At 45.9% G+C, this 68,806-nt stretch overlaps 5 protein-coding genes and 2 pseudogenes across 9 annotated transcripts; 4 read left to right on the forward strand and 3 right to left on the reverse strand.

Annotated features, from left to right (window-relative positions):
• The first annotated feature begins 10,157 nt into the window (after positions 1-10,157).
• On the forward strand, positions 10,158-10,277 carry LOC136662575 (5S ribosomal RNA; annotated as a pseudogene).
• Positions 10,278-10,611: 334 nt separating this feature from the next.
• On the reverse strand, positions 10,612-18,870 carry PANX3 (pannexin 3). The gene is made up of 5 exons (XM_066639629.1): positions 18,690-18,870; positions 15,832-15,974; positions 14,965-15,179; positions 13,761-14,416; positions 10,612-10,932 (listed from the first exon to the last, which is right to left on the reverse strand). Exons 1-5 carry the CDS (start codon positions 18,868-18,870, stop codon positions 10,868-10,870), a joined length of 1,260 nt encoding a protein of 419 aa, XP_066495726.1. The 3' UTR covers positions 10,612-10,867.
• A 2,201-nt stretch (positions 18,871-21,071) lies between these two features.
• Positions 21,072-29,617, reverse strand: RPUSD4 (RNA pseudouridine synthase D4). 2 transcript variants are annotated; one of them, XM_066639740.1, is made up of 7 exons: positions 29,432-29,617; positions 26,336-26,501; positions 25,667-25,868; positions 25,366-25,459; positions 24,128-24,242; positions 23,494-23,591; positions 21,072-22,760 (listed from the first exon to the last, which is right to left on the reverse strand). In XM_066639740.1, the coding sequence occupies exons 1-7, from the start codon at positions 29,594-29,596 to the stop codon at positions 22,551-22,553; spliced, it is 1,050 nt and encodes a 349-aa protein (XP_066495837.1). In that variant the 5' UTR covers positions 29,597-29,617; the 3' UTR covers positions 21,072-22,550. The 2 variants fall into 2 exon arrangements, with proteins under 2 accessions (XP_066495837.1, XP_066495836.1); XM_066639739.1 differs by having other exon boundaries at positions 21,073-22,760; positions 24,128-24,278.
• A 289-nt stretch (positions 29,618-29,906) lies between these two features.
• HYLS1 (HYLS1 centriolar and ciliogenesis associated) lies at positions 29,907-37,330 on the forward strand. Of its 2 annotated transcripts, XM_066639431.1 has the most exons (3): positions 29,907-30,216; positions 35,603-35,665; positions 36,121-37,330. In XM_066639431.1, the coding sequence occupies exon 3, from the start codon at positions 36,150-36,152 to the stop codon at positions 37,017-37,019; it is 870 nt and encodes a 289-aa protein (XP_066495528.1). In that variant the 5' UTR covers positions 29,907-30,216; positions 35,603-35,665; positions 36,121-36,149; the 3' UTR covers positions 37,020-37,330. The 2 variants fall into 2 exon arrangements, with proteins under 2 accessions (XP_066495528.1, XP_066495529.1); XM_066639432.1 differs by lacking the exon at positions 35,603-35,665.
• Positions 32,053-38,694, reverse strand: PUS3 (pseudouridine synthase 3). Of its 2 annotated transcripts, none has more exons than XM_066639430.1 (5): positions 38,652-38,694; positions 34,792-35,183; positions 33,653-34,218; positions 32,652-32,842; positions 32,053-32,506 (listed from the first exon to the last, which is right to left on the reverse strand). In XM_066639430.1, exons 2-5 carry the CDS (start codon positions 35,170-35,172, stop codon positions 32,193-32,195), a joined length of 1,452 nt encoding a protein of 483 aa, XP_066495527.1. In that variant the 5' UTR covers positions 35,173-35,183; positions 38,652-38,694; the 3' UTR covers positions 32,053-32,192. The 2 variants fall into 2 exon arrangements, with proteins under 2 accessions (XP_066495527.1, XP_066495525.1); XM_066639428.1 differs by lacking the exon at positions 38,652-38,694 and adding an exon at positions 38,508-38,642.
• A 47-nt stretch (positions 38,695-38,741) lies between these two features.
• DDX25 (DEAD-box helicase 25) lies at positions 38,742-54,696 on the forward strand. 2 transcript variants are annotated; one of them, XM_066639377.1, is made up of 12 exons: positions 38,742-38,778; positions 42,292-42,352; positions 43,792-43,863; positions 44,066-44,201; positions 44,995-45,087; positions 46,280-46,382; positions 50,020-50,134; positions 50,386-50,563; positions 51,196-51,433; positions 52,379-52,541; positions 52,681-52,869; positions 54,567-54,696. In XM_066639377.1, exons 3-12 carry the CDS (start codon positions 43,824-43,826, stop codon positions 54,626-54,628), a joined length of 1,317 nt encoding a protein of 438 aa, XP_066495474.1. In that variant the 5' UTR covers positions 38,742-38,778; positions 42,292-42,352; positions 43,792-43,823; the 3' UTR covers positions 54,629-54,696. The 2 variants fall into 2 exon arrangements, with proteins under 2 accessions (XP_066495474.1, XP_066495473.1); XM_066639376.1 differs by lacking the exon at positions 38,742-38,778 and adding an exon at positions 38,810-38,898.
• LOC136662637 (5S ribosomal RNA) lies at positions 54,094-54,210 on the forward strand (annotated as a pseudogene).
• Positions 54,697-68,806: the final 14,110 nt, after the last annotated feature.

A 68,806-nucleotide genomic window follows, 5' to 3' on the forward strand; every position in this document is an offset into this window, starting at 1 on the left:
CCTTTCTTGGTCTTTATTCAAGACTTTATTCAAGGCAGTTTACATAGGCAGGCTTTTATTTAAATCCCTTATTAAATAGGGATTTTTACAATTTGAAAGAAGGTTCTTTCTTTCAAGAACCACTACATTCAAGGTGTTTCATTCTGATCTGGCCTCCATCCTGGCCTCCATCCTCCCACGCTCAGAGCAGATGGAATAGCTCGGCTTCAGCTTGTCAGCTGCTTCAAGGTCGCACGGTGCCGGTGGCCTCGAACTAGCGACCTTGTGGATGTTATCTTCAGGAAGACGGAGGCTCTACCCTCTAGACCAGACCTCCTGCCTAAATGTGTAATCCTTTATCTGGTTCCCTGAATCAGTTCAACCCCACATGTCCACACAATTCACTAATGCAGGCTCATAAACTTAAGGAGTTTTTAAAATACTTTTGAGTTTTATTAAATAAATAAAAAGCTTAAGGAGTTTTTGTTTGATTTGTTAATCAAACAAGCTCTGCCTTTATATAAGGTAAACACAAAAGGGTTTTCAATCAACAGCAAATCAAGATAGCCAAGAAAACAACAAATAATATCTAGATAGCTAAATTTGCCCACTTATTGTACTTATTAAGCCTCTGGTTCTTCTCATTCACAGCAAAGCTCTAGCTGCCACTAAATGACTGACTTCCTCTAGTCCAGCTCACCAACTTAAATACTCTTCTTCCCTCCTACAGGCACCTGTTATCAATTCCACATTAAAGCCTGTTATTTTGCCAACCTTCTTGACTCTCCAAAAGTCCTTCATCCCTTAAATCACTTACAATCCTGACCATCATTTGGCCACTCTCTACCAGCTCTTTTCCCCTTTCTTCTTTTTGTAGAGGAATAGGACACTGAATATACAATCTCTGTGACAGTATCTTCTTATGAAAATCATAAATGAGTCCATCCAGAGTTATTTATATTTGTTTTGTGGATGGGTGTTTAACAATAGACACTAAGTCCCCAAGGTATGTACTGGTTCCATTCCGGTGGTGTGTCCAGAATTCAGTATATGAAACTTGCCAGCCCAGCGCTTCCATGCCTGGGTGAAAGCACCATATTGGATGGACTGCACCAGCATGACATAGCTGATGCCACAGCCAGTAACTCAGGGACCTACTATATAAAGTGTCTTAAAAGTGGATTTCATTGAGTTGTATCCTAAGATTGATTATGACTAAGGCTGCAACCCTATGCATCCTTTCCGGGGGAATAAGCTACTCCAAGGGTTCTCAAACTTCTCAGGAGTAAAACTCCTGAGATAAGTCTTTGCAGGGGGAGGGAGGAAGGTAGCAATGCAATCCCCAGGATTGTGCCACTGCAGGGGAAAGGGGGCTGTTTTTAAACTTCCCTTACCTGCTGCTGGGGTCCAGAGGGCTGCTAGGAGCCCCGTGGAGTGCTTTGCAGGGCTTCCTGCAGCTTGTAGAAAGTGAAAGTAGTGATCACAATCCTCTTCTGGGTTGTGATTGCTATTTTCACTTTCTACAAGTTGCAGGGCTACCTGCACCTCCCTGGACCCTGGCAGCAGGTAAGGGAAGTTTTAAAACAGCCCCCCTTCCCCCACAGCAGTGCGATCCTGGGGATCGTGCTGCTGCCTTCACCTGCCTTTTAAAGGACCAGACGCCGGGGCTCTCTGGCTGCAGTGTCGCTGTGCCCCACTTTGAAAACCCCTGAGCTACATTGAAGAAAGTGGGACTTACTTCTGCTAAATGTATATGGGATTATGCTGAAGATGCTATTATGCATGACTGACAAGACAGTCCTTAGCATGCCTGCTTGGAAGTAAATCTCATGGTCTTCTGGATTTCCTTGCAGGTCAGTGTTTATAGCAGTGATTTCAACCTTTTACATCTAACAGCACACTGAGGTGCTAAAATTGTCAAGGCACACTATCAGGTTTTTATCAATTGATAAGGCACACCATGTTGCTGGTGGGGGGCTCACACCCTCTATGGCCATACTAATAAATGACACTCGCCAAAATGCCAGTGGCATACTTGTGGATCATTCACAGCACATAGATATACCAGCAGCGCACTGGTTGAAAATTGCTGGTGTATAGCACTGAAGCCTTGTTTCACGGAATTCAGTGGGGCTTAAGCCATTTCTGCCCAGTATTGCATATCTGCAACAGGGAACAAATGTGTATACCTGTGGGCTGGGCAAAAATGGGTTAAGCTGCAATCCTATGCACAATAACTAGGCAGTGAATCCCATTGAACTCAGAAGTTCTTCATAAAGCTTCTTAGGATTGCACTCCGTTAGTCATGACTAACTGAATTAAGGATACAGCCCATTGTTTCAAGCTGTGTCACTGTGCTTTCAGTGGACTCTGCCCTATTCCCCAGATATTCAATGCCAGTAAGGAGCTTGCAGATGCCCCCAATTTTCCACTCGTGCGTGTGTTTGCAGCCTCCCTTATTCAAGCCGAAAAAGAGCTGCAGGACCTGGCCGAGATTGATTTGCAGTGGTCCATTCCAACAGCTGGTAAGACTTCTTTTCAAGCCAAACTTCTAGCAAACAATTGGAGAGCTTTAGCACATGTATGTCCAAAACAGACACCACCTATATTTGGGTGAAGATGGTGGGGAGAGCTTAGAACTGTTGATCTTCTGAACTCTGTTAGGCTAGAGATTGTTTAGAATCAGGAAGGCTCAAGTTTTGCTGTCATGAGTGGAATATCTGAGGTTTGTTTTGAAGTTTTCAGTATGTGGTTGTGAATTTTTAGTTCATCTTCCTCCTTCTGGTTGCATATGCTGTGCATATGCTGGTTCATTTGTTTCCTATCTGCATTTTTTTTTTTTACTATTTGCAATCTGAAGGAGAGCAGAGTATACATATTTTTTTATGATTTTTTTTTTTAGACTGTCAGGGTACTATTTATACAGTCAGTTATGCTGAGAATGCAAGTGACGCCATGAAAAAGCTTCTTGGGTATTATTATTAATCAACAAAAGAGTACAGGAGGTGGCTTACAGAGCAAATTAAATATGTGGTTTCCTAACCCCCAAAGGGCTCACAAACTGAAAACAGATGCAGAAGAAATATCACCAAGCAGCCACTTGCCTTTGGGCCGCTGTGAGATACAGGAAGCTGAACTATATGTGCCTATGGCCTGATCCAGTGGGGCTGTTCTTATGTTCTCTTGAAAAGATACTATGCTGGACTGAATAGGGACTGTCACCCTCCCCCTGCAGAATATAAGAGGAGCAGCATTTTTAAAAGTGCAGCTGCGCTGTTAGCCCAGTTGATGTTCCAGGGGAACCATTTTAGAAGAGGCACTCTACCTCCTCCTCTTAACTTTTGTCTGCTACCTGTGTTTTTTTTTTGTGTTTTTTTTTTTTGCATTTCTAACAAATAAACTAACTGTTAACAAATAAATAAACTGTTGCATAACTAACAAATAAAAATCTGCTTCCTATTTATTGGGGCCACTTTTCTCATGGATTAATTAATGGAATCAGAATTAATTACTGTTGCTGTCCTAGTAGAACATGTCTGAAAGATTTTGAGGCTGCAGTCCTAAATTCCCTTAATAGGGAGCAAGTCCTGTTGAACTTAGTGGGACTTACTTCTGTATCAACGTGCATGGGATTGCACTGCATATGTTCCTTGAGTCTATGACTCTTATGTGTATCGCAGCAGGGTTGCTGTCATTCAGGATGAGACACGTGGCAGTCCACATAGCTCAGTTTTAATTTTCCGGCAGTGGCCGGTTCTGATTGCCTCTAGAGGGGAAGAGAGTCATTCTGCAGGACTTCATGCCAAATATCTTATTTGCCTCAGCTGTACAAAGAGAACAGCTGGAGATGAGGCAGAAGAAACAATTCTCTACACTGCACCATTAACAGAACATTTGTTTTCCTTCCCAAGCGTCTAAATGTCCTAACCATTTTTCCTTAAAAATTATATTAAACAGCAAACCTGGGCCATGGTAACTTCAGTTACTTCTCTGCCGTGTGCTGGTTGTTTGGCCGCTATTTGTTTGAGAAACTCAAGTATCCCATAGGACTGGTGGAGTCATCCTGGGGAGGGTCAGCTATCGAGGCCTGGTCCTCCAAGAGGGCACTGCGTGAGTGTGGGCTTTCAGAGAAGACTGTCAGGTAAGGAGGGCTAACAGCCAACATCCTCAGTTGCTCCCAGAAACAAACTGTTTTTCTCTGATGTCTCCCCTCCTCGTGGCCGGGTCCACACACGTGGCCACATAGTTTAGAAATACAAGCCTCCCCTTGTATCCATCCCTGAATCCTGTTATTTGTGGTTCCCGGAGCCTGTTACCTTGATATTTGTGGTTTACATTTGTTGGCAACCTTCAGTCTTGAAAGACTATGGTATCGCGCTCTGAAAGGTGGTTCTGGCACAGCGTCTAGTGTGGCTGAAAAGGCCGATTCGGGAGTGACAATCCCTTCCACACCGGGAGCAAGTGCAGTCTGTCCCTGGTCTGTCTCCCTGGCTACGGGCCTTCCTTCTTTACCTCTTTGCCTCAGTCTGTTGGCCAAGTGTCTCTTCAAACTGGGAAAGGCCATGCTGCACAGCCTGCCTCCAAGCGGGCTGCTCAGAGGCCAGGGTTTCCCACCTGTTGAGGTCCACTTCTAAGGCCTTCAGATCGCTCTTGCAGATGTCCTTGTATCACAGCTGTGGTCTACCTGTAGGGCGCTTTCCTTGCACGAGTTCACCATAGAAGAGATCATTAGGGATCCGGCCATCATCCACTCTCACAACATGACCGAGCCAACGCAGGCGTCTCTGTTTCAGCAGTGCATACATGCTAGGGGTTCCAGCTCGTTCCAGGACTGTGTTGTTTGGAACTTTGTCCTGCCAGGTGATGTTTACATTATGCCAAAGTAATAAGGTGTCTTGTTTGAACAAATGCTTTAAGGAAAACGCTTATAGCCAGATGAGAAGGCAAGCAGCCTGCAGCCTAGAAGGGAGACTAAAACTGAACATGAAATAGGAAGTGGAACATAGGCTTTTAGCCTCCCTTCTAGGCTACAGGCTGGCCTGTTGAAATAAGACAAAAAGCGTGGAACCCAGATCCCGCATTTCGCACAGTTTAAAGAGACCGCAAAGAAGTCAAAGAAGTTTAAACAAGAAGGGACTTGTTTAAAAGGAGTGGAGGCAGGCTTCCCGATTCACTTCCTGCCTTATCAAGTGGCTCCATTTATGGCAGGCTCGCAGCAGACTTGGGGTGAAAGCCAGCCTGACAGTGCAATCCAAACCTTACCGGTACGCACGCGGTGGTTCCTGTGCCAGCCAAGGTTGTTGCAAGCTTGCCGTAAAGCGCATTTTGGCACCAGTGACCAAGCAGTGCCAGCAGGGAGGCTTGCTCCTCCCTGTCAATGCTGCATCCAGGAGAAAGGCTGGCAGCAGAGGTAAGTGGAGTGCCACCTGACCGCGGAGTGCCAGCGGGAGGCTGGAATGGAGGCAGAAGGGGGGCAGATGAGGCACAGGATTGGATGAGCTCGGCCAAGGAGCTCTCTGCCGTATCTTATCCTCTCTCCCAAGCCTGAACACCCTGCTTGGGGCTTCTTGGACTTGCCCCAGTTAAATAACTGGCACAGATCTGAGTAGTCCTCGGATGGGCTGGAGCGCTACACAGGGCAAAGCGAAAAATATCTCCTTGCCCCAAGGAGACCTCCAGCCTGTTCCTAAGGAGCCAAGGGCGACTTGGCCCCATTGCACCAGGGTTCGTTACACTTGGGCTGTGAGTCTCTTTGTCACTCCTCGCAGGTCCCCACACAATGTGAGCCGCAATAGTTATCTCACTCTTGAACTGCTTCTGTCTGGTCTGTTCCTCTTCAGATGATCCTGCTATAACCTGCGGATAATCTTGAACTCTTCCTGATGTCTTGGCTTTGCATTTGTCTCCACTCTCCTCTCCTGATTTAGCATTCTGACTCCTGAGCTTGAAAGGTCTGAGAATCAGGATCGGTTCGGGAGGAACATAGCTGCGGTGCGCTTCAAACTGTACCTCTGTCAAAGGACAAAGGTCCCCGCTGCAGTTTGAAACAGTGCAAATCCTGAGCTTCTTTGAAGACGGGGTAGTAGCACAGTGGTGGAGTTGTGCTTTGCACACAGCATTTCCCCCGCCTGTCAGACCCCTGCCAGTCAGTGTAGACTACTGGTTCCCAACACATGGTCTGCCAACCGCAGGTGGGTCGCAGGTGATAGTTTGCGAGACCCGGAGAAGCGGTGCACTAGGTTTCAGGGGAAAAAGATTGCCTTTGATCCCTTCCAGAATCTTGCTGAGAGAGCACACCCCCCCCACAGAGCTCCTGAGGGCAGAAAATCTACAGCTACAGCCCACAGCCGCAGTTGGCAACCAAAGCAGCAATACTTAATGTGTATTTTTTTGTGGGTGGAGGGGGAGGGTTGCATGTGGTTCATGATGATTCCAGTTCTTACCTCAGTGGTCCATGGGCTCTTAAAGGTTGGGAATCACTGCTGAAGGCAGCGTCAAGCTAGATGGACTCATGATCTGGTTCAGCGGCAGGTGCTGCTTCAACTTGGGTGTTCCAGTCTCATTGCCGAAAGGGAAGGTCCCCAATTACCTGAAGTCAGTTATTGGCTATGTGCAGGCCAATATATCTCCTGCTAATTACTTTGTCTCTTCTGTAGGAAACATCCTGATGAGGATTCAGGACCCAAAACCCAGTCAGTGCTCTGGAACGCAATGATCCATCCCCTTCTCAACATGACCCTCCGAGGAGCCATTTGGTACCAAGGTACATAATCTTTGGAAGGGGATTGAGCAGCCACCGTCCTGTCAGCGGCACTGCATGGGACGTTACCCTTGTTCCTGTGATTGCAGGTGAAGAAAACACCCAATTGAACACTGACCTCTACAACTGCACGTTCCCGGCACTTATCGAAGACTGGCGGAAGACCTTCCATGAAGGGTCTGAAGGGCAAACGGAGCGCTTCTTCCCCTTTGGCTTTGTCCAGGTCAGTGACAGTGGCGTGAGGGTTGGATAGCAACTGAACCGATTAGTCAGCATGGACACCGAAATTTGTCCAGCGATACCAAATGCTGTTCTCTATCCTTTGTCCCTGCATTGCAGTTATCTACCAGTCGCCAGAAGGAAATAGATGAGAGCTTTCCACACATCCGATGGCATCAAACTGCAGACTTTGGCTACGTCCCTAATAGGAAAATGCCTAATACTTTCATGGCTGTGGCTATAGATCTCGGTGATGATAAATCTCCCTTTGGCAGGTATTGAAGGCCACTTGCTTTATCTTGTCCTCCCCTCCAGTTTTTGTCTTGGAATGAGGTCCACTCCAGGGCTAGGCATTCTTCAAAAGCCTGTCTTCCGAGAGCCTGAGATCTGAACCAGCTCTCTGCAAACAAACAGAGGGAGAGAACTCAGTATGCATTCTGTTGCATTCTTCATTCTACACCAAGGCAATTCAACTGCATGCCAAATCGCGGATGGGATTGTGTTTGTGGTGAAGTGAACAGTGGCACAGGAGAAACTGAGGTAACTGGAGGGGGAGAGAGACAGCTGGTAGGAGACAGGTAGGGGATGCATTCAATACAAGGGAGATGATGTGTGCCCAAGCCAGGCATGAAAGAGTAGGTGGGAAGATGAATGACATTGACTAGGGGAGCAAGCATCTGGGACTGGGCTAAAAACCAAATGTTTTTTACTTTTAAATGAGAACTGGTGGTTACTACCATTTTCTTTTGCTTCACAGTATCCATCCTCGAGATAAACGGACTGTGGCCTATAGATTGCATCTTGGAGCTCGGGCAGTAGCGTATGATGAGAAAAATCTGACTTTCCAAGGTCCATACCCCCAGAGCGTGCTTGTAGTTGTGACCGAAAAGTTTATTAATGTTGCCTTTGGACAGAAAATCAGGCTGCAGTACTTGGACAAGAAGATATTTGAGGTAGGAACTGGCAGAGAGGTCATCTTTTTATCCCCTGTTGCACCATGTGGCAAGGGCACAAAGTTGTCCTGGTTGTCCCTCAACCGCATCTGTTCTCCATATGACATGTTAGAGCTTCCAGCAGTGCTTGTCTGGTGTGTGTGGCATTTCTACCATGTGAGAAAAAAATGCTGACTCAATGATCTGTTTCCCAGCTTTCTTAAGCAGCTATACAGGTGTTGAGACAGTTTCATTCAGCTGTAAGACATTTTGCCAAAATTCCCTAAAACTTCATTTCTTTTATGTTGGTATTGTAGCCAAGTGGAGGCCTAATGGTTTTTTTCTTTGGGGATTACAAGGCTGAAATACTTGCTACCCCCAGCACTACTGGTCTAATCCAATTTCTACCCCCCAGTAGCATTTATATAGGGCTTTCAGAAAGTTCTAAGTGCTTCACATGCAGTGTCTTGTCCTTAAGGTATTATTATCCCCATAATGCAGATGGGCAAAATGGAGCCTGAAAGGGAATGGCTTGACCAAGGCTACGTTGTGAGTTCAGGGCAGAAACAAGACTCACTCTAGGGAGGACAGGAAAAGATGCCTTGTCTGAAAACCTGGGGAGCTGCTTCCAGTCAGTGTTCAACAAGACTGAGATAGATGGACCAAATGTCTGACTTTAGTGAACAGCAGCTTCGTATGTTTATGTTGTGGGACTCCAAAGCAAATTTGAATGAATTCTCTCTCTCTCCCCCCCCTCCCTGCAGGTATGCTGCTCACAGGCCAGTGGGGGGTGCACATGGAAGCCAGCTCCCATGATAGCTTCATCCTCTTTCACAGTGACTCTGCACAACCTGGCTTGTCCGGATTCTGCGGCAGGCCTGCGCTATGCATGGACTGAATGGCCTTGTGAATACAAGCAGTGTCCCATCTACAACCTGCAAATGTTGCCCGCTCCTCCTTTCATCACATTTTCCAAAAGTAACCCTGGATGGATTGTGACCTGAATGGCCACAGATACAAGAAAGATGGACAATAGAGCCTCTATTTTTGGTGTCGCGGACCACAAGGACAAAAACAGACCAGAGCCAGCTGCTTTGTGCAAGATTATATCAACATATGCTTTTTTTAAAAATTGATTTAGTAAAACTTTCTCAGCTTGATGATTGTGGAGAAAAAAAGTCTTAAAATGAGGATGCAGTACTAGTTCCTTCTCAGCTTTGCCAGGGGGCTGGAGATTGGTGTTATCAGTATGCTGCTGCCATACAACCCCATTTTCCCTGCCTTCGGTGTAGTGAGGACTTTCCTGCTGCATTGCCTAGAATATGGCACCCCCCTGCCTTGGGAAATCTGACCAACTTTCTCAATTTTTTTAATTGTTTGCAAGTGAATGCTTTATGCAAGCATTTGGTTTACCCTGTTGTGGGCACCATCCCAGCTCTATGGGGGATTGTAGGTAGCACAGAGCCATAGACCAGTGGTTCCCAAACTGTGGGTCGAGACCCAGTGGTGTATCACAATCTGATTTTTGGTGCATCACCAAAGGGTGATGAAAAGATCCAATAACTAATTGTCTCAAGCCCTGAAGCTATTCAGAAATCATATACTGTAGCTGCTAACTGCAAGGAGCTGAGCTCTTGTAGTTTTCAAGCATGTGTAAATATAGGGAGGTTAATGTTTCTGGTTATTATTACTTATAAAATATTTCTTTCTAGGTCTCCTTTTTTAAAAGACTGTTAAACCTAGGTGAGTCCCAATAGAGTGTCATAATAAAAAAGTGGGACCTGGTGCTAAGAAGTTTGGGAACCACTGGCATAGATGTAGAAAAGCGTGTAGATGTAAAAAGTTATATTAACGACTTATTGAAGAAAACAAAGGAGTGACTTCCCTCTCTAAGTGTAACCATACACTATATGAATAGCATAACTTAGGAACTGGGCAGCAATCCTTTGGATTGCTCCCAGAAGAAAGCCCTTGTTGTCTCACCAGCACCAGTCCGAAGAACTGAGCCCCAACTGAAGCTCCTCTCGCTCTTTTATAGTCTGCCTATGGAAGGCTCTAGCAGAATTTCCATATAGCAGAATTTCCATATATGGGTAGGACTTCCTGTGAACCTTCAGGCAGGTGAGGGATTTGGAGAAAGGTGGGAAACTATTTAACTCTTTCCTGCCTGCCTACCCCCCTTGTTCAAACCTCCCTGAAGTAACCACCTAGTCAGCCATTCCAATAACATAGAAGAATTACTTTAAACATTTCCTGAACCATTTTGTTTCAGCAGCAACTGTTACCCTGCACATGCCTGATCTCGTCTGATCTCAGAAGCTAAGCAGGGTCAGGCCTGGTTAGTACTTGAATGGGAGACCGCCTGGGAATACTGGGTGCTGTAGGTTTATACCATAGTCTTTCGAGACTGAAGGTTGCCAACCATTTTGTTTCTACTTCTGATTTCCTCCTCCCTTGAGGCAAGTATTTTTTTTAATAATCCTGAGATAACCACTCTGACATAAGGTCTTTTTAAATTACTGATAATTGATTATCAATAATTCACAGTTGGCTTATTTCTTTCCCCTGTGTTGAGCTGCTCTTATATTTTGTTTGAACTCTTGTCTTCATGAATGTTAACTGCACTTTTCTATCAAGGGGTAAAAAACCCCTGACCTTTTTTGCTCAAGCAATAAAAACCTCACCACAATAAAAGGCCACGTACATTTTATTTGTTATTGTGTAAAATATGAGTATTTACAGTGCACTCCTACACGTGTTTACTCAAAAGTTAGTCTCATAGAGTTGCAGCCTTAAGAGTATCACCCAAACAAGTCTTCTGCATGGGCACCCAAAGACACCCTCCCGCACCCATGTGAGTGTGATAAATCCTGGAATCATGTGGGCAGAGAGTGATTTGCTGTCACTGCTCGATTAGGATTGGGACATTGGTGAACTTTTTTTGCATCATTCATCTGAACTTTGTCATGCTGTCAAGTCAAGCGCAGCTCAAAGAGGACAGGCCATTGGAATTTTCTCTTGCGTCCGAGGCAGGTTTCATTTCTAGGTGTGGAAAGAAAAAAAAAGGCAGGTGTTAAGATGATGTCCATTGCATGGATAACCATTTGTGTTGGCACAGGAGATGCAGCTGCAAGTTGCGTAGCCATAAGGGGTTTTTGATTTGCCTGGGAAAGAGGAGGACCCCTGGGTCTAGCTGTGGCAAAGAGCATGATTCATTTCCCAGCACTGCTGTACAACAGAGGCAAAACCACAGCAAACCGTGACCATGTTGTGCTGCAGTGTGTGCACTGGTGTGGCATCTCCTCCTATGAACTTGATTGGTGACACGGTTAAATGAGCATTTGTATAGCAATTTGGAGGGAGAACATTTGTATAGAAGTGCAAAGTGTTTCATATGATGTGATATTTGCAACAAATTTCTAAGTTAAGTACTGGTATTACCACCTCTGCTGCAGTTGGAAGCTGAGGATGCATGGCTTGCCTAAGGTTACCTCCTTAGTTTGTGGTAGAGGCAAGGTTTGAACTTGAAAAGTCTTAGGTCACAGCCTGCCTCCCTTAGTCACTACACGTGACTTAGGGCCCAATCCTATGCCCTTCCAACACCAGGGCTGAGCTCCAGCACCGGTGCTGGGTGCCGTAAAGCATGTTTACGGCACTGAGAAAGCAAAGAACACCAGTGCTGGGCCCGTACAAGTTAGCGCAGGGCCCAGTGCTGGGAGGCCAATGCTGGAGAAGCACCTGCGGTATGGTGCACTGCTGGACATCGGTGCAGGTTTCTCAGCAGGAGGGGAGGAACTGGAGCAGGAAGGGTTCGGGACCAGTGGAACCCTGCTCCACCAGATTCTCTTCTCCACGTTGGGCTGAAAAGCCCAACAAATAGCTCCTCCAGCCTGAGCTGGTAAATTGGCCAGTGCAGACTGGAGGAGACCCATTGTGGCTCCTGCACCCTAGAGGAAAGTCCCCTTCCCCTTAGGAGACCTCCAGCAGCCTTGGTGGTGCTGCTGGATGCAGCAGTAGCCATTTTGACACCACTGCACCCAGCAGAGCCGCCGGCTTCAGGATGGAGCTGCCTGTCACTACATGACAATTCACAGCTCTGCCTTCCTTAGTCACTACATCCAACATCAGTATGGCATTTCCTCCCATATGTCATCAGGGAAAATAAAGACACCCTGGTTTACTTGAAACATCCACCTTCCACTCCAGAGGACAGTGACTTAAGATATCTTGCTCTCCTTCACATACACACAATAATGCTGAAGGTCCTTCTCTGTCCACTGTTTATTTACCCTGAAATAGCCTGTCCTGTAGAGACTTCTGAAGTGGGGAATCTGGATAGAAAGGGATAGGCCACACAGAGATGTTGCTTTACTAAAGACTGGTCCCCAAAATAAAGATTGCTGCTAAATAGTAGGAAAGGATGCTGTGTCTGCTTTCATCATGAAGCAAACAGGTTACATCATGTGGACCAGAATGTGAGTTTCAGCTTCTCAGTAGCAAAGATCTTTAATCATCTTCCCTCTCTGCTCGGGAGAGGTGACTGACCAATAGAAAGTGTGTTCACGGTTGCCTTCATCCAGAACAAGTTCCAGCAAACATCTTATCAAACACTCCTCTGCGTTTGCCGTTTCGCCTACAGAATCTTGCCTTCCACATGGCTGCAAATAAATATTTCAGAACCCAAGCTTTTCAGGGACATTTTGTCACACAGTACTGATCAAACACCACAGCTCTCTCCTCCTAAACACTACTGCAAGGGAGAAATTGTCTTCTGCATTTCCCTGCAGGCATAGTTCTTCTTACCCTGTATTTCAACTCAACTGCATGCGTGGATTGTCAGGTGTCCACTTGTGGAACAGATGTTTCATGCGAAACATCCTCTGGAGTTGTGTTACGTTGGTCAAGTGCCAAAAATTTGAGAAACATAGTTGAACAGACACCCTGTGTTCAGCAATCACTGGCTCTCCCCCCCCCCCCATGGGTGCTGATGTGAACTTCTCCCTTTTCCATATTTCCATACTTTTCTTCCTCTTTGGAGGATGTGATGTCATGGGTTTTGTTGCCTGCATTCCATGCTTTGCTCCACATTGCCCTAGAAAGGCAAACTCTTTCCTCCCTGGAGTTACTGAAGCAGCACTCAGCATATAGCTTTTCTCCTCTTTGGCTCTTGCCGCACACAGTACATTTCCAGAGCTTTCTACAAATGCATGAAGGACTCAGCCACACAGAGGCCTCCCTTATACACAACTTCAGAAAACAGCAGTCAATTGTACAGCTATTTACATGACCAAGCCACTAGTAAACATACGTTATTATGGCAGCACCGTAGATCACCTCTAGCACCAAAACCAGTGCTCCATCAGAGCTGCAAGCGAGTGAATGGTTTAAAATAAGAACATAATCAAAGCTTTGTGTCAAGGGTTGTCCACATTCAGAAGAACTGAATTCTGAATGAGCTAGTTTTAGTCTTGAAAGCTTAAATGGGTTGGGACCCAGATACATGAAGGAAGGCCTCTGTCGATACAGCAATCTCTAAGCACACTAGTTATTTTTGCATCATCATCATCATCTCCCTGCCTGTAGCCATCTCACAGCCCAATCCTATGCATGTCTACTCAGAAGTCCCATTAGAGTCAATGGGGCTTATTTCCAGGAAAGTGTGGCTAGGATTGGGCTGTCAATGATCACAGTTACAGACGGAAGAGCTAGCTTACAGTCAAAGTTTAAACAAAAGGGGAGCCAAAATGGTAAGGAGAAGGGAAGGAATGAAAGGAGGCCTGGATTTTTAAAGAAAGGATGAACATGAGCAAGGCTGTGTTGGACTCAACAACAAAAGGAAAAAAGTATTGCTTTCTTTCAGGCCCACTTACCAATGCACTCACTGTTGGCATGAGGTGGAGTTCCATCAGGGCAGAAGAGCTGCTTGGGTTTGGACATCTCTAGTCCAGCAAGGAGGGTCATGAAATCCACTACTGTGTCAATATTTTCCTTGTCCCCAGTGACATCCCTCAGGGTGCACAGCACACTCAGTCTGCTGAAGGACTTGACTTCGGAGATGTTGGCTCGCAAGAACAGCAAGATAATGTTGAGGTCATTCAAGGGGCAGGTCAGCATCTTCCTGCTAAGGAGATCGAAAGCAGGAAGCATCTCATAGATAGAGAGGAGCCGCTTATCCCACTGGCACAGCTGGAGCAAGTGGTAGACTATGATTGGCCCCAGGAGAACATACACACAGCCCAGGCAGATGCTGGTGAACTGGAAGACGGAGAAGAAGACCAGTTTGCAAGGAATAGCATCTGGAATGTGGGGCTCGTTTTGTAGGAGCCCACTCTTGATCAAACAGCTGAACTCATCTTGGAAAAAGACCCCAACGTGGCAGTATCCCAAATAGAGACAAGTGATGGCAATGAGGAAGAGGAGGAGGAGATTTCTCAACACATAGATGCTGACGAGGTAGTAGGACCGCTGTTTGCTTGAGAGATACCTCTCCAAGAGAGGGAACTCGAAGTAACGTTCCTTGCGAGCCCTTGGCAGGAAAGAAGCATAGATGGTGAAGCATTATACATGTAGCAGAACTGGAATTTTTAATAGGCTGGATATCTGTGTGTGGGCCCTCAACATGCCCAGCCAGATCCCACCCATGATGGCAATCCTGAATATAGCCTGTGATAATTCTATATAAAGCCAGTGACAACTCGCTACTTAATTAGGGCAGCAATGCAATGGGAAGCCACAGGAAAGCAATGGCTTTCAGTCTCGTTCCAAGGTGAATTAGCAAAACCAGGAAGTTTCTTTTGTCACCAGTTGTTGCAGGTGCTTGCCATGAATGCATTTAAGCTTGACATAAGCAAACATTAAGCTTGACATTTAAGCAAAGCCACTGCTTTGCTCTTCCTGGTCCTGCCACTTACTGTTTACTTTTTCTCCCCCTCTATGCACACATCTACATGCATGTGCCATCTGGGGATAACACGCCATGGTGTGGAATAAAATGGGCTGCAGGATCAGTCCAAACACAAGTTGCAGGACCAGAGAGAGCAGAGCCCAGCCACTTCAGTGCAGCTTTTGACTTACTTGTCGTACTCTTCCCACAGTTCCTCAGGGTCAGTCCCACTCTGCTGGAGTTTCACCATGTGCTGCACCAGGCGGATCGAACGGTTGTAGGATTTATCCAGCTCGTCAATAATGAAAAACAGGTCACAGCTCAGCGATGGGGCAGCAGCGTATCGCCAGAGCAGATAGGGTAGATACATGGCAACCGCAATAATCAGCAAGGAATAGGGAAAGACCTTTTATGTTAAAAAACAAAACAAAACACACACACACACAAAATTGTAGTAGGGGCTCCTGAGGCAACTGCCAGCATTTGAGGCCAATTGACCTAAATAAGGTGTAGAATCAGGGTGGGGAAGAGAATCCAGACTCCTTAAGTACATATGTGAATACAGGAAGCTCATAGAACATTGTACATATAAATCTGTCTCCTAGTGAGTTGACCACTAGTTGTAACCCTGGAGAACTAGAGACAGTCAATGTAGACAATACTGACATTATTATTATTATTAACAGTATTTATATACCACTTTTCAATGGAAAGTTCACAAAGTGGTTTACAGAGAAAATCAGATACCTAATGGCTCCCTGTCCCAAAAGGGCTCACAATCTAAAAAGATGCACAAGAACACCAGCAGGCAGCCACTAGGAAAGACACTGCTGGGTTGAGGAGGGCCAGTTACTCTCCCCCTGCTAAATAAAAGAAGAGTACCCACTTTAAAAAGTGCCTCTTACCCAGTTAGCACAGTAGTTGAAAAATGGCTGAGTGGGGAAATGATCCAGGAGCCCTAAAGGTGAAAGGTTGGCCACCCCTGGTCTAAATAGACCTGCTAACCTCTTCCCAAGATCCCTCACTGAAACTCAAAGACACTTCTCCAATCCTTCTACCTTGAACACCCAGAGGAATTTGGATCCCGAGTCTCCAGCAGCGTTGGCGTCGTAGTGAAGCAAGGAGTCCCAGCACACGGCGTCAACGTGGGCTGCCTGTTTCCCTGTGAAGTTGGCAGGAGAGAAGCAGCTGATCTGGGAGCCTGGAATGGATGGCAAGAAGGGAAAGGAGCCATTAGCCCCAAGCGCTCTCCCCAGCAGCTCCTTCTAAGCAGAGCAGATCTTCAATGTTGTTCTGCAGCATAACCAAAGCAGAAGGTCTTCCTGTCCAGCGAACTGGGTATGTCCCACTCCCAGCCCCAAAGCTTTCAGGCAAGCCCAAATAGTCTGCTTCTGACCTCTGAACTGCAGTTAGGACAGTGCCCTCGTCATGCCTGCTGAGGGCTATGGAGGCAAGCACAGCTGTTTGTGTGCCACATGACACTTTTCTGCATGCCACATCATGTAAGATTCAAACTTGCTAAGTCCTGATTCACAGCCCAGTCTCTTAGGTTGCAATCCTACACACACTTACCTGGAAGTAAGCCCTGTTGAGCCCCGTAGGACTGACTTCAGAGTAATCATGGCCAAGATTGCACTGTCAATTGCCAAGCTACACCAGCACTCAACAACAGCAATGAGCTGCTGCACAAGGGTTGAGGAGCCCAAATGCCCTATGTGGTCATCTTGCTAAGCCATTTCTGCCCAACGTTGCATATACGCAACAGTGATCAAATGTGTACACCTGTGGGCTGGGCAGAGTTGGGTTAATCTGTACCAAGAATTGAATTAGATTGACAGTGCAATCCTAGGCCTGTCTACTACCAAGTCTCCTTGAATTCAGTGGGAATTTCTCCCAGGTGTGCATGTAGGATCGCAGCTTGATTGAACTGCTTTCCTATAGGTTTTGTCTCCCATAATGAATTTTGTCTGCTCAACAGTGCAGATGCTCTAGCCCAGCCTTTTTCAACCACTGTGCCGTGGCACACTGGTGTGCCACGAATGGTCTGCAGGTGTGCCGCAGGCGTTTGAGGGAGGGTCACTTATTAATAGGGCCATTGGGGATGTGAGCCTCCCACCAACAGCATGGTGTGCCTTGTCAATTGTAAAAAAACTGATGGTGTGCCTTGAAAATTTTAGTACCTTGTTAGTGTGCCGAGAGACAAAAAAGGTTGAAAACCACTGCTCTAGCCCTTGCCCCTTTCTCCATTTCTCCCCACTGTCTCTTCTGTTCCATTCCTCTCTCCTTTTTCAAGCTCTGAGAGTGGGAGTGGGAGGAATGGCAGTTCCTGCGCGTAAGGAAAAAGGAGGCACCTGGTGCAGCAAGGGATCCTCAGTTAGTCTGTTGTCTCAGGTACCTAGAGATCTTGCCTGGCCCTGAAATTCTGCCACAGGGTTAGCATACTTCAAGTCATCTAGTTTGACTCCTGTTTTCTCCTATTATCTTTATAATATCTCTCATGCCTTCTCAGCTATAATCCTTATGCTTTAAAAGTGAAGATCAAGACGTGACTTTTTGCTTGTGTCTGTTTTCTCCATCTGAGCTGGGGGATGGCACTTCTAAACTTACGCCACCTTCTGACCATCTGTTGCACACACAGAGATCCTTCCGTATGGTTCCCAGTATACAGGCTGCTGCTACGTGCAAATGACCTGTGGCTTTCAACAGGAGCCAACCACTTCATAAGGAAGTAGAACAGAGCAGTATCTTCTGGAGCCTTTCCTAAATCTGAGTGCAGGAAGAGAACAGCAGTCCTTCCTGAATTCCCTGCTTCCCAAATGAAAAGACCATGGGGCACGATCGCCACAAATCCACTGTGGTTCAGTAAGGATCAACTGCCATGGGGCATTCAAAGCAAACAGGTTTCAGAGGGTGGAGGAGGAAGGCAACACCTGACTCCTGGAATCTTTTTGCTCTCTTCTCCAGATGTTCTGTACCCCCTGAGGTACCCTCTCACTGTCTGTAAAGTGCCGTGGATACTATTGGTGTTATATCCCAGTGCTGCCAAGAATCTATTAGGGCTGCATATGGCAACTAAAATGCTTAAGAAACTCCAAAAGGTACTTTGAGGCAAGGCAGGCTAGGAGAAAAAGGTTTTCATTATTCCTCTGGATTCACCCATCCTCACACTGGCATTCCCCCCTCCAAAAATGCATTCCTGTGGCAGCCTGGTAAAGCGCATCTGTGCAACTTCAGCTTAATTAAGTCAGATGTAGGCATAACCGTACAGAGATTGGCATGTTCCCTGCCCACATTGCTACAGACCAAAGCAGTGGAGAGATTCACAGCTCTAACAAGGGATCTCTGCATTTTTGCCTCTTAACAGTGGAACATCATTGAAAATTTCAGTGTTAAAAATGATTAGGCTTCTACCTTAATCAGTAGCACAGGTATAATTTAAATGCAAGCCAGGTGGTGTTGACAGTTTGGAGGATGTTAGAGATGATGGAATTCTTGACTGGCTCATGCCAGAGAATAGTAGATTTACACATCCCAAGGCTGCAATCCTAGACACACTTACCTGGGTGTAAGTCTCACTGAATTCAGTGAGGTTTACCTCTCGGTAGACTAGCAGAAGACTACATCTCAAAATTGAGACCATGGGGCCTTAGGGTCTTTAACCTTTTTCTGCCCATCTCACAAGTGTACACATTTAGTCCCTGTTGCATATATGCTACACTGAGCAGAAATGGCTCCAGAATTTTTCTGTTCTTTCCAATATTCCAGGACTTGATTGTTTCTCAATAGAGCTATTTCATGATACCCATGGGCATCAGAATTAAAATATGACAAGTATCTTTTTTTGTTGTAGCCAGCTTATACTTTCAGAAATGTGTCCATGAAAAAAGGGATAGTTAAAAGAAGTAAATCAACATACCAGTGGAAAATTCTCGTGCAAACGCCAGAGACACAAGGACAAGGGGCAGCCCCACAGTAATAAATTTCACCATGCGGTCACACGATAACTCCAAGCGAAGCCCTTTTGCCCTGGAGCCCTTTGGATCTGGAAGCAGGGCATCTGAGAGCATATACTCGCCAGCGGTGTGCGCGATCGACATGATTCCTCAGTCCAGACTCCAGCCCTAGCAGAGAAAAGGCTGCTGCAAAGTGCCCGTCAACTCTAAGCCAGAGACCAGCTTGAGACAGATGCCTCTTGAACGGGAAGCTTTATTTGCAGAGAATTAAATCCAGGACAGTTGTAAAATGACAGTCTTGGCTGTTTGCATAACAAAATGATAATTATAAGGCCAGGCTTTCCCCACTAGGCAGACAACCAGCGGTTCCCGAAATAGAACATGCATACGACCACTGCGATTGCTGGAACACCACGTTCCTCAGCCTGCCACAGCATAGCGAGGCAAGGCTGGGTTCTTGTGGTTTTACATCCCTCTTTCATAAACAGATGTATTTCAAGCCATGAGTTGGTTTCAACATCCAGAAACACACAAGGGTGGGCCCAGGGGCAGCTGAGCATCGGTGGGCCTAGCTCCTTTTCAAAGCTGAGGGTGGGCCAGGCCACGATAATCCTGCTCTGGTTTCACACCCGCACACAGAGTATTTTTAGCCATGTGGTACCAGCTGATGTATGTGGTCGAATTGGCAAAGCCTGCTCCATACTTGACATCAAGACTGGCTTTGGGAATATCCAAAATGCCACAGCTCTAGCCGTTCTTTAGGGAAATGAGGACATGAGCCGTTCTTCAGTCATCAGGACAGAGAATTAATTTCAGAGACCCAAAAGGAAGAACACTCACAAACGAGTCCCAAATTTTGCTTTGGCAACAGTTTAGCACAGACTCAAGCTACAGCAAAGTCCCCCTTCAGCCTTTTGCTTTGCCAGCATGTCACCTTCAATTCCCCCCCCCCCCCAATCATCCAGTTGGCTCTAATTAAGATGATCAGACACACCATTTGCTGGTTAGCAGAGAAAGAATTGTTTGCATGGATGGCTTCCAGCACTGAGGACAGTGATACTCTTGGCTTGTGGCATCATACAGGCCAAGTAATGTGCTGTATTTCAGCATGAGCTTTTATGGACTCCGGCCCATTCCATCAGATGCATGAATTGCTTTGTGGGTTCAGCTTTGGAGACTGCAATCAATTTAATCAAAGGCACAAACAGGCCTCTTAGGGAAGGGATTTCCACAAACAGGGGATGGCCTCTCCAGTGGCAGCTCTGTTTGCAAAACTCCCTTCTGTGAGGCTGGTGAGCTCCATCGTGGCTCATTTTAAACAGTGAAAACGTTTTTGTTTGGCTTTTGTTAACTTTCCTTAAGTTGCACTCTGTTTTTGACAGATTCTCCAGTGCATTAGCGTATTGGTTATTTACTGCTCTTTCAATTAATAAATTTTAACTGAGGTTATTGTTTTACATGAACTGAAAGGGGCCTGGATGGCATTTTTAAGTGGAGTAGAAAGGCAGCCCACAAATATTTTGATAAATAAGACTTTTTATTTCTAGGCAGAAATAAACTGCCTAGCCTTTAATATAAAGCGCTTCAAGATGTTTTGTTGGCTTTGTTGCAACAGCTTAGCTGATCATCCCTTGTGGACCTTAAGGGAATACTTACCCTTCCTCAGACATCATGTTGGCATCCTTCAGTCTCGGAAGACTATGGTATCGCGCTCTGAATAGTGGCTCTGGAACAGTGTCCTCTCCAGTGCGTGAAGCCTGGGTAGATATGGAGGAGACTGTTACCCATGCAGCAAATCCCCTCTCTCCATGTCGCTGGAATGGTCCAATGGAAAGGCAGAAGCCAATATGGTCGGTTCCAGCGGTGTTGCAGGAGTTGCCAGAACATGACTGTGTTCAGCCATGAACTGCCTCAGGGACTCCGGCTCCGGATTTTGCCTCAAGGTTGACTCCTGAAGCCTTTTCCATAACTGGATGTAGCCCCAAGGCAGTGGAGCTTTGGGATCAGAGTTTTCCTTCTCTCAGATGAGCTGCCTTCCAAGGCTAACAAGTCCCATCTACCCGGGGGCTGTTTAGTCGCCTCTTATGACAAGTACAGCCAAACTGAGGGCCTATTCTTATCCCCCAGGGATAAGACACTTCCTCAGACACTACTTGCATTAAACTACAAGATCAAACTAGGGACCCCAAATCATGTTTTTCTTTTGCTCTTGAGATTGCAAGAAATGTTGATCTGCAAGTTGATCTGTGCAGCACAATCCAACACCCTGCCAAATCCTCTCCAGAGGTGCCTCCCATGGATGGAACACCCTCCCACTTACCCCCTCCCCCCAGCCTATCTCCTATCCATGGAACAACTGTGAACACCATATGTCATGGACTGGATTACACCCTTGATTTTTTAAGACTTTTTGGCTCTGATATTGTATCACAATATGGGTAGCAAAGCTGACACAATGGAACAGGGCACAAGTGCTGATATTTAGAAACTATTTAAACACATCTCTTAGAAAACTGAAGGGTGCTGTCCAGGCACCTTATATCTACAGAGTAGTACAATATTTTTTTTTTTAATTTAAAAATCTATTTTAAAATTGATTGGTTTCACAGAAACAACTGTGGCTATACAATTCTGACTGCAGCCCTTACTAGAGTAAGGCTGTTTGATGAATGAATTTCCTTCTGTTTTAAAGCCCTTCTGTTTGATGTATGAATGGCAGCGTGCTTAAAATTATATATTTCCAATGATGATGGGTAAGAGGTCTAGGAGCGTCAGGATTTTGAAATTTAGCAGCTTCAGATACCTTAGTATGGCATAATGTACATCACTGTAGGAAATACTGTGGGTGTACATGCTTCATTATAAAAATTATGGTGTCTAATTTGTGTAATGTGTGAAGCAATAGTGATGAGAGGAGGAAGAGAAAGAGGGACACAGTCAAGTTCTTGCTTTCATACTTCCACTGTGAGCAGAAAAAAATCAAACAGGAGCAAAGCCACATGGTCCTGTAAGCTTACACGAGAGTATCACAAGTAGAAAACCCAGAAAAGTTAGTAAGATTGCCCTGTTGTCTCTGCAAGCCAGTGAGACAGAGAAGCCCTCCGTTTTCAATACTGAATTCAAGACAACTAACTCAGGGAAATGACTTCCTTTTGTCTCTCTTTAATACTTACTGTGCAGGACTGCTTTAGAACATTTAAAACACTTCACGTATATCTTTGCAACCCTTACAACAGCCCTGCAAAGGTGGGTGGTCATTAGCAGCCAAATGTGGGGTGGGCGAGGTGAAATCCAAGCTGGGGACTTCATGATTCACAGTTCAGTCTCTTGGTCATCACACTACACCATCTGCATGCATCCCCTCACTGTCTCTCTGCAAACCTTGCTGCTCCAGTGAGATCACTCCTACTCGGCATAGGATAATTCATCCAGGAATAGCTGCTTCTGCCAGATAAGGCCTCTCAACTCCAAACCTGCAATAGTTCTAGCAACACAATTGCTGTTTCAACAACAGGTGCATACTCTACTGGCCTGCTGTATCTTTGCACAACCCAGTTCTGATGAAAATTTAAAAAGTCTTGGAATCCCCATTTTCACTCCCTTGGTCAAGTATAAACTGTCAAATATACTGTTTGATCAAGTATAAACAGAGATCTCAGCACAGGGCACAGATATCTGGGCAACTGCAGACATCTAGGAGAAACAGGTCTCAACTCCACAGCTGACCATCGCTGGATCCGAAACGGTCATAGAAGTACTGCATTGCTAGGAAGTTGAGAAACAGTTTCTTTGACACCAGCAATCCAGGCCTCCAGTACATTTGCTCACTTTTTTCCCAACTCTGGAAACTCCAACTTCAGTCGCTGCAGGGAGCGAATGAAGAAGAGAGACGGCTTGCAGACTAAGCAGATTTTCTTCTCCTCATTGCTGTCTCCTTCAGGCAACGTGAGCTGGCAGGCATGTAAGTGAAGTGGGATGTGGCGGGCTTTTACCTGTTCCAAGCCCAGTCTCTTCAGTGTGTTCTGAGGAAGCTTCTGCAAAAAGGTGACAAGAATATGAAAAGGCTTCGCTGAGCAGTGACAGGAAGAAACTATTTTAAGTTAAAGGCCCAGAGATTCATCGGCAGTTTGAACATTTGAGGCCTGGAGAGAAATTTGGAAACTCTTTGTCCCTTCCTCCAAGTGACTGAGAACTAGGAGCTGCAGGAGACGTTGCTGGCAGACTGGAAGAGGAGACCCCAAGTTTGTTATAGAGATTTTAAAAAATACAGACTCCCCAAACCCAAATGCTGTCCAAAAATCAGAGCAGCACCCAAGAATACAAGAGCCCTTGAAAGCTATACCACTGATGAGGTAGTCATCTTGGCTTGGGGGACACACTTGAACTAGTCCAGAAAGGAAGCTGAATTCAGCAGGCTTAGAGTACTCTTCAAAAGTATTAAGGAGCAGATGGCAAGAGGGTGGTTCTTTGAATTGCACTGTGATATGGAGCAAGAGACAATCACCACCTCAGGGTGGTTTCCACCTATTAGAGAATACCCATTGCAGTGAGTGTCCTGAACAGAGGAGAACAGCAAGAAATTAATACACCAGAGAGCCCTCTAGAATTTGGCTACAGTTACAATCCCTTTCCTGTGAGGACACTGAAGAAAGAAGGACTTGCCTCCAAATAAGCACGCATTCATACAAACCACCTACAGATTATTGTTGAGACTCTTACACCTATTTCCCACATACCCCAAAACTTCTTTTAATGTGTCCCTCCTACCTGGGGTGCCAGCTTGCTCCAGTGTGAGTATTTGTGATCCCCAAGGATTGGGCAGTTCAAGCCATAGGCTAAGTGGACTCTGAGCTGGTGCTTCACTCCTGTGTATAGAGGAAAGGGGGCAGGAAGTCATATCTTCAGCATCACATACACACACCTATCTGCTTCCTTGTTTTGGGAAATTAGCTGGCCAGATTCAGGTCCATATACAATCTGCCTATAGGGAAAGGGCGAGCTTTGACTGGCTTATCCAGCTAGCTTACATGAGAGTATCGCAGATAAAATGAAGTTTATAAGATTGCTCTATTATCTTATTAATGACATCCCTAGATGTTAAGTCTTAACTGTGGAAGGGAAGCACACACCTAGTGGAACAAAACACTTATTTTGAACTCCACCAGAAGGCTTCAAGTTGATCACAATTCTTCTCTATTCAAGTGCAAATCAACAAGGGGCAGAGTTGCCCAACTGAGAAAACCCATCAGACTCTCAGAAAGAATTTTGGCACTCAGTACTTACATCAGTCATTTAATTTCAGATCTCTCTAAAGACACACCAGAAGTCAGAGAAAGGACAAATAAACAGAAGCACCAATCACCTGTGCTTCCTGCAAAGAGAGATCCTCGCAAAGCCTCACCTGTGGTTGGGTGAAGTTCAAGGAGGCAACAAGAGTTTGCGCTACTCAGAACTTTGTACCGGGTCACTGCCATATGGGCATCACTCTGTCGTCGCACTCTGATCATCTTCCCGTCCTCTTGAGAGATACGATAATTTGGAGCAAGAGTCATCTAAGAGATAAATTGGATATATGACAGGAGAGATTCACACCACTCTGCATCCGCCTCTTGTCACTAACCCACAGTTAGGCAGAAGGATAGCAAAGGAAGTTATGATTGCAAACAAGGAAGGGAAGGAGGGCAAATTGCATCATGCCAGTATGGACAGAGCCATATCCAAGCTACCCTAACATTGTCATTGCACTGCACAATGTGGGTAAGGATCTAATACACAAACCCGACCTTGCAATAAACAGACATCATCTTTAAGGATACCGACGTAATGCTTTTCAATAAAGAAGTTCACAAAAATGGTTTACATTGCAAAATAAAGTGCTCTCTCCCAAAGCGCTCATAATCTAGAAGATACAGAAGAAAACACCAGCAAATAGCTTCGGGAGGACGATGACAATGCTACACTGGAGTGAGTAAGGATAGCCACTCTGCCCCGGCCTGTCAGAGGCACATTTCAAAAAATGTATCTCTGCCCAGTTAGAAAGACAAAACAAAGCTAAATACAGCCCTAGAGCAAGGCTAAAATCTAATGGCCTTAAATTATAAGAATGTTAGAGTCAGCTGAACATTTGGAGAAGTTCTTAATGAGGAAAGCACCTTGACAATGGAACCTATTACCTAGGATGGTGGTGCACTCTCCCTCACTGGAGGTGTCAAGCAGAGGGTGGTCAGCCATCTGTTGGGAGAAGGAACTACAAGGCTCCCTCCTGATTCAACTATTTCCCCATCTGATGTTGCTAGTAATACAGTCCAAGAGTTGGCATAACTGTAGTAGAGAAAGCCTCGTACAATACTAACTGAAGAGCACTCAAAACATTTTCCTTAAAGGGCTGATTTATAGAATAGGAAGCTGCTACAATACACAGGAAGCTGCTTTACCCTAAGTGAGATCATCGGTCCATCTAGCGCATGTCTGTCAGAAAACTACAGCATACCTGAATATCATGTTTGGATTTAACAACTATAATGCAGAAATAATGAATATGTGCCCTGGTGCTGGGGAGCAGAGAAAACCAGCAAAAACGCTCCTGTGAGAAGATCTGGCTTGAACAGTCAAGGTACTGGTAACAAGAAGAAGACTCACTTTATAGTGTGGTTGATGGCTCTCCACTTCCTTCTCCACAATGGGAATGTCCACCAGCCCCTCTGGTGGCTTTGGCATTCCAATGCAGATGGCCCTGCAAAGATCATGGAGACAAACAGTGAAGCATTTCAGCCCTTATGCTGTGGTGAGCAGCTCTCCGTGTGTGATCCGGGAGTCCTCCCCTAATTGGCACTGACCCAGAGATGTAGCCCTAAAATGAGTCTTGGCTGATGGGAAGCCTAAGCTTTTCCTGAAGCTTCAAAATAGAATCAGTTGAACCCCACTCAAGCATAACCCATACCAGTATTTCTTCTCCACCTGTCGCAATCTGAAGAGCTCCTGGATCCGATGTGCAGTGTCCTGGTCTCGAGCCAGCACCATTACACCTGTGGTCTCCTTGTCGAGCCGGTGACATAAGTGCAGGGGTTCGGCTTTCATACCATCCAACATCTTTGCCAGGATTGGCAGCACATCTGAAATGGCTGTTTTAACCCCAGGACCACCTGGGACAAAAGAGGGAGACGGTAACAGACTTGGATTTGCTTTTCCTAGAGAGATTTCCTTCCCCAAGGCAGCTGCACTCCAAGGCTTGAAAACTGAAATACCAAAACCAGAAAAGACACTTCTCTTGTGGCAAAGATCTTTGCAATTCTTCCACTGAGCTGCTCTGAAAAATCAGTGTCTTTTTCAGAGAATTTGAGATTACACACGTGAAGTCAATTTAAGTCAAGTGTATGTTATAGGTAGTGTGTGATCTAACTCTGCAGGACATAGTTAGATCACACACTACCTATAACATACACTAAAGAACATCAGAAAACATATAAGGAATAATTTTGTGTATTACAGCTATCAGAAGCTGTAACGATAGAGAACATCGGAAGGGTTTTGCTGACAGTGCAGAATACCACCCACTCTAAAGAGCAGTCGTTAACTTTAAAAGGAAGACAACCAACACCACATTCCTCACCATGCACAGGGAGGCCATAAGGTTTGTTAATCACCACAATCTCTTTATTTTGGTAGAGGATTCCCCGTTTGAGTGCCTTAGCAAGTACATTAGGGTGAACCCGCTGCAATTGTTGGGTGAGCTGGGCAAATTCACGCACACGTCTCCGTATTGGGTCTTCTGGAAACTGCAAACAACCAGAAAGGAAAGAGCAGTCAATTCCTTTAGCATTACAGCCTTAACATGCACATAAAAGGCAGTCTACTAACAAGATCAGTTACTCTTCTAAAAACAAAAACACTACTGATGAGAACAATGCACTTGCCTGATTTAATACACAGCATTTTTGCTTATAGGAATTAAGGAGTTTTGCTTTTGACTACTACTTCTACAATAGTACTTACTGTACTACAGAAGAACAGTAGTACCTTCTACAGTAGTACTTTCTAGTATCTCTAGAGCAGTGGTTCTCAAACTGGTGGGTCACAACCCACCAGTTCATGTAACTCTTCCCCCGTCCCTTTAAGGGGTGGGGGAAGGGGAGGGAGGCAGTGACGATCGCGTCGCTAAGGGGGGCGAGGGGCGGTGCTTGTGACTTACTTTACAGGATGCTGGGCTGCAGGAGGTGCGGAGAGCCCTGTGCAGCCCTGCACAGCACTCTCTGATGCTTGGAACCTGCAAAACAAGTGGGCGCAAAGCACCTCCTGAAAAACAGAAGTGCTTTGCGCTTGCTTCTTTTGCAGGTTCCAAGTGTCGGGGAGTACTGTGCAGGGCTGCGCAGGGCTCCCCGCACCTCCTGCAGCCTGCTGCAGCCCAGCATCCTGTAAAGTAAGTCACAAGCACCGCCCCTCGCCCCCCTTAGCGACATGATCCTAGGGATCGTGTTGCTGCCCTAGTCCCTCCCACGCAAGAACTCACTGAGGGAGCAAAGCTCCTTCAAAGTTTGAGAAACCCTGCTCTAGAGTATAACACAGTGGTTCCCAAACTGTAGGTTGGGATCTGATTTTTAGTGGATCATGGAGCAGAGTCTCCCATGAAAATGCAAGTGATGGAAAGATCAGATAACTGCCTCAAGCCCGGAGGCGATAAAAACATCGCTGCTAATTGCCCTGCAAAGAGCTCAGCTCCTGCAGTTTGCAGGCTTGTGTGAATACAGAGGATAAATGTTTGAGCATCTTTTCTGTGCTTATTATTCTGCTTATTATTATTATTAGTCAGCAAAAATAGTATTTCTTTCTGGATTTTTTTTAAGTCTTGTAAACCTAGGCAGGTCCTGACAGGGTTTCATTTTAAAAAGTGGGTCCCCATTCTATAAAAAGTTTGAGAACCACTGCCTTAACAAAAAGGCCCCAGAGAAAACCCGGGGGGGGGGGAGGGAGGAATTACACCCTAGTGACCAAAATTCTGGAAATCGTGGCTTTTAGGAATAATACCATCAAGTTATATAGCATTTGATGCAGAATTTCATCCATTGCTTGTGGGGAAATATTCACTGCATTTATTTTCTGGCCATTATTACTACTCATTCCATGTCATGACTATTACTATCTCTGTCTCACCTACCTCACAGGGTTGTTGTGAGGACAAAATTAGGGGAGGCACCATGCATCTTTTTAGATTGTGAGCCCTTTTGGGACAGGGAGCCATTTAGTTATTTGATTTTTCTCTATAAACCACTTTGTGAACTTTAGTTGAAAAGCGGTATATAAATACTGTTAATAATAATAATAATGTACACCACCCTGAGCGCCTTAGAGGAAGAGTGGCATAAAAAGGGTGAATTACTAAATAATTAATATAAATATTTCAATTATAAATAATTAATAATATAATTATATTCCACTACCTGTAGAATGGCAGTGGCATAGCGAGGTCATTACATTAACTATAAATTAATAATTAAAATAATTATCACTTAATAATTAATGTATTAATAATATTACATTATAATTAATAGTATAATAATAACATAATACATAAATATATATAATATATACATACAACATATATAAGATTACAATTATATAATATATAAATATATTATATATTATGCTATATTAAGTATATATTAATAATTAACATAACAATTAATTAAGATATTAATGATTTCTTGTTGGCATCCTTCAGTCTCAGAAGACTATGGTGTCACACTCTGAATGGTTCTGGAACAGAGTGTCCTCTCCAGTGCGTGAAGCCTGGGTAAAGTAGGTATGGAGGATAGGCTGTTATCCATGCAGCAAATCCCCCCTCTCCACGTCGCTGAAATAGTCCAATGGAAAGGCAGAAGCCAATACAGCTGGTTGGCTGGTTCCAGCAGCGTCGCAGGAGTTGCCAGAACGTGACTGTGTTCAGCCATGAACTGTCTCAGGGACTCTGGCTCCGGATTTTGCCTCGAGGTTGACTCCTGAAGCCTTTTCCATAACTGGATGTAGCCACAAGGCAGTGGAGGTTTGGGATCAGTTTTCCTTCTCTCAGATGAGCTGCCTTCCCAGGCTGACGAGTCCCATCTACCCGGTGGCTGTTTAGTCGCCTCTTACGACAAGTACAGCCAAACTGAGGGCTTATTCTTATCCCCAGCCCCCAGGGGTTTTAATGATTAGTAGTGATACACTAGTAATATTAATGATCAATTTATAATTCTATAGATTATAGTTCTATATAATGAGATATATTCTATATATATATTCTATATATAATTCTATATATATATAGTTCTATTTATAATTCTATAGATTATAGCTCTATATGAGATATATTCTATAGAATTCTATATAAATCTATAATTTAATGATACACTAGTAATATTAATGATCAATCTATAATTCATGACTAATTAATATTAGTGTAATTAATATAGTTATTATTATGCTTATTAATTACTAATTAACGCAAGGGCCTAACTCGGCCCCCGCCCTCAGCGCAGCCAGGAGCTGGAGCCCTCCCTGCCAGCCCTCCACAGACTCAAAGAGACCCAAGGGGCGGACACCTGCAGCCGGGCAGCAAGGGGTTAAGAAGACGGGAGCGCGATGCATGCTGGGATACGTAGTCCTTAGGCAGCTCCTCGCGGTGCATGCCGGGATACCAACCACCACCCTGAGGCCAGCTCCCCCGACTCACGCCTTCCAGCGGTGGCTTTCGTTGCGCCCGTATCTTCTCGGCCAGCTGCTCGGCGGTCAGGGAGGCGGCGGCGGCGGCGGCACCCGAGCCGCGGGAGAAAGGCCGCTCTGAGGGCCTCGCGGCCCATCTGGAGACACACCGAGCGGCCCCTCGCTGCGCCGCCATCTTGCTTGAGGGTTTGCTCGCTTCGGTTGCCAGGGAGGGGCGTGGCCTGGGCGCGCTTCGTTCACTGGAGGCTCTGCCAAGCGTTCAGTCGGAACAGGAAGGGGACGGGCCACACGAGGAGATGCTGCCAATCTCTCTCTTTGGATTGACCGCCCCTTCTCTTCAAATTGGACGCCTCTCTTTAGATGGCCCGCCTTTTCCTCTTCTGATTGGACGTGTGTCATCGATTGGCCCGCCCCTCCCTCTTCCGATTGGACGCTTGGCTAGGCTTCCAGCGAATGAAAAGCGCCCAGGCCACGTTCCCCAGCAACGGAGACAGGGAGGAACGCCGCCTGAGAGAGTGAGGAAAACCCTTTTTCCGAGGTCCTGCTTTTTCTTCAATCAGATTGCGGCGCGAGACTGGCCGCGCCCCGCTGTGCCTATCAACGTGGAGAACCAAGCGGAGGGCGGGGAAAAGGAAGAGCGGCGAACCAATAGGAGGGCGAGCCGCGGCGCCTCCAGCCAATGGGAGTGGTGGCGGTTGGGGCGGTGCAGGGGAGGCTCGAGCCCCTTTTTGTCGGTTTAAACAACGGCCGTTGCGCGAGGCCTGGAAGACGCTCAGCTGAGGAGAGCGCGAGCAGGTATCGCAGGGCGAAAGCGCAGTCCGGGGGGGGGGGTGAGTGAGTGAAGCGCTGGGTTCGAATCCTCTCGCAGCCTGCCTCGCAGGTTTGTTGTGTGGGCAGGAAAGCCTCCACTCCATCACTGACAGGAGGATGCTCTGGACTGGCAGCCCGGCCTGTGCCTGTCTACTCAGCAGTAAGCCCCTTCACAGTCAGTTGGCTTACTCCCAGGTAAGTGCTTAGGACTGCAGCCTGATCCTATGCATGTCTACTCAGAAGTAAGTCCCATTTTGGTCAGTGGCACTTACTCCCAGGTAAGACTGCAGTGTGAGAGCCGAAGCCTTTACTTACCTACTCAGAAGGTAACTTACCTAATTCTAGTCAATGGGACTTACTCCCAGGTAAGTGTGTTTAGGACTGCAGCCTGATGTGTCTGCTTGGAAGTAAGTCCCATTATAGTCAATAGCACTTACTCCCAGGTAAGTTTATTTAGGATTGCAGCCTCCCAATCCTATGCCTGTCTATTCAGGTGTAAGCCCCATTATACTCAATGGGGCTTACTCCCAGGTGTGTATAGGATTGCAGCCTGAGAGCCTGGTCCTATACATGTCTACTCCGAAGTCCCTTTATAGTCAGTGGGGCTTACTCCCAGGTAAGTGGATAGAGTTTCACCCTGAGAGTGACCCTATACATGTCTACTTGGGAATAAGTCCTATTATAGTCAATGGGGCTTACTCCCAGGTTAGTGTGAATAGGATTGTAGCCTGAGCCTGGCCCTTGACCACCTGAGTCAGTGCTGCAGCCTACACTGACTGGCAGCAGCTCCTCTCCAGGAGCTTGACCCAGTCCTGGCAGTGGGGACTGAACCTGGGACTTCCTGCATGCAGAGCTGAGGCTCTACCAGTGAGCTAGGGCAGCATTTCTCAGTGTTTGTCTCCCACTGTACCAGTTCACATAGTCCACCTACAGCAGTAGTCTTCAACCTTTTCCAGGCCACAAACCATGTATATATGTACATATTTATGTATGTATGATATACATATATATTGGGGACCTCACTGTTGATCCTGTCCCCCTCCCAGGACCGTATCTATTCACCCACCACCTATCCCTGTTGCCACTTACTCCCTGCCCCCCATAATGCCCATCCAGCGCTGATCGTTGTAACCAAACATTTTTATTAGAGAGAGCAGAAAAGTCTGGCAGTTACCATGAAGCCTGGCACTAGTGAAAGCTGTTCCAGCATAGTTGCTAAGGACCTGAGCAGGACAGGGATGCAGTCTCCTGGTACCTGAAGGGGTGCACTAGATGCCTCCTCCTTTACCTGGTGGTGCTTGAGTCAAGTAGTCTTCAACATTTTTCATTCCTGTAAGTTGCCGTGACCCCATAACAGGCTTTGTGCCCCCATTGGTGTCCCGTCTCCAAGGTTGAAGAACACTGACCTATTCAAAGTACCACTGGAAGCCAAGCACAACGCAAGACACCAGTAAAAGGCTCAGGGTGGACAGAGCACGTAAAAAGCTCTGTAGAAAGCACATGCTGGAGCTCTATCTGCCGAGCCAAGCCTCTTATGGCAGCTTATTGCATTGCATTGCTGATCTAGCTGCCAGGCAGCAGCGATCCAGGAGATACCACCTCAAGTACCACTGGTGGTACAAGTAAGACTAGTTGAGAAACACAGATCTAGGGCTACTCCTGATGAAGCTTGAAAGCTTCCTTCTAGTGAGTCAGGCCCTTGTATTTGCTTACAACTGAATGTTTTACGAGTGCAGAGCATGTGCAGTCCTTGGAATTAAATGCATAGAAAACAAACACGGGTATATTTTAAAAACAATTCAACTATCGTGTAATAAAATTTATTTCTTTTTTAAAAAGTGGAAAGCTTAAAACATACTTCAAATTAATTTTTCTTTAACCCCTGGAGAAGTACTTCAGTGCCAAAAGATATCATTGTATGTGCATGTGGATTGAAGTAGCCAAAGCAGACTTTGAAGACCTCAATCTGCACTCATGCACACCCTCTTTACAGCTTGTCCTGGATCAGCCTCGGCTTCCTCTGCAGTATCCCTCTGGCTACTCTTAATTTCTAGCTGCTCATCTGCTTCAGAGGACTTAATTTTTTTCAAGCATGGAGGCTCAATGCGTCCTCTCTTCACAAAATGACTGATGCGAGACTCCAGATCTTCACATTTTGGGCGATCCATTAAGGGTTTGTAGTGGCGGGCTTTCACGCCCTCAATTAAAGCACTTGTTTGGCTGTGGATTGGGGGCTTCAGCTCCCTCCAGGGAACTGTACCAGTGTTGCTTGAGCCTGTAAACAAAACAGAGCAGTCATCTAGCCAGAAGAATGTCTAATACGTTAACAAATTCTGTCCTTGGAGCAGTTTTAAGAACTAAAGCCAGCCTGACTCAGAAATAGTAAAAACTATAAGATGGCAGACTCCCATTTCTCCTACCTGTCTTTAGGGGTATCTCGGCCAAATCTAGCCCTTTTAACATGCTGTACACCATATGACTTTTAATGGCATGGTTGGCCCAAAGCTGCTGTAGGTGAGTGACATTAAACTCCTGGACTTCACGATCATAGATCCATTGGATGCTTTCAAACTCGCAGTCGTACAGAACCAGAGGAAATTCCACTGCCATACTACCAAAAAGAGACAAGTCATTAACATTTAAATTAGCTTTGTGTGGATGTTAAGGACATATATGCAGAAGCAGGCAATCCCTTGCTAGATTGGAAGTGACATGTGCAAGAGATGTACATGCAGTTGTACATCTGCATAACACTCAACCCAATGATATAACCTAAAAAGTAGAAGATGTGAATCAAAAGAACCCAATTGAGCAGCTAGTTTCCCTCCCCACCCCTCCTTCATAGGGCCTTGATGTGATTTTTGCTGTACACTAGAAACCAAGGAGAAGTGCTGGAGAGATTCTTTGCCACTTGTGACACCTGTTCCTAAAACCAGCCAGCCATGAATTAAAAGCAGTATTCAGATTACTAACATTTAGTGAACAGGCTTGGAACATCCCAAGGAGAAATAGATGTATTGAGGTAGGAACTTGGATAGGCAAGACTGTTTGGTTGGATATGATACCACAATAAGTGTACTCATCCTTCCAGTACCACTGGTATATGGTGAGGGCCCATAATTCAATGGTTAGGCATATTATTTCAATATTGAAACTGTTTCAATCCCATTACAAAGATTTTCAGGTGGTAGGACTGGGAAAGGCCTGTGCCTAAGATTTACAAGAGCTCCTGTTTGTAACTATGAGCATAGGACCAACAGTCTGATTTGGTATAGCAAGGCATCTTCATGGGTTGGTTCTTCAGGTAGCTAACACAGAGCTCAATCTTATGGATGTCTACTCCGAAGTCCCATGTCTACTTACTCCCAGGAAAGTCTGGCTAGGATTGGGCTGACAGTTATTCGACTTTGTCAAATCTTACCTGTATTGTGGTTTCCTTGGGTTGTTCCCTATATCCAGCAACTCATCAATAATTTCTGGTTTTTCCATCCTGTGTCCAATCAGGAAAAGGATAGCCATCATGCAGCGGACCTGGTGATAGAGGAATGCCTGGCCCGACACTTCAAACTGATACATTTGGAAAGGGTCTTGTTGCTCCATTTCCTCTCGTTTATCCACAGGCCGCACCTGTGCAGTAAGGATTGTCCTTTCAAAGTTGGTCACACCATTAGCAACATCCATCTTGCACAGATTACGGAAGTCATGGGTTCCCACAAATCTCTGAGCCGCAGCATTCATGAGAGTGACATTCAGATCAGCACAAGGAAAAAAATAGCAATAGGTCCTTTTCAGGCAGCTGAATCTAGCACTGAAGCTGGAATCCACTGGGGCCCAAGCTAGTATGCGTATATCAGGCGGGAGCACCCGATTTAAGATGTGGGTGTAGCAGATCTCCTCAGATGCACTGTTGGCTTTGTGTTTTTTGGTACTCTCACCTTCGTTTACTGCCTTTACTGAAAAGTTTGAGCGGAGATCCAAAGAGATAACCTGAAACATTTGAGAATTATTAAATTCTAAGGAAGACAGACAATATTTTTTTTTTAAAAAACTCAACCATTAATAAGCTCTTCAGATGGAACTCCCTGTAGCAGTTTCTTAGTTATCTTTTGAGTCTTAACTGATTTGTTATATAACCTTTGTCCTATAACTGAGGATTGCAAGTTAAGTCAATCTCAGTAAAGATGCCAAGTCTGGATTATACTCCCTTAGACGTATTAAACTATTAGTTCACCAACTATTGACTAAAAAATCCCTTGTTAAATAACTTATAGATTCAAAGTAACTGTATCCAACACTAGTTTTCCTAAGCATTTTGTTTGTAGTGGAAAGTAAACTTTAATAAAATCTCATTGAAATAATACATTGAACACAAATTTAAAGCTCTCTCAATTGCTGGATGATAAACAAAGCAGGAGACTAAGTTTTCAGTAAACAGATATTTGAATTCTTACTGTACAGATGAATTTTTCAAGGTTTGGTCTGTTTAATTACAAGGCTTTAATTCCACACTATAATCAGGGTTTTTGGGCTCCTGAGTAGTTCAACACATGCAGCACTTACCTGTCCAAAGGCACTAACTCCCTTGTCTGTACGCCCACAGCGGTGATAGTTAGATGTCTGTCGACTCTCCACTAGTCGAGTTTTGCTTAGAGCCTTAAACAGCTCCTCTTCAATAGTATTGTTTGTGTTCTCCTGGCTGGCAAAGCCCTGATATCCCCAGCCCAGGTAGGCTACCTTCAGTGCCACGTGTCTCCGGCCATAGGCACTAAAGTCAAATGGTCGTAGCTGACGCTTCTTAGTCTTGCCAGTTGTTGGAAGGCAGCCTCCTGTGTCTGTGGTCTCCTTGCTCTCTAGAAGTCTTTCTTGTAATCTCTGCACAGTCTCTTCCAGTTCCTGGACCCTCTTCAATAGCTTCTCTGTTTCTGTACAATCTTTAGCCATATTGAGAATCCCTACAAAAAGGAGCAACATGAGCACTTAGCATTTTATCTACAGAAGAAGGGCATGAGAGAATCTTTCCGGTAATAACTGCAGAAGTATTCAGATTTGGGATCCGTTACCCAACCTTCTGCATTTATTTTCCACATAGCATGTTTAGGCTTCATAGCTTTTCAGGATTGAGCAGTTAGTAAATGTATGAAAACAGGCACTAACTAATCTAATGCAGTGGTTCCCAAAGTCCTCCTTAGGAGAGAACCACCTGAGGACTTGCACGAGTGGGAGGGATTGCAGCAATGTGATCCCCAGAATTGTACTGCTGCTAGGGAAAGGGGTTTTTTGGATACCTCAACGGGACTCCTGAAGCCTGGAAAATAAAATCATGATCAGAAATCATTTCCGGTTTCCAATCACAATTTTCTTTATTTTCCAGACTTGGGGAGTCCTGTAGAGGTGAGGCCTCCTGCACCCCCATGGACCCCACTGCTGGCTTCAGGTAAGACAGAAACTCCCCCCCTCTTCCCAGCATATCCTGGGGATCATGTTGCTGCAATCCCCCTTCCCCATCCCTTAAGGGCCCAGACCTAAGTGCTTCCCTGATTGGTGAGTTGTGACCCACCAGTTTGGGAACCACTGATCTAATCTATTGGGAATCTCTAACAGCTTTTGGAACCCCTAGATTACAGTCTGAAAGCTGCTGGTTACTCCTGTAGAAAGGGTAACCATGCTTTAATATTACTCTTTATGGTACACAACCTAGCTGGACACAGCATTTTGTTTTGGTTTCCAGATTAAGTGAAACACAAGCAAATGACATGCTTAATTTTGTTTTTTGTTCTTTTCAAAGATGATACTACTCAATAAAGCTTCCTTTGGGTAGGCATAATGCATGCCTGGCTTAGACACAGTGCAATAATCAATATCTCTTTCTCTCTCTCTCTCTCCTTTCAGAATTTGTTGTTGCACAAACGTAGGAAGTAATGGAAGCACTGATGGGACTAGATCGATATCGATGGTCCTCAATGAGTCGTGAAGACCAGATCAAAGAAGCTGCTATGGCCTTTATCCACCTTTGTGCAGAACAGGGAGCAGACAACCCAAGACAGCCTCGCATCCCTCCTCAGCTGGACCCCTACATAAGAGCCTCTGTAGCCTCTATGCCCAAGCCTAGGCTTCCTGCAACTATCAGGAATATTCAGGCAGAACCCGTCTTGCAACTCGAGATCCCTGAAGAGTTTTGTGTTGCTAGGAAACCTGTGATGAAAAGGAAGGTTCTGAGGCGAAGGCCTGATGGAGAAGTACAGGTGACGGATGAGTCTGTCATTAGTGAACCAGACTCTGTCAGTCCCAGTGACCCTGAGTACAGGGACCTCGGTCAAAGAATGTTCAAGCTGAATATCAGACCAGAGACTGAGGAGTCTGAAGAGGAATGTGAGCTAACTAGTTCCCCTGAGTCTGAGATTCCTTATTCTTGGAAAACAAGTGAGAGCCGCAGCTCTGCATCCTCCAAGCAGGACTTGATCATGTCTGGCCACCCAAAATCTTTCATATTACCAAGGCTAGATCAGCTGAGCCAAAACCGAATGAAGACAGACCGGGTCGCCCGTTACTTGGAGCATAAGCATGACTGGGAATCACTGAGGTTACCAGGAGAAGATCACAGGAAAGGTGTGCGCTGGAGTATCCGGGAACAGATGCTCTATAAGACAGAGTTCCCAGCAAGGGCTCGGCCTGTTTTTAGTCCCAACAACTACCTGGTGCCTACAGAGAAGAAGCGGTCTGCCCTGCGCTGGGGAATACGCTGTGACCTGGCAAAGGGTGTCATACCCAAGAATTCCTACTCCTCCTAGAAATCCAGTCTTTACAGCTTAGCATCACCCAGAGATTCAGCTGCTTTGAACAGGCAGCTAAGTTATGTAGTTTCCTTTTCCTGAGGGATGCTTGCTGAGGCAGAAGGGCCTGTCGCATGCCATTCGGCCCTGGATACAAGCACATGGTATCCATACTCTCCAATAATAAACAAGGTGGAAGATAAACCAAAGCCCCCTTTCAAGGGGAATATTCTTTATTTTGATTACTAGATCTTTTAAACCTGTTACTACTTCCTAAAGCAATGAACTTCATTGTGATGTCACTTTTTAAAATGTTTTAATTTCTGGATTTGTGGAATAAAATAAAAATTTGTGAAATAAAACAATCCTTTCCCATTGCTCCATTTACTATTTCTGGGTTTTTTCTTAGGATTAGGAACGGAAAATAACCACTGTATACGATATAGTGGTTACTGGTTATATGGTGTCGTTAAGCATGAACCTCTAACAAATTTCAATGTTAAGAACACCCTGAACTGCATTTTGTATTTTATGATCTACAGACTTTTGGTGACCTTTCAACATGCCCCCCTTTCCCTGCCCTCATATCTATTTGCTTATCTTCTGCCTGATAAAGAATTCTGTAAAATTCAAAACTAGCCTTTTTTTTTTTTTACTTAGTTACTTTTGATCATTCCTAACTGGAGCATCACCTGCCACTGGAGGTGGATTTTTCTGTTTACTGACCAACATAGCCATATATGATTTTAAGTAAGGGTACAGTTAGCTGACTACTACTACTTCTTGCATAAAACTTATACGCTTTGTAGCTTCCTCTTAGAGCTACTGGCAAGTCCATATCCTTTCACATTTCTTTATGCTTGATCTTAGATTATAAGCAAACGGCTTATACCAAATGACAAGGAACAGCAACTTGCTGCATTGCAGAACATACTTTTAGTGCAGTTTCCCAAGGGCCCAAACCTCCCTCATCCCTGCTCAGTTTAACATTACTTGAATCTTGGGTGACAAAATGCTGAACTCGGTTGCTCTCTCTCTCTCTCACACACACACACACACACACACACACACACACACACACACACACACACACTGTAGTGACCTTATTGCCTGTTTTTGAAGCAAACTCCCTGTATAATCAAAATCAAAACACCAGAACTTTCTGTTACGTAAATAGGGCTGCAGCAGACCTGCCAACCTGAGCGACCAACACAGGCAACTGCTCAACAGAGGAGAGACCAATGCCATTTAAGCACCAATAAGCCCAACTATACGTTTTCTCCGGATTCAAACCCAACATGTTCAATGGGGGTGACATCCTAAGAAGCATGCAGAGAATGTATGTTCACGCAATGACACCTTCCACAGTGGGACTTAGGGCACAATCCTATCCGTGTCTACTCAGAAGTAAGTCCCATTAGGTCCAATAGGTCTTACTCCCAGGAAAGCGTGGACAGGATTGCAGCCTTGCTGCCCATGTAAGCGTACATAGCATTGCAGCCTTACATTAAAAGCAATCCAGAGATCCAGATGGGAGTTTGCGAAATAGACATGATTTATGCAGATGTTTCTATTCTGCAAAAGTGGGATTGAAGGGAGGAGCAACAAATGAAAAGCTCCCAGGCTCGTGGACGGTCTCCTTGCACCTACCTCTTGCAGCAAAAGGAACCAGGCTTCCGAGTGCAACCACCCAGCTCCCTTGCAGGAAATGACCTAAAAAACTCTGACCTCACATGGCACAGAAGAGGCTTCGGGGAAATGTAGTCCTAGAAAGAAAGTGAGTTTCCAGGGACAAATAAGTTTCAAAGATACACCGTAATAGACATGCCTTGTGTGTAGGATCCTTAGACTTCTCGAGTCCAGCATCCTGTTTTCAGCAGCCAGGCACACCTGGGAGGTCAGAAAACAGAAGGGGGGTCCATAGAGTTTGTCCTCAGGAGTGGTGACCATGCAAGGCTCAGATATACTGCCCCTAAACATGGAAGTTCTATGACCACTGCTAGATGGGTCTTCCAAGAATGAGAAGGGGAAAATTGCGGGCATTACCCACACACCTGTGGATGTGCACACCTGTGGATTTGCACGCCTGTGGACTTGCACACTTGTGCACACCTGCAGATTTGCACACCTGTGGGTTTACTTTGCTTAAACGTCCAGCAGGACAAAGAGCTGTGGCTTCAGTGGGGCTTCCTAGGAGTAGGGCTGGCTGGGTGTCCTCCCATCCCATGCAGAGGTCCGTTGAGGACTGCAGCCTCGCAGGTGATGGAGGACCAGACCCCGCCCCTGCATCCCCCGTTGCCAGGCGAAGGACCAGCGTTCTAGAACGCCCAGGACATCCAAGGGCCGCCTTGCAGCTCAGCCCCGACCGTCTCCATAGCAACCCTGCAGGACCCCAAGCCCGGCTTTCCTCCTCTTTCCAAACAACCGCCGTTTGCAGCGGTGGCTGCTGCTCGCCTCGTGCTCTGAGCCGGCTCTGGAGCGGTGGGGAGCCATGTGGCCGAGGCAGAAGCCCCTCCGGGAGGGGCCAGGCGGGGACCCCTCCAAGGGGGTCGTTTGCCAGCCTCGCAGAGTAAGGGGGATGCAGGGACTAGCGCCTTGGGTTAGCACCCCCACCCCACTAGGCTCTCTGGCCTCTCCTCCCTTCTCCCCCCTGCCCCCCTTTAAGTGCTTGCTTAGAGCCCAATCCTCTACCTGTCTGCTCAGAAGTAAGCCCCATTATAGTCAATGGCGCTTACTCCCAGGAAAGTGTGGATAGGTTGCAGCCTTAAAACCAGTGGTTCCCAAACTGTGAGCCATCCAGGGGAGCCACAAAATCCTTGCCAAAAACCCATCACCCTATACAATGTATAGGACTGTAACCCTAATGGGGAGCCGCGGGCAATGGCCCAGTAGGTTAAGGGAGCCACCAGTCAAACCAGTTTGGAAACCACTGTTTAAAACCCTTGCATGGCCACTACCGGTCCTACTGTGGATGGTACTGGCCTCGAAGGACCGTTGTGTCCCGGTTTGGTATAAGGCTGCAGCATGTAGTCCAAAATGCCAGTTTGTTTTTCTTTTTAAAAGATGGATGCCAGCCGGTAGCATTCAGTGTCCTTGCATGATCAGGTTCTTGTTGCCTTTGGGAGCATCTCAGTTGCCCAGCTGGGCCTGTTTGGCTTATACAGCATTTGGGGTATTGGGCAGAAGTGCCAGTTTGCTCAGTGATCTTGCTCAGTGTGGGGAGAGTTTTGAAGTTCTCCTTATTGTGCTCCTATGCTGCCTTCCCTCCGATTCTGTCCTGCTGTTTTATTCACACAACCCTGCGAGGCAGACTGAGGTTGAGTGACTGACCAAGGGACCAATTTGGTCCAACTTTCTGTCCAACTTTCCAACTCTGATGCAGCCCCAAGTTAAGGTAACAAATGTTCCCTTACCTTGAGGAGGCCTTTGTGACTATCCCCAACCACCACTTCATTGGCACAACTGCATCAGCGCTGGAAAGTTGGATAGAATTGGGCCCCAGGTCATCTAGAGATCTTCATGGATGCATGGGGAATTGACTCTGCATGTCCCAGGTTTTGTGGTTCACTTTTTTAAAGGCACGCTTGAAGTGTCTCAATGTTAAAAAGTTTACAGCAGTATCTCTCAAACTGTGGGTTGGGACCCACTAGGTGGGTCGCGAGCCAATTTCAGGTGGGTTCCCTTTCATTTCATTATTTTATTTTTAATATATTAGACTGGATGCTGCCATGGTATGTGACTGCATTTGGGGAAATGTTACAATCTGAACTTTGAACAGGCGACTACATATATATGCTTTTAACAATGATAATAAATGGGACTTACTCCTGGGTAAGTGTGGGTAGGATTGCAGCCTAGGATTGTTAAAAAATTTTCCTGTTAGATGATGTCACTTCTGGTGTGTCCTGACAGATTCACATTCTAAAAAGTGGGTCTCAGTGCTAAAAGTTTGAGAACCACTGGTTTACATTATAACTTGTGATTTCCAAGGCTGTAGCGGGGTGTGGCAGCCTCTCTAGATCCAACAGAAATTACTTATTTATCCTTTTGTATCCCCTATCCTGAGGTGCTATTTCTGTAGAATAAAGCAAGCGTATACAGTGTATGGATGAGAATTTATAAAGGCACTCCAGTTATTCTGAACTGAGGTGTCTAGGAATTCTACGGTGTTCCATAGCCTTTTGATCCTCCTGGTGCTTTCTCAGTGAGGCTTACCCACAGAGTTGTACTTATACAACCTGTGTGTGTGTGCGCGCGCGCACATTATATCTATATTAAAAAAGTGGAAGTCCCACAGAGTTCAGTGAGGATCATTCCCAAATAAAAGGGTTGCAATATTTGGACTAAATTAAGCATGATGTTGTTTGCCCTTTTGTTTGTGTTGGTCTTTGTCTTAAATAGAAGGTGTGGGGAGGCCTGATCAGGACCATGAGGAGAAGGGTTAACCCTTCCTTCCCTGTGCTTTGCATCACTGACAAATTGCCTGTTTTTATCCCTGGGGTAAATAGCAGCTTTTATGGAGGGGTTTACAAATTTATTATTTGTATTAGAATGGCAGCCACACGCACCTACCATTTTTGTTTTGCTGAAAAGTTTAGGTTTCCCCCCATTTTTATACCACCCGTCCACCAAGGAATTTGGGTGGTGTAACCAATTCCTCCCCTCCTTTTGTCCTCCCAACAACCCTGTGAGGTAGGTGAGGCTGAGAGAGTGTGACTGGCCCAAGGTCACCCAGGAAGTGTGATGACTGAGCAGGGGTTTGAACCTGGATCTTCCAAGTCCCAAACTATTACACTATTCTGACCATTTTGTTCAGAGAGTGGTTTGCATAGCACAAGAAGTGTGAAGGCCCACCTCACCCCAGCACTGTCTGTTCTAGTGGCTGTCTGCTCGTATTCATTTGCATCTTTTTAGATTGTGAGCCCTTTTGGGACAGGGAGGCATTTGGTTATTTGGTTTTTCTCTGTGAACCGCTTTGTGAACTTTTAGTTGAAAAGCGGTATATAAATACTGTTAATAATAATAATGTTAATAATAAGGTGGTTCCCTCTCCCAAAAGGACTCACAATCTTATCAAACAACACAATGGAGTTAGCAATAAATAATCACTCTGTGGGGGGGCGTATGCAATAAAAAGGAACAGCTGTTCTCTCTCCTCTCCCTGCCAGCCATTTGTACTGCACGGGACCTCTTCCTTGTGTGTCTGCTGCATCATTAATCAGCTATGCTGAGTTGTGGTCTCTCAAAAGGTTTGTCTTCGTCTTGGTCATACTTCCTCTCCCTCTTCCAGCCTCTGCAGTTGCCCACCCCTTGGAGGAACCTCAAGGCTTCTCGGCAGCTTCCCTCTATAGGTAAGGAAGGTGATCCTTATATCTGGTTTGTACTTGTTTTCTAACCTAGTTACTGGATACTATTCTTTGAATTGTTGAACTGTAAGTGCTAATAAACTTCAGTCTGCAATCCTACTTGGGTAGAAGTCCCTTTGAACTCAGCAGGCTGGCTTCTGAGCCAATTTGCCTTGGCTTGCACTGTGAGTCGTGTTGAGAGCACATCACATCCTTCATTTTGTGCCATATATCATGGGATCCACATGAGGGTTCAACAGAAGGTCTACCTGGCTAGCATGTCCCTTGAACCCCCAGGAACTGCCTTCAGGAGAATGGCCAGGTTTGGTGAAGTGGGGTTTTGCCCCAGTGCACCCAGCAACTGGTGCCAGTACTGGTCGTTGGGACACAGAAGTCTCCCATCCGAGTACTAACCAGGCCTGACCCCGCTTAGCTTCTGAGATCAGATGAGATTGGGCATGTGCAGGGTAACAGTTGCTGCATAGGACTGCAGCCTGAACCAAGTTGGGTTGCCCTCCAATTGAATTGGCAACAGCATGGGAAACAAGGCTAATAAAGGGGTTGTAAAGTGATGTATATTGGGGCAAGATATCCTAGCTGGGGTACAGTTAACGGTAACTGGCTATTACTAAGCAAGAAAAAGATCATAGGGTCTTGGAACGGTAACTCAATGGAAATGTTGACTGTGGGTGGCAGCTGTGGGGAAAGAAGAGGTGGATTTCCTGCTAGAGGTTATTGAGGACAAGCTAGGAAAATAATTTTTTCTTGATGCCAAACATAATGGTGAGCATTCTGGGTGTCTGAATGCTTTCCCCTAATCATCACGGCCATGGATCTCTCTTTGTCTTGTGGAAGCAAATCTTGCACCATTTAACAAAATATCGGATTGTTGTTTACTATTGCATTGCTGTGTTAGTCTCAGCCTTACATTGGCATGGTTGTCTCCTCTTAACTGACTTTTTTTACTCCTCCACAACATTTTTTTTTTTATGTTTACATTTTTATACCACTCTTTCTCCAAGAAGCTCAGGGTGGTGTACATTATTCCTTCCCTCTTTTTGTCCTCACAACAACCCTGTGAGGTAGGTGAGCCTGAGAGATCATGATCACCCAGGAAGCTTCATGGCTGAATGAGGATTTGAACCTGGGTCTTCCAGGTCTAAGTCCAGCTCCCAAAGCCCTACACAATCCTAGCTCTCATAGCTGCACAGAGGCTGAAATAGAAACATGACCAGTCTTTAGAGAACCCCCTTTTGCTTTTTTTGTCGTAATTCAAAGTTTTATATTTCTCTTGGGCGTTGTCCCAAGCTTTTAATCAGCATGATGTCTTCGTTGCAACATGGAATGATTCTTAGCTATGTTATCTGTTGGGATACTAGTTTAAACTATCTGCAAAATCAGCTTGTAGATTGTGACTAAAAATTCTGAACTTTTTTTTAAAAAAGAGAATAGCTATGGGAGCAAGAACAACTTGGATATGGAGAAGGATGACAACAAGGATGACAACGATGACAGAGGTAGGCTCACAGATAATTTTGAGCTGTACTTAGGCTTAGTTCTTCATGGAGGACATAAACCTGGGTTGTCTTTTTATTTTAATCCCCACTCAGTTCGATGTGGATTTCACAGCCTTGTTCTTTTTAAAGACTCAGCTCCGTACTAAGTAGTGAATGTCCTGATTTTGTGTTGTTGTTGTTTTTTTGCCTTCGTGCCACACAGTACCTTTAGCAGAAACATCCCTCTTAAACAAGTTGATAAGAAGATCTCTCATAGAATCCCATCATCACGTTGAGGTTCTGCAGCGTGACCCCAAGTCGCCCCTGTTCTCCATACGGACATTTGAAGAATTGCACTTGTGAGTAACGAGAGTCAAAAGTAGATTCAATATGGTTCGTAAATGGCTACAGGTACTGATGGGGCTGCCCTGGGCTGGCTTTCTCCAAATGGGAAACAGTGCATGGCTGATTTAACTTCCAACATAAGTCCACCAGGAAATCTGTGTCCTTCCTGCTGCCTGTTTTTGGTTGCATCACTCCCAGAGCTGAGTTGATCTTCCTGCATTCCTCAAAGGTTCATTCTCAGTGCATTCCCATTGACTAGCCCACTTGGTACTTTTAATTCCTGTTGACTGGTAGTGGCCTTGCTCTTTGCTTGCTTCTTGCCCTTGTCAATTTTACCTTGGGGTAAAATGCACCATACTAACAGAAGGGATTTTTTTTCTTCTAATTTCCAGGTTTATTTGTCATTTAAAGATTGACCAAACCATAGCAGTTCACTTCCAACAGGTTTAATTTTGGGTGAAACTGAATTTGATAACTGTGTGCCCCTTGTGTTCCCTCTTCTATTAACAATGGTTGGCAACCTTCAGTCTCGAAAGACTATGGTATAAGCCTACAGCACCCGGTATTCCCAGGCGGTCTCCCATCCAAGTACTAACCAGGCCTGACCCTGCTTAGCTTCCAAGATCAGACAAGATCGGGCATGTGTAGGGTATGGCAGTGACGATGCTTATTTCGAGAGGCCACTGAAAACTTCCACAGCGCATGGAGACTGGGGAGCCTTTGGCTTTCAAGGGCACTGTCAGGCTTCCCCCAGTATTCCTCCCAGGGCACACGGGCAGCTTGCCTGAAACTGTCTTCTTTTCACAGAAAGAAAGAACTGCTGCAAGGTATTTATGCCATGGGCTTCAACAGACCATCCAAGATACAGGAAACTGCACTTCCAATGATGCTCGCCGACCCGTGAGTTGTGCTTAAAGATATGAACTTCGCAGGCCGTCGCTCTAAACTACACCTGTATAGTTCAGAGGTCTTCATTGAACTGTTGAGCCAGTTTCTCTCAGGTTTTTTTGTACATGTGGGAATCCCTTTCACTTCTGCAAAAGAGAAAGAACCTAATCTGCTGAGCTCTCTTTCCGCTCTGTCAGCGCATGGGTGTCTGCACACAGGGGTGTTCAAGAAAGGGATGTCCCCCTCCCCCCATTGTTTACAGTCCTCTTGCTCCTGCATTCTGAATTCTCGAACCTTATGGAAATCTTTATGTTGCAGAAAGCTTCCTGTCAGCTTCTTCAGCCCTGTTTAGCAACTGCCTTTGAAATACTTATGCTGTTCGTTCTTCTCTGAGGGTCAAAACAGTTGTGATATTAATTACGTATCTATGTACAGTGTCTGCTTGTGTGACTGTTCATCAATTATCCTGTTACGTGTACCTCTGCGTTTTTTGGGGGGTGGGGGCTGATGTCCTTATGTGTGATCTGCTCTCTGGTCCTCTGCTATTTGACTGAGCCAGATATCATCAGACTGATGCCAGATAACTGAGAGCCTTGCAGTGGATGAAAGTGGAAGAGGCTTGTGGGGTGGGGTAAAAAAAAAGAAGAGAGATTTTGTGTCTGTTTTGTCTCTCGGGTTCCTCTGTGCTATGTTTGGATTCTCCCCCTGTTGTTTTGTGCTGTTTTCTTCCCCTCATCCCAAACACTTTCATTTCCTTCGAATTTGCTTTTCTCTACTTGTCTTAGGGCGCAATCCTTGTCTTAGGGCGCAACTTTCCAGCACTGACATAGCTGTGCCAGTGTGGCGTGCACTGCGTCCTGCAGTGGGGAGGCAGTCAAGGGGGCATCCTCAAGGTAAGGGCATGTTTGTTACCTTACCTTGGGGCTGCATTGCGGCTAAGTCAGTGCTGGAAAGTTGGTTAGGATTGCGCCTTTAGTTGCACTTAGAGCACAAGTCTGGTCGGTTCAGTAGGACATCCAAGTAAGCATGTATAGGATTGCAGCCTCAGTTTAGTGTCTCTGTGATGCTGCTTCCATTGGCAGTACTCTCTGTCTTTGTTACTCCACTCCCCTTCCGATCTAGGACTCTTCTTAATTCTCACACCCTTCTCTCCTCTAACCCTGATCATCTGTTGTGTTAATTGCAACTCAATTCTGTATTTCAGACCTCAAAACCTTATAGCCCAAAGCCAGTCAGGGACAGGCAAAACTGCCGCCTTTGTTCTGGCTATGCTGAGCAGAGTAAACCCAGATGACAGATTTCCACAGGTAAAATATCCAAAATAAGACTCATGTTTCTCTGATGTGGGGGCTGTCTGCAGTTTGATAGTACCAGTTAAGACTCTGTGTTTTACTTTTTTACTGGTTAAAAAAGTATTGGTTTTATTTTAGAAGTCTTGCCTTAAGGCAGTAGGTCTCAAATATTTTACAGCAGGACCCACCTTTTAGAATAATAGTCTGTTGGGACCCACCGGAAGTAATGTCATCAGCCTGGTAATGATGTTATGGCCAGAAGTGACACCATCAAGCAGGAAAATTTTTAACGCCCCACATACAACAAAATCAAATTAAGAAGTAAATTAAATTTTTACAATAAGCATACAGTCAAAGATTTATTTAAAATAAGAAGAACACTCCTAACCCTCCCAAGCAGCTGGTGATCTATTAAAAAAATAAATCCCCAACATCCCAAAGGCTGCAATCCTACCCACACTTACCCAGGAGTAAGCCCCCATTGGCTATCATTGTTAGAAGCATAGACATAGTAGCTTGTTTAAAGAACAGATCTATCATATTTCCCCAAATGCAGTCACATAGCATGGTTGCATCGAGTCTAACATAATAAAAATAAAATACACACAGAAATGAATGGGAACCCACCTGAAATTGGCTTGCAACCCACCTAGTGAGTTCCAACCCACAGTTTGAGAAGCACTGCCTTAAGGTTTTCAAAAAGTAACACCATTTTTTCTTGTTTTCATATGTTCACCATTTTTAGAACGAATTATTTGATTCACCTCTTTCCCTAGAGGCAAAGGAGAATCAGATTTTGGTTATGAAATTTTAGGGTTGACCCATCCATGAGGCCAACTGAAGCAGTTGTCTCAGTCACTCTTCCTCCTTCCGCTCGCCCTGTATTTGAAAAGGTGGGATGGGACAGGGGTGAGCTAGAGCGTCTGTTGGCGCTCTCTTCTCTTCCATACTTTTCATGTCTGTTTCTGACTTCAAAACCAGGGAGCACGAGGAGGAAGGGCTGTAGAGTTTGGTGAACCGCCGGATAAGTTTAGTGTATCGGACATGGTGATGGGTTGGCAACATTTAACATGCCACCACAGGGAGGTGTTGGGCGAGTCCCATGAAATGTGCACTGCAGTACTTCAAATGCCTTCTGCCAGTGTTACTGTTTTTTTTCCCCCATTACAGTTTGCTGTCTCCAAATTAATAGATCAAATTAATTGTCCATGTAACAAAGCGTTTCTCCTTGTATTGTTCTTGTGCAGAAGAGATGTGCACACGTTGTGAATAAGAGGGTCTTGCTTCTCTGGCTTGTTGTACTTGTCGCTAGCTTGCATTAGTGGAGCTGTGGTCAGAGTGGCAAATACCTTGCTCAGTGGTTCCCAAACCCATGGAGTGCCATGGGAACCAACTGGGGAGCTGCGGAATCCTCACCCCAAACCCATCTCCTTATACAATGCATAGGATTGTAGGCCTGATGGGGAGCTGTGGCCAATGGCCCTGTAGGTCAAGGAAGCCGCCAGTTGAAAAAGTTTGGGAACCACTGGCCTAGCCTAATGCTTCTCAGATGTGCTATGTAATCCTATGACTGCATCCGTTGTAGTCCAGTGACCATACAGGGAAACTGCACCAGTTTGGGGCACATCTGCATGATCTTAAAAAAAAAAAGTGCTGTGACCACCTTCCATTTTTTGCTTTCATGAGCTAAAAATGGGGCCGTTCCCCATCTGAATCTTGCCTGTTACCTCCACCATGAACTTGCTAGGTGGCCTTAGATAAGCACCCTTCCCACCCCAGCATTGTCCAAGAGAGAGACCGGGGTCAAGCAAACATGTGATGCTAAATAGTTTGTAGTAGCAGGCTTAAGTCTGTTTTTCCCTCTCCACCTCTCACTGTTTTCCTGCTGCAAATCACCTCTCCAGAAAGGCTGTTGAAGTCCCAAACTGCCATTTGCGACAATGGCACTTGTAGGATTAGCTTGCCTCTCCAGAGAGGCGATTGGTAGCTGGCAAACAGGGCAGAAGCAAGGAGTTGAACACCCTCTACTTCTATGCAGCGGTCCTGATCCACATTGTGGCCCTGGGTAGCTGCTACACCCAAGCACATCTAACCTGAAATTACATGCAGATGCATTGAATGTCACTTGGTCCCAGGATTTGGGAGGCCCAGGTTCAGATCTCTTTCATCCTAGAAGCTTGCTTGGGTGTTTTTGAGCCAGCCTCTCCCCCCCCCCAGCCTAAATCAACCTAGCAGGGCTGTTGTGAGGATAAAAGGAGCGGGGGGGCGGAAGCAATTTTGTGCACATTGGAGGAAGGTTAGAATTTAAAAATGGAATCAGTTGATATGGGCTTTTGTAAAAATTGCAAGGTATGCTTTGCAAGTGCTATAAACCTAATTATTGGTGTTTATCTGTGGTTAACAGCATTAAGTTGATCACATTGCACCCTTAGGGAACTGTTTTCTTCTCATTTGTAGAGTGCAAGTAAGACCTCTAAGAGTATAAGAAAAGATGTGAGTTTTCCAATCTGTTCAGCGAGCCTGTTGGAGAACTTCAGCAGTGATCTTGTCAGTTTTGTGCCTTCTTATCGGGCCGAACCATCTTGTTTGCTTTCTAGCAGATCTGTCACTTCTGAGGATTTTTCTCCTTCACAGGCCTGGACTTGGGGACACTTCCTACACACTTAACACCTCTGTTGCTACATAATGTAGAGAATGCAGACATACAAAATTTATTTTAAAAGAGAGCTTTCTAAGGAACGGAGTGGTGTCCATGAGCCCCCCACCCTTCTTCACAACTCTGAAGGGGGTGAGGTTGACAGGTTGGAACCAGCCCAGTAAAGTTTGTGGCTCTGCAGGGATTTGAACCCAGGTCTCCACATTTAAGTCCCAGCATGCTAACTGCTTATGCCTCAAGAGTGTTGCTGCTTCTAAAGAATCTATGTCATGGTCAACAATCACAATGAAACTATTTTCCAGCAGTTGTATTTTTTTTCTCCCCTCAGGTATATTTCATGCCCTGGGAATCTGATGGGCCTAAATGGCTGCAGGGGAAAAATATACACGGACTATAATTTTTACAGCTGAGGCCAGCTCGGGTCAGAGAGCATCCAGTGCTTTCTCCCTCCCTATTACATATTTACATTCATCCCCATTCCTTTAACGAGCTGTTCGGTTGCACCACCTCTGCTCTTCACTATAGGAAAGAGGAAGAGGGATTTCTACTCAGAGTTGGGCTGGAGTTGTACCACTTATAGAGTTGGACTGACTAGAGTGGTGCTGGTGCTTTTGTGGTGTCGCCGGTTGTAGCATAAGGGAGCAAGCAGGGAGGGAGGCTCTGAATTTGCTGCCCAAAACAACTTGTGTTACGCTGCACCCTGCTAGAGCTGACCCGATTTATTTCAATGTGTACCAGTCAATGCCTGGCCATTTTGGAGATCAAGACGTAACATGTGGATGTGTTTAAGAAACTTGCTCCAGTTTAAGCCCATGTGACTTCTGCACTTCAAATAAAGAGCTTGAAGCTTGTCGCTAACATTCTTGTGTCACTTTGGTCTTGATAAAGGTATCAACAGACTGGCTGTTTGGGTTAGTTTTCCAGCGAACCCACTCGGCTACCTGTGGTTTTTGCTTCACCTGAGTTTCTTTCCCTCTTTGCTCCCTCTTCCCAAAGTGCCTCTGTTTGGCTCCCACCTACGAACTGGCTTTGCAAACCGGACAAGTAGTCGAGCTGATGGGACGGTTTTGCGTCAACGTCAGGGTTATGTATGCTGTGAGGGGAAACAGAGGTGAGAGTCTGATTTTTTTTTTTAGACGTCTGTTCATTGTTTGATCTCCAGGCTACTCTTTCTGCATTAAAATCCCTGGGTTTTTCCCTCTGTTACCGAAAAAGTCTTTTTTTCAAGGCTTCTGTCTTGGTAGTGGGGGGGGGGGGGGGGAATAGATTTTGCTTTGCTACCACCCAGACTTTGCTTAGTGTGTCCAGCACAGCTTTGACAACATAAATACAACTGATCTCTTTCTGCCCTCTGTCTCCCAGTTCCAAGAGGGACTGTAATACATGACCAGATCATCATTGGAACTCCAGGGACCGTCCTGGATTGGTGTTTCAAGCTGAAGCTCCTGGATGTGAACAGCATTCGGGTGTTTGTGCTGGATGAAGCAGATGTCATGATTGACAAGCAGAATTTTTCAGACCAGTGTGTCCGGGTTCAGAGGTAAATGCGTTTCCTTCTTGGGTGACTTTTGAAGCTGTGACTGCGGAATCCGTGTCTGGGTGAGCTCAGCACTGTTAGGGAGACAGCAAGAAGGTTTCTTGAAACCCTGACCTGCACCGATGGGGTCTCGCTTTGCAGTCAATTTCTTACTTAGGCACAGGGTTCTTAGGAACAATTTCTCTGTGCAGGTGGCTTCCAGTGTAATCAAAAGGCTGCTTCAGTGTTTTCCCTGCATGCACATGTTGCTCTGTGCAAGGCCAGCCCAAGATCGCCCGTTGCCTGAGGTGGCCTGCCAAATGCTGTTCCCCTTATCTGGCACTGTGCCAAGAACAGAGTGTAGAAGGAATGGGTGGGCTAGAGTGTCTGTGGTCCACCACTCTCCTTGCACTTCCTCTCTTGCTCTGTTCCTGCTTCCTTTTTCTAATCTTTGGGGTGGATTGTGTAATCTTTCATAAACTGGAGCTACCACTGAAAAGGCCCCGTCCCTGGCACCCACCAAACCAGCCTCTACCAGTTGCAGGCTCGAGAGTAAGTCCCTGGTGGAGAGTAAGTCAAAGGTCAGGTTGATTTGGGGTTCAAAATTCAAATGTGCAGCAAGCCCCATAGAATGGAACCTCCTGTTCTTTTTTCAGAACTTTACCCCACAGTTGCCAGATGCTCCTCTTTTCAGCAACCTTCGAGGACTCTGTGCTGCACTTTGCCCAGCGCATCGTTCCTGACCCCAACATCATTAAGCTCCAGCGCGAGGAGCTGACCCTCAACAACATCAGGCAGTACTACTTTGAGTGTGAGAACAAGGAAGCAAAGTACAAAGCCCTGTGCAACATCTACGGCAGCATCACAGTTGGCCAGGCGATCATCTTCTGCCAGGTAAAGACCTACTGGGGCACATGGCAAGCTTGGAAGGGGCCAAAAGATACTCCAGAATGGGTGTGTGTGTGTGAGAGAGAGAGAGAGAGAGAGAGAGAGTGAAGAGCTGGGATCACAATTGTGGCAGGTGGGATGGAATTGATTCCCTGGTGCTAAGGTAGCTGGGGAAGGCTGGGGCAGTCTCTCAGTTGGGGTCCTTCTCTCTTGAGAATACTCTTCCATAGACCCCTTCTTTAACTCTCACTACCATCCCTGTCTAGGCAGAGGAGGTTACCTTTGCTGACTTCTAACCCCTGGAAAGGACTGAACTGCTTGCTACCACAAAGGCTTCACTTGTAGCAGTGTGACATGCTAAATCAGGGCTGAGTTTTTTGGGTGTGTGTGTGTGTGCTAACAATCTTATTGGCAGAGTCCACAACTGTCAGTTTCTCTTACTAGCCAGCTATTCTTGGTCGCTACTGCCACCATTGCTGTTGTCCCCCCCTCTTCTGGCAGGGTTGGTGTCAGAAGGCCCCAGTTCAGGCCCTGTCCAAGGACCCATGCCCATCGGAATGCTCCCCCAGCCAGACCGGCACCTGAATGCTCAATATTGGTGATGGTACCCAATACACTGAGCTGTGTGGGAGGGCTGTTTAAGGGGACCCCACATAGGCTTTGTCCCCAGAACCTCCAGGAACCTGATGTCAGCCCTGCCCCCTGGCACGCTTGGAGGGCTTGAGTGAGAGGCAGGGTCTCATACCCAGCCAACAGAGCCTTCACCCAAGGAGACATTTAATCTGGTTTAAGTCTGTGGTGTAGACATGCCTGTGTTGACATAGTCACAATAGGGAATGCAGCGTAGGAGGAATAAGCCAACATTCTGCCTACCAAGATATAACCAGGGCACCTTTTGGTGGTGCCATCGCCATAACCTTCCCTGCATTGTTTCGTACATTCCTTCGTTAGACCCGTCTGAATGCCAGGTGGCTTTTCAGTGCACTAACCAACGACGGGCACCAAGTCTCCCTCTTGAGTGGGGAGTTGACGGTTGAAGAGCGGGCCATGGTGATCCAGCAGTTCCGTGACGGGAAAGACAAAGTCCTCATCACGACTAACGTCTGTGCTCGAGGTACCAGTTCCAGTGCACCAAAGCCCAATGAGTTGCCAGTCCTCTTTCTCTTGTCATGCTGGTGCTTGGGCAGCAAGTAATGACCTTTCTGTTTCATTCGTGTGTGTGTGTGTGTGTGTGTATGTGGGTTGTTTTGCAGGCATTGATGTGCAACAGGTGACGATCGTGGTCAACTTCAGCCTGCCTACCAATGCCATGAAGACGGTCGACTTTGACACGTATCTGCACCGCATCGGTCGAACAGGCCGCTTTGGGAAGAGGGGCCTGGCGTTCAACATGGTCGAAAAGCGTAACTTGCCGCTTCTGTTCTCAATTCAAGACTACTTCCGTGAGTATGGAATTCTTCATAATAATCTAATCCAGCCAGTCCCAAACTTGGTGCCATCATGAAGCCCCGCTCTCCTGGGCACCACCGTCTTGAATTGCGCAAGATTGCATGATGGTGCAGTCAACAGGGAGAGCTGGAAAGAAGAGGCCACTGGGGACATTCCGCAACACCCTGTGAGTTCACTGCAGTGCCCAAGGGCACCATTGTACACAGTTTGAGAACCGCTCATCTGATCTAAGCTAATATAATAATACTTCGCACTTGCATAGCATTTTTGAGCACGCAAAGTTAGTTGCGTTCCTTGCCTTGACAGTGCTGTCAGCTAAGTAAGTATAATTAACCCCAGTGGTGGTGTTGGGTTGGCCAGGTTGAGCATTGACCAGGTTGAGCAGGTACCAAGGACCCACAAAGTCTGCACACAGGTGGCAGTAGTATATCATCAGGGAGCAAAAGGGTTCCATAGAGGCTCGCTCGGGTCTAAGGGCCCCCCAGCAACCTGACACCAGTGCTGATTATCCCCATACTGTAGATGAAGAAGACTGAGGCTGAGAGGGGGCAGGCTGCCTAAGGTCACTGTGTGTGAGTTCAGGACAGAGGTGAGATTCAAGCCAATTACAAAAAAAAAAAAATAGATTGGGTTCATCATGCTGTTCCTTTTAAGTTGCCTTTAAAATATCAGAAGGAGGAAGCATTAGAACCCCTCTCACAGCACTTTGTGCTCCCATATTAGAACACCACCCCATGGCTGTTTGGGCATTTAAAAGACCACTTTCGGTCCACTTCCTGCTTTAAGCCATTTCTGCTCAATGTTGCATATATGCAACAGGGATCAAATATGTACCCTTGTAGACTGGGCAGAAATGAGTTAAACTGTTAAGGATGTACTTAAAGTCAAGTCTGTTCCTTGGTTGATTCAAACTCATTTAATCAATCTGTTAGTTAATTAGGGGCACAATCCTTACCAGGTCTACTCAGAAGTAAGTCCTATTTTGTTCAGAGTGGTTAGGATTGCAGCCCAGGTCTCATAACTTCTGCATGTAGTTAAAGCCTTTTTTTTTAAATGAAGATGCATACTTTGATTGTAGATGATGTGTGCATCATCTTATAAGGGGCACGTAGATGACGGGTGCACCACCTTATAAGGGGCATCCCCTCCCTGTGTGAGACAGAAAGGGAGAGAAATGCTACCCACTATACAGAAGGATGATTTCCAAAGGTTTGTGACCCAGCAACTGTTACCCTGCACATGCCTGATCTCATCTGATCTTGGAAGCTAAGCAGGGTCAGGCCTGGTTAGTACTTGGATGGGAGACCGCCTGGGAATACCGGGTGCTGTAGGCTTATACCATAGTCTTTCGAGACTGAAGGTTGCCAACAACCAATTCTGTGACCGAGACACTAGTTTGCAGTTGCCTTAAGGGTCTGCTGTAGACATTTCCCTGCCTTCAAAGAGTACAGAATCTAATTCAAACATAGAAAATTGGCATGTGGTATACCTTGCAGCAGGTAGGTGACACCTATGTAAAAGAAAATCTTCCTGTTTGTGGAAGGGAGAGGAAGGCAAGGCTTAAAACAGTCATGTTGCTAACCAGTGACTTGGGAATCCTGAAACCTTCATCCTTTTCTCCTCCCACTTAAAAAAACAAAAACTGTTTTCCTGGAAAAAACTGGAAACTGATTTCCTCTCCTCCTTTCAGAGACCACCATTAAACGCCTTGATCCAGAAGACATGGACGAGCTGGAGAAAATTGAAGACTGAAGTCTCCTAGTTTTCTAACTTGTGGCAGAGAGCTGTGGTTTTTTTTTTTTTTTGTTAAATATTATTCTGTGAAAAGTTGCCTTCAGTTTTGTCATAATTAAAAAAGCAAAACAAACCCATATCTTTTTATGATTGCCTTTCACTCTCTTTTGCTTCTGTCAACTGTTACAGCGTATCTTACCAACTGGCACAATTGGTAGAACCATCCCTGAAGCTCAAACTGCTGTCTGTAGAGTAGCCTTTCTTGATTTCTAACTAAAGCATGTTGTCGCTGTCATGGTTATGGCTGTATCGATGTATGTTCTTTTGTTATGAAGTGGCAAAAGAGTGATCTGAAGGACACATGGTCTGCACCAGCCTTCTGGGGCTCAGTCATGGCTCAGCCAAAGGGATAGAATTAAACAATTTCAAGAGAAATGTTAAGATTACCACTAGTAATTTTAACCATCAGCCTCTAGATGTCAGTGACTGCATTATGGAAAATTATGTCCAAGATGAAGATACAATATCCTATTTCCACACTGGCTATCAGGGCTTTCACAGATAGTAGGACTTTCTGGAGAAACTGTTTCATGCTGCAAGTGAGAATTCCCATTTTGGAGTGCTCCCTTCTGGGAAAAACACCTTGCTAATGTAAAAGCCAGGGGGAAAGGAGGAGGCTGGCCTGGGATAATTCTCTCTGGTGTTCTATTTTATTTTAATTGCAAGTTGACTGTCACCAAGAGAAGCATTAAAAGAGCTTCCTCATTTGCAGTCTGAAACAGGGCAGCACTTCCATGCTGGGGTTCTATACCTCATTCTGCAGTATGTATAGAGTGAGCCTCCTCTTTTCGATGCTATTTTTATGCAAAGTTGCACACTGGACATTTTCTGATACTTGTGTAGTAGCGAAATGTCATATCCACAGAAGCCCACACAGTGCTTTAAAAAAAAACACAACATGCTGGTAGCTAAAGCTACACTTTTTCCCCCGAAAGAAATTCAGCCATCGAATTCCCTAGCTGAAGTGAAATACACACATCCTCTTGTGTATTCAAGCTTTTGTTTTTAGCTTGTAATGACACATTGTATAGCTATGCATGACATTTTATATAGCCTTCTCAGAGGGTTCAAAGGGCTTCATATGTATTATTTTGGTGTCCTTACAACAATCCTGTAAGGCAGGGGTTCCCAAAGTGTGCATCACAACACCTTAGGGCAGGGGTGGGCAAAACCCAGCCTGAGGTCCATTTGCAGCCCTCAAGGACCCCCAATCTGACCTGCAGGGAGCCCCCAGTCTCCAGTGAGCCTCTGACCCATCGGACACTGTTGGAGCCTATGCTGGCTCGCGACTGCCAGAGGCGAGCTGCAGACAGAGCAAGGCCTTTTATAGTCTCCATGTGTTCTCTGCTTTTCCCTGGGCATTGTTTTAAGCTCCCCCCGCCTTGCCTCTGAACAACTTGTGTCTCCATGTGTTCCTGGCTTGGTCTGTATATTTTCACTGTTCAAGAGGTGTGTGGCAAACAGTTCGTAGTTCTCATGTGGTTCTACTTGCCCGTATTATAGTTCTCAAGTGTATTCTAAATAAGCTCAGCAAAATTCATTCATATAAGTTTCATCTCTAATGTATTCATTTATGTAAATTTATTCAAATTTGAAATGTAAATTCTCTCCCCCCCCGGCCCCTGCCACAGTGTCAGAGAGATGATGTGGCCCTCCTGCCAAAACGTTTACCCAGCCCTTCCTTAGGGCACCGCAGCGCACTCATGGGGTGCAATGGAATGTCCCTGGTGGCCCCTCCTACCTATTCCTCTGGGCATTGCCATCTTAGATCTCACAAAATTTGGGTGCTGCCATCTTGGATCTTGTGAGATCTCGATGAGATTTGGGTGCCATCATCATGGATTTTACAAGATTTTGTAAGGTCCAAGATGGTGGTGCCTGATTGAGCCAGAAAGCAGAGGTTACAGGGTGTCCTGACCCAGGTAAGTTTTGAAACCACTGCTGTAAGGTAAGTATTAGCCCCTTTTTGCAGATGTGGAAGACTGAGGTTGAAAGTAGCTTCCCTAAGGCCACCCGGTAAGTTCATGGTAGAGGTGAGATTTAGTTAAAACCTAAGTCCTGGTGGCTAAGCTCACTCTTATAACTACTGCGCTATCTTAAACCAAAACAGTCTGCAATAAACAGAAATGATAAATGGTTACAAAAGTCCCCTCTCTGCTTCTTGGGTGCCAAATTGTTTCTTAACAGTTGTAGAATTTATGATTTTGCTTTCTCGCTGAAATGTTTTTATTAGCCGTTGACACCTTTGGCTGTTTCCTGGTTTTGCCCACACACATATGCTGCTGACTTTCTTCTCCCCCTCGCAGATTTGCTTGTATAAGAAAAACAAGTGACACTGCAGGGGTGGCTGGGATCAGCTCAACACAGAACGAACCTGGACTGAGTTTAAGTTCATGTTCCCAAAGCACTGTGCTTGTCCAACCATCACAGAAATTACTGTGCCATAATTCAATATCAGAATGCTAAAGTTGATGGTGTGGGGGAATGGTGAAATTATTAAATTACGTGTGGTTTGGAGATTCCCCCCCCCTTCTTTTCCTAGAATACTAGCTCTTGGGGTCATCCACTGATATTGAGGGCCAATAAATTCAAGAGGACAGGAAGTACTTCATAGCACTCTTAGGCTGCAATCCTGTACAGCAGTGGTCTTCAATGTTTTTCATGCCACGACCCTCCAAAATACATGTGCCAGAACATCAGTGTCAGTTTCCGTGGGTTCATAATTTACAACGGGCATGCCAACCTCTATCAATTTTTGGCTATTCTTTTATTGAAACAGTAGGGCAGGAGCTCAAATTACTGACCTCAGAGATGGTCAAGCTCCACCAGTTTGAGTTCATGAAGCCTTGCATTGCACAGTACTAGGTACATATAATAGCGCTTGTGCAGTGCTTCCTGTGTGCACAATGTGTCATACGTAAAGAATGCAAGGCAGTTCAAGAACTTGGTACATTAAGTATTATCCCCATAATACAGCTGGGGAAGACTGAGACTGAGCAAGGAGTGACTTGCCAAGGCTACCTAGAAAGTTCATGGCAGAGGTTTGAAGCAGAAGTATCCATAAGCACTGTAAGAAGCTGAACTAGATGGGCCTTTGAGCTGAGTCAGCAGGGCTGCTCTTCTGTTCTTACAAGGACTTGTATTTAGAAAAACCAAAACCATTTTTGGGAGAAAAAGCAAACCTGCTGTCCCAATGAATGAGGAGTATTTTTTGTAATTGACTAAAAGTTTTTTTTTTTAACTGGTTCATCTCTTAAGCGCTGAAATGCGGCAGCCCTAAATTAAGACCACTGGCAAACAAATGCCTGCTTGCTTGGGAGGAAGTTCCCTTGATTCCAGGGGACTGAGTTCAAAGTAAACATGCCTGGGAATCGGGTTGCTTACGTGTGGGTGTCTCAGGACAGTCGGCACTGGCATAAAGACAGAAGAAGTGCAGTTGAAAGTCTTACGCAGATGGGACCTCCTCGCGGAGTTGCATCATTGGCACAGAGCAGTTTATATAGCAGCTGCCTGCTCTGTTGGTGGCCTAGGCTGAAACATGGCATGTCAAACCCAGCAGGGAAGAGTAGAGCCAAACAAGTACGCGCGTGTGTGTGTGTGTGTGTGTGTGTGTGTGTGTGTTAGGAAGATTTTGTACTTGCAGAAGTTGCATGGAAGGAAGAAGTTTGCTTTGTGAGCAACTCCCCCCCCCCCCTCAAATCAGATGGCAGAAGCTGCAGCTGATGGGATTCTGAGTTTGGTGTAAGAGGCTTTTAGCCTACAGGGACCCTCCCCACTGTTGTTCATTGCCCAGCTAGCTCTGCAAGCTCAGCACCTCCAGAAGGAAGACGTTCGTTCGTTGGAGATTCCCAGCACTGTGTTTGATACCACCATGCAAAGCAGCACAAGGTAGTTGAATATTCACTGCAGTGAGGTTGCTTAACCCCTCTCCCGACTTCTTTTGTCACCTATAGGAAAGGAGGAAGTTGCCTTATATTGATTGAGTCAGGCTATTGGTGTATCTTGTACAGTAGTAGTGTCTATATACAGATTGATGGCCGTACAGCACTGAACTTGGAGGTCGAAACCTTCTGTATTGTTTATTCTGCCAAGGAACTCAGGGTTGCGTACCTAGTGCCTTTCTTTTGTCTTCACAGCAACCCTGTGAGGTAGGTGAGGCTGAGAGATAGTGACTTGGGGCACAATCCTAACCAGGTCTACTCAGAAGTAAGTCCTATTTTGTTCAATGGGGCTTACTCTCAGGAAAGTGTGATTAGGATTGCAGCCTTGGTGTCTGGCCCAAGGTCACCCGGGAAGCTTTGTGGCTGAGTGGGGATCTGAACCCGAATCTTCCAGATCTAAGTCCAACCACTAAGTCCAGAACCACTACACTTTCAGAGCAAACACTTGACCACTGAGCTGCAAGCCTTTCTCAAAGCGCTCTATCACAGGAGAAGGAGCAGTGTGTAAAAGTGAGTAGAAGGATGCACCACTCTATCCCCCAGCCACTCACCCCCTCAACTCTTCCTCAGTCTGCTTGTTCTCTACTTAACTGAAGCCCCTGGCTGGGTGAAAAGTGCCCATGCTAGGAGAGCATTGAGGAAAAGCATGAAGTCAACATGAAGGACCCCCTCCTGACTGTTGTCTCTCCCTGCAGTGACATCCTTCCATCATTGCCACTGCTCTGAAACATCAGTGACATATCCTGGATCGGGAATCTCATGTTTTCCCCTCCCCCCTGACAATGACAGTTTCAAGCACCACTTGCAACATAATGGAAAACCATTAAAGGATCACTGGAAGCCTGTTGTAGAGAGGTTGTAATTGATGAAGCTACTTTCTGCTGAGTCAGCCAACTCAGTTGAGTAAGCATGAACAGGTGGTGACTCTGCAGTTTCAAATGGAGATCTTACTCAGCTCCATCTGGAAGTCTGGGATTTTTTGTATACAAAGCAAGGGCTCTACCACCAAGCTGCAATTCCTCCCCAAATGTTTACTGTGTCAGGACTGCAGGACCCCCACACTGGCCCCTCCCTCTTTTTCTAGCCCCTCCTCTCCCCACAATTGCTATCCTCCCTGCTCAGCTTTCAGCAGCCCTTATCTTTACGCTGAAAGAGCCATTTAGTTATTTGATTTTTCTCTGTAAACCGCTTTGTGAACGTTCAGTTGAAAAGCGGTATATAAATACTGTTAATTAATTAAATTAATTACGCTGCCAACTCTTTCTGTCCCACGATTGGCTCAGGTCACGTGTAGCTAACCAGCGGTGTTTGCAGTAACTCAAGAATGAACTGATTTATTTAATTACAGTAAATCAATAATATTAATGCAGAACATTGGAACCAGCTGTAGGGCTGGGTCTGTGAGCATCAGAGCTTAGCTGGAGCTGGAACAACCAAGGCTGTCAATGTGCATCAATGTGTCCTCATTGATGCAGCCTTTGTCTTGAACAGCTGCATGAAAATGACTTGCACTCTCTCCACACACCCTCCCTCAATATCCATGTAAAAACTCCTCCTCCATCCCAATTCCATACATTTTTTCCTGGAATTTTTGGTGCATCTCTTAATATTGCATTGCAACGTTTAAGACAGAGAATTGTCTTTAAGCCATTTCTGCCCAATGTTGCATATATGCAACAGGGACCAAATGGGTATACCTGTGGACTCGGCAAAAATGGTTTAACATAGCCATGGTGGAGCACAGATTTTGCATGCAGAAAATCATCTCCCCCTAAGAACAAAGGGAAAGATTTTTGCTGGCGAGCAAGGTAGGTTCAGCTGAGAGAGATGCTGAGAGATGCTGACAATGCAATTATCAGTATGTCTACTCAGAAGTAAATCTCATTGCATTCAATGGGACTGGCTTCCAAGTATCTATGCATAGGATTGCAGTCTGAGTTGCCCAAGGTCACTCACAGCAAAAGCCAATGCAAGTCTACTCAGAAGTAAGTTCCACTGAGATCTGCAGGACTTATTCCCAGGTATGTGCATACAGGATTTCAGCCCTACCTTTGCAGCTGAGCAAGGGTTTGACCTCATTTCTGCTCTGTGACTAACCATGGTTAAGGATGGAAATGTGTTCCTCCTTAGGTCTGATTCTTACTACCTTGAGGGGGTATCTCAAGGTACCTTATAAAGGGTATCTCAACCCTTCTACTTATGCAGCTTCCCCCCACCAACTTTTCACTTGTAACTTCAACACATATTTTGAAGCTGGGGAGGGGGGGTGGTTATTTGGAGTAGAAAAATGGTAGGTGTGGAAAAACCTCTCTCCCCCCTTCAACTTCTCTATGAAAACCCCTCTCTTCCTACCTCTCAATTGCTGTTAAAAAGTTTTCTTCTTAAAAACTTATTTTGAAGAATAGTTTGGGCCACCTATTTAGGGGGCTCCGTGTCCTTGGCTTAGCATAAAAGTAAAATGAAGCCTACCCCAAAACATGCATATAACTGTAACAAATTCTGCTTGACATATTTATTAGGCACAGATTGAGTGCTTGCTAATAAATAATGCTTCTGACCATGAATCATGCATCATGATGCAACCAAGCCAGATTTAACTTGGGAAGAGTGTCTCGGAGTAGGGGGCGTCACAGTGCATGAATATGTGTGTGTGTGTGTGTGTGTGTGTGTGTATCTCCACAGTTATGAATGACAGTAGCTTTGTCGGAGCTTGCATGAAGTTGATCGAGCTCATATCAACCTCACTCGTATCCGGCTTGAGCCAAGGTTAACATCTCTGAGCCAAAGGCAAGTACTAGATGGTTAATTTCTAGAGAGACATCCTGGGGTTCAAATCTCTTTGAAATCTATGACTTCCAACTGTACAGTCTGCTCTCTCTTCTAAGACTGTCTAGATCAGGGGTGTCAAAACTTGTTTCATACAGAGGGCAGACTAGTATTCAGGGCGCCTGCTAAGGGTCAGAAGTGATGCTATTAAGCAAGAAGTGACTTCCCTCCTCTGTGTTCCAAACATCTCTCTCAAGGTCTCTCCACTCCTTCCCCTACTCCTTCTGACACCTGTTTCTCTCTTCCTCCCTTTTATGCCTCCTAGCCCTCCTTCCCCTGGCAACTGCCGTCTTGCGTGAACTCCTTGAGATCTTGGATTTCAAAGTCTCTCAAGACTTTGGAACAGTATTGAAGGCCTCCAAACTTCAGCAATGCAGAGCTCCACAGCTACATCATGAAGAGCTTACATGGGCTGATTTCAGCCCACAGGCCTTATGTTTGACACCCGTGGTCTAGGTCAGTGCTTTTCAATATGCTGGTACCATAGGTACCATTAGTGGTACCATTTCAACGATGCTGGTACCATTAGTGGGGCTTTCCAGTATAACAGGTGGCAGGAGGTCTGGTCTAGAGGGTTGAGCCTCCATTTGCCTGAAGATAACATCCACAAGGTCGCCAGTTCGAGGCCACGGGCACCGTGTGTCCTTGAAGCAGCTGACAACCTGAACCAACATAAGAACATAAGAACATAAGAACAGCCCCACTGGATCAGGCCATAGGCCCATCTAGTCCAGCTTCCTGTATCTCACAGCGGCCCACCAAATGCCCCAGGGAGCACACCAGATAACAAGAGACCTCATCCTGGTGCTCTCCCCTACATCTGGAATTCTGACTTAACCCATTCCTAAAATCAGGAGGTTGCACATACACATCATGGCTTGTACGCCATAATGGATTTTTCCTCCAGAAACTCGTCCAATCCCCTTTTAAAGGCGTCTAGGCTAGACGCCAGCACCACATCCTGTGGCAAGGAGTTCCACAGACCGACCACGCGCTGAGTAAAGAAATATTTTCTTTTGTCTGTCCTAACCCGCCCAACACTCAATTTTAGTGGATGTCCCCTGGTTCTGGTATTATGTGAGAGTGTAAAGAGCATCTCCCTATCCACTCTGTCCATCCCCTGCATAATTTTGTATGTCTCAATCATGTCCCCCCTCAAGCGTCTCTTTTCTAGGCTGAAGAGGCCCAAACGCCGTAGCCTTTCCTCATAAGGAAGGTGCCCCAGCCCCGTAATCATCTTAGTCGCTCTCTTTTGCACCTTTTCCATTTCCACTATGTCCTTTTTGAGATGCGTCGACCAGAACTGGACACAATACTCCAGGTGTGGCCTTACCATAGATTTGTACAACGGCATTATAATACTAGCCGTTTTGTTCTCAATACCCTTCCTAATGATCCCAAGCATAGAATTGGCCTTCTTCACTGCCGCCGCACATTGGGTCGACACTTTCATCGACCTGTCCACCACCACCCCAAGATCTCTCTCCTGATCTGTCACAGACAGCTCAGAACCCATCAGCCTATATCTAAAGTTTTGATTTTTTGCCCCAATGTGCATGACTTTACACTTACTGACATTGAAGCGCATCTGCCATTTTGCTGCCCATTCTGCCAGTCTGGAGAGATCCTTCTGGAGCTCCTCACAATCACTTCTGGTCTTTACCACTCGGAAAAGTTTGGTGTCATCTGCAAACTTAGCCACTTCACTGCTCAACCCTGTCTCCAGGTCATTTATGAAGAGGTTGAAAAGCACCGGTCCCAGGACAGATCCTTGGGGCACACCGCTTTTCACCTCTCTCCATTGTGAAAATTGCCCATTGACACCCACTCTCTGCTTCCTGGCCTCCAACCAGTTCTCAATCCAGGAGAGGACCTGTCCTCTAATTCCCTGACTGTGGAGTTTTTTCAGTAGCCTTTGGTGAGGGACCGTGTCAAACGCCTTCTGAAAGTCCAGATATATAATGTCCACGGGTTCTCCCGCATCCACATGCCAAGCTATTCCATCTGCTCTGAGCGTGGGAGGATGGAGGCCAGAATGTACGACCAGATCAAGAAAGAAACATCTGAATGTTGTGGTTTCTTGAAAGATAGAAACTTTCTTTCAAATTGTAAAAATCCCTACAGGGATTTAAATCGCCTGCCTATGTAAACCGCCTTGAATAAAGTCTAAGGAGAAATCTGAGGACCAAGAAAGGCGGTATAGAAATACCTGTATTATTATTATTATTATTATTACATGATCCCACTGCCATTGTGGCCATCCCTTGCCTGGCCGGAGCCCACTAGAAGAGGAGATGTCTGGGCACAGTGATGTACCAGGGTGCAAGACATGCTTTGGCCAGGAGGGGGCAGAGTAAAGCCCTAACTGTGGTGCAAGCCACCCACTTCTGTGCACAGCCACCATCTCCAGTGCTAGTAGTAAGATTTGCAAAAGCTGTTGTTACACAAAAGGTAATTCTTGGAAAAGTGGAGTTCTCAAACTTTGTCCCGTTATACATCACATGGCTGGCCCAAGGCCTCCTGGTACCCTGTGGAGGCTGCTGTCTCTTGCCCCCTGAATTGGACAGGAAGAGGGTTATGGAGCAGAAGAGGAAGTGTGGAGGAGAGAAAGTCTGGCAGTAGGAAGAGTGATTTTCAGATCCAGGGAGTGGGGGACAGTTTCTGTTCCAGGGATTTTTCCAGCTCTTGCTTTGTGTTCAGGCCTGGTGATGGAACTCCTGCCAGTTGCACCTCCTTGGGTTCAGCCTCAAGGTTGCTACTCAGAGCAGAGGTCATGACATTCACTGAGATGGAAGTCGTGATGGAGCAGTGCTTTCAAATGTGTGTGTGGTGACTTCAGCCTGTGTGTGACTTTTTAAAGAGATCCTTGTTGAAAAACAACGAAGCAAAAACAGGGATCCCATCCGTGACAAACCACCGAATCTGGTCCCAGTTTCACCCTTCCAAAGATCTTCAGGCTGTGTCCCAACATGTTCCTCTTGCAAGCAACATTCAGAACAGTTCGGGATGACACCATCCCTACTAAGCAGATTGAGATCAAGCCTTCCTGTCCCGGTGGAGGGAAGCGGCAGCCGCTCAGCTCATAAAGGTGGTTTCAGCTTCAAATTTCAAGGTGTTTATTAAATCTAGCAGGGTGAGGAAAGAAGACATTGTCATAATTATGAAACTGCTTTGGCACTGTCCTTTTCAGGCTGGCTTCTTATCAGCCCCATCTCACACAAGTTCCCTTTGCAGACAAAATAAAGAGCAGTCTCCAAACGGTGACAGAGGCGCCTTGAGGGAACCAGACACACCTCGTCCAGGCAAACAGATGGCTTGCCTTTTCGACTTAATTAATTCCACGGGTATTGATCTGCCCGGATCTGATTTCCATTTTTTTGGTATGAGACACTGTGCTTTAAATAATCCAAAAATCTGAATCATCTTTGTTGACAGAAAGATGAACTCTACTTCCCTTTCTTGCAAATCGGCTGTGTTCCTACAAGGCTGCTCTGTGTTTGGTAGCCATCCAGTTACAGAGAGATGAACATTGCTTTTTGAACAGGATTCATGATGCTTAACTGGAACATGGTATTATGGCACTCAAGTTGGGACTCTGAGTCTTTTGGAAGGTTGTGGATATTTCTGCTCTCCAGATCTGACTCAGTTGCTATGCATCTTGAAGTCGCAAACATGACTGCCAACCTTAGATATACGTAGGGAGAAACCTTACATCAAAACAGCCTATTGGTATTGCTCCTGATTTTAGAAATGAGCTATGTCAGAATGCCAGATGCAAGGGAGGGCACCAGGATGTTATCTGGTGTGCTCCCTGGGGCATTTGGTGGGCCGCTGGGAGATAAAGGAAGCTGGGCCTATGGCCTGATCCAGTGGGGCTGTTCTTGTGTTCTCCTAATTGTCTCAGTATTGCTCCGTATTGTCCACAGTGACTGGCAGCAGGTCCCCAGAGTTTCAGATGGGGACTTTCCCTGTTCTACCTGGAAATCCAACCAAAGAATGAACCCAGGGCCTTCTGCATTGAAAGCAGGAATGGCACCACCAAGGTATAGGCCTTCCCCATCTTTCTCTGACCAGAGAGCAAATCCAAACCTCAACCAAGTTAGATGGAACAGAAAGGGGCTGGATAAGCAGGGGCTGTTTCTTTGTTTAGACCAGTAGGGCTACCTGAGAAATCCTCCCCCCCCCCCCCCAGATTTGTTGACTCTAGATTGTGGTACCCGACTCAGCGACCTGTGTATCTATAATCAGGGGCTTTATGATACATCAGCCACTGACATTGCTCAGAGACTGGCACTGCCATTTCATGTCATGCTGTGGTTCTCCAAATCACCATTTTGCACTGGTGGCTCTCAAGACACTGATCAAAGCAAAACAACACAATAATAATAATAATAATAATTAATAATAATAATAATAATTAATAATACAGGTATTTATATACCGCCTTTCTTGGTCTTTATTCAAGACTTTATTCAAGGCGGTTTACATAGGCAGGCTAATTCAGATGTTTCGTTCTGATCTGGCTTCACATTCTGGCCTCCATCCTCCCATGCTCAGAGCAGATGGAAATAGCTCAGCTCAGCTTGTCAGCTGCTTCAAGGCCATACGGTGCCAGTGGCCTCGAACTGGCGACCTTGTGGATGTTATCTTCAGGCAAATGGAGGCTCAACCCTCTAGACCAGACCTCCTGCCCAAGAGCTCCTGGAAGCAGAAAATTTGCCCTACAGAGAGGAAATGATACAGGATTCCCCCCTGCACAACACAGGATCTCAAATGGAATCAGCATCATCCCCCAGTGGGAGGGGCTAGTGAGCACTGCAATGGCACAAGTCCTCATTAAGGAACAAAACATTTATCTTCCTGACTCAGGCACTCCTGTTTGGACTAGAGGCATGATATGACCTCAGCCTGGAGCGTCTCCTATAGATTCAGCAAGCCAGACTATAAGATCACCTGCCCGGAGACGCCTCTGGGAGAGGCCGTGGCAGCTTCCCCTGCATGTCTCCACCTGGGGCGGGACAAGGTGTGGGGCCAACTGGGCCATGTCGCAAGGCACAAAGGGTGCTATTTAGTTTGGCTCCGGCTGCAGCTGGAAGGATTCCTGACAGGTAGTTTCATGCTCGGTATTTCTGGTGTAATTTTTTTTTTTTTTGTAATAAGCAATTAATTTTAATTAAAAGATTGGCTGTTTGGAGGGGGGGGCGATGTGCGAATGCTGAAGATGAGGAATTGCAGGTAATTTTGTATTGTTTGTCTTGGCTCCGATCCCTCTGCTCTTTCAGCTAATTGTCATTATTTAGTCATTTGTTGCTACAGCGACAACGGCTCATTTCAGGGTGCCAAGTCTCCTAGTACAGGCTCAAACAAGGCCCTTGAAAGGGGGGGGGGGGCGGAATTCTCTTTCCCTTTGGTTTGCCAAGGAAACCCGAGGCTCAGCGTATTGGGAAATCATCCAGTTCTTCCCTCCTTGAGAGTTCACTCTTTGCATTTTGTATTTCCCAGCCTAAGCTGGAAAGTTACAAATTCCAGAAAAGAGTTTGAAAAGAGCTCATTGGACAGGCCAAAGGGGAGCAAAGCCAATCTCTTTGCGTGTTAGAACATTTGTTTTAGACTGCATTGTTAAAAGTCTATCAATGTGTATTCACCGTACATCTGGTTCCCACACCCTGCATGTGCTGGTGATGCCTTCAAGCCCATGCTCTTCCCCCAGGATAGTTAAAATGCAGACTGGGGTGAATGCAGGACTTGTGAAGATTGGGGAAGCATCTCAGGGCGGTGCCATGCGCAGTCACGCATATGCAGAAGGCCAGGAATCGAAAGTCAGGATGGAGGATCAAGTCCAGAATCAGGAATGACGTTGGAAATCAGAACAGAGGAGCCGAGCTGGACAACAGGACTGAGGAGCCAAGCCAGGGCCAAGGAGTCAAACCAAAAGTTGGAATGAGAAACCAAGCTAGAGGTAGTCGGGAACTAGGCTGGAAGACAGGACCAAGAAGTCAGGAATCAGCACCAAGGAACCAAACCAGGACCACAGTGCTTAAAGTCAGGTTGAGGAGCCAAGTCAGTGGTCAGGAGCCAAGCCAGAAGTTAAAAATGAAGCCAGAGATGGGACCAAGGAGGCAAGCCCAAAGTCCAGATTGAGAAGAGAGCCAGTAGTCATGTGCAGGAACACACCAGAGCCGAGAAGTCTTTAATGCTCCAGCAAAGTCAAAGTCCAAGTAGGAAGCCCTTCATAGCACCTTCAGAAGTTCCCAGTGACTGGCCTTAGTGGGGAGGGTCAGTCTGAAGCCCGAAAGCCCTTTAGTTCTGTGATGACATTGGCAGTTCCTGCAGTTACACTACCTGGGGCAACTCCTTCAAGAGCTAAAGGTACTCAATTCATGTTTAGGCAGCTCCTGGCAGCATGACTTATGTTCTTATAGACATATAAGACATGTTCTTATGTTCTTATGTTCTTATAGACAAAAGAAAATATTTCTTTACTCAGTGTGTGGTTGGTCTGTGGAACTCTTTGCCACAGGATGTGGTGATGGCAACTGGCCTGGATGCCTTTAAAAGGGGATTGGACAAGTTTCTGGAGGAAAAATCCATTACGGGGTACAAGCCATGATGTGTATGCGCAACCTCCTGATTTTAGAAATGGGTTATGTCAGAATGCCAGATGCAAGGGAGGGCACCAGGAGGCAGGTCTCTTGTTATCTGGTGTGCACCTTGGGGCATTTGGTGGGCCGCTGTGAGATACAGGAAGCTGGACTAGATGGGCCTATGGCCTGATCCAGTGGGGCTGTTCTTATGTTCTTATGGCTGTCATAGATCATCTTCGACAAATTTCCCTCTACAATATGCGCATACGTTTCCCCTTCTGGAATGAAAGTGGCCTTCAGAATTCTGTTCAGGTGCGCAGAACCGAGAAAGCAGAGTGCAAAAGATGCAAATCAACACAGACAAGTGAAATTGACACCACCAGTCAACCACTCAGCAAAGGCTAACTACTGTATTAACCCAAACAGCCTTGTCTTTCATGCACACCACCAAATATCAGTGGCTGAGACACAACAGTGGGGGAGAGCCATTGTCTCAATGCCTTGCTTGTGGACATCTGGCATGGAAGTAGGATGCTGGCCCAATCTAGGAGGGATCTTCTTATTCACTCTGATCATTCCAAATAGAGCCTCCATGTTCTGAATCAGGCTATCTCTGAATGTCAGTGACTGGGTGGGGGGGGGGGATTAAATAACACAGAAGGGCTCTATTGTCTTTGTGCCCCACTTATGGGTTTCCTGGAGACGTCAGGTTGGTCAGAGTAGGAAGGAAGATTCTGAATTAGAGGGATTTCTGAGCCAGCACAGATAGCAGGCCATGTACCAAA

This window comes from Tiliqua scincoides, chromosome 11 (genome assembly GCF_035046505.1).
Source record: "Tiliqua scincoides isolate rTilSci1 chromosome 11, rTilSci1.hap2, whole genome shotgun sequence".
In the NCBI taxonomy this organism is placed as follows: Eukaryota; Metazoa; Chordata; class Lepidosauria; order Squamata; family Scincidae; genus Tiliqua; species Tiliqua scincoides.

Coding starts and splice junctions, on each gene's coding strand:
- PANX3 (XM_066639629.1), bottom strand. CDS start 18,870: ATGTCGATCGCGCACACCGCTGGCGAGTATATGCTCTCAGATGCCCTG. Junction 15,180..15,831: donor AATTCCTCTGGGTGTTCAAG/GTAGAAGGATTG, acceptor TTAACATAAAAG/GTCTTTCCCTATTCCTTGCT. Junction 10,933..13,760: donor TGCCAACAGTGAGTGCATTG/GTAAGTGGGCCT, acceptor TTCCACACCTAG/AAATGAAACCTGCCTCGGAC.
- RPUSD4 (XM_066639739.1), bottom strand. CDS start 29,596: ATGGCGGCGCAGCGAGGGGCCGCTCGGTGTGTCTCCAGATGGGCCGCG. Junction 25,869..26,335: donor TTATGGCCTCCCTGTGCATG/GTGAGGAATGTG, acceptor CTTTTGTCCCAG/GTGGTCCTGGGGTTAAAACA. Junction 22,761..23,493: donor GGAGCAAGCTGGCACCCCAG/GTAGGAGGGACA, acceptor ACCTTTTTGCAG/AAGCTTCCTCAGAACACACT.
- PUS3 (XM_066639430.1), bottom strand. CDS start 35,172: ATGGCTAAAGATTGTACAGAAACAGAGAAGCTATTGAAGAGGGTCCAG. Junction 34,219..34,791: donor GAGTTAGTGCCTTTGGACAG/GTAAGTGCTGCA, acceptor CAAATGTTTCAG/GTTATCTCTTTGGATCTCCG. Junction 32,843..33,652: donor CCAAGGAAACCACAATACAG/GTAAGATTTGAC, acceptor TCTTTTTGGTAG/TATGGCAGTGGAATTTCCTC.
- HYLS1 (XM_066639431.1), top strand. CDS start 36,150: ATGGAAGCACTGATGGGACTAGATCGATATCGATGGTCCTCAATGAGT.
- DDX25 (XM_066639377.1), top strand. CDS start 43,824: ATGGAGAAGGATGACAACAAGGATGACAACGATGACAGAG. Junction 44,202..44,994: donor ACATTTGAAGAATTGCACTT/GTGAGTAACGAG, acceptor TTCTTTTCACAG/AAAGAAAGAACTGCTGCAAG. Junction 50,135..50,385: donor TGCTGTGAGGGGAAACAGAG/GTGAGAGTCTGA, acceptor TCTGTCTCCCAG/TTCCAAGAGGGACTGTAATA.